General features: G+C 40.5%; 4 protein-coding genes and 1 long non-coding RNA gene across 11 annotated transcripts in view; 3 read left to right on the forward strand and 2 right to left on the reverse strand.

Annotated features, from left to right (window-relative positions):
• LOC125024095 overlaps positions 1–699 on the forward strand; it is an 802-nt gene extending 103 nt beyond the window's left edge. The window contains exons 1-3 of the long non-coding RNA XR_007114696.1: positions 1–350; positions 439–549; positions 634–699. The exon at positions 1–350 is cut by the window's left edge and continues 103 nt beyond it. This is a non-coding gene — a long non-coding RNA (uncharacterized LOC125024095). The remainder of the gene's footprint in view (positions 351–438; positions 550–633) is intronic.
• An 8621-nt stretch (positions 700–9320) lies between these two features.
• med9 (mediator complex subunit 9) lies at positions 9321–10317 on the forward strand. The gene is made up of 2 exons (XM_047611991.1): positions 9321–9465; positions 9669–10317. Exons 1-2 carry the CDS (start codon positions 9386–9388, stop codon positions 9886–9888), a joined length of 300 nt encoding a protein of 99 aa, XP_047467947.1. The 5' UTR covers positions 9321–9385; the 3' UTR covers positions 9889–10317.
• A 4533-nt stretch (positions 10318–14850) lies between these two features.
• lamtor3 (late endosomal/lysosomal adaptor, MAPK and MTOR activator 3) lies at positions 14851–38666 on the reverse strand. Of its 6 annotated transcripts, none has more exons than XR_007114715.1 (8): positions 38550–38663; positions 38270–38311; positions 31638–31672; positions 31490–31548; positions 18863–18996; positions 18545–18608; positions 17551–17704; positions 16524–16820 (listed from the first exon to the last, which is right to left on the reverse strand). XR_007114715.1 is itself a non-coding variant. In XM_047611988.1 (8 exons), the coding sequence occupies exons 2-7, from the start codon at positions 38276–38278 to the stop codon at positions 17552–17554; spliced, it is 426 nt and encodes a 141-aa protein (XP_047467944.1). In that variant the 5' UTR covers positions 38279–38311; positions 38550–38666; the 3' UTR covers positions 16524–16820; position 17551. The 6 variants fall into 6 exon arrangements, 4 of the variants coding, with proteins under 4 accessions (XP_047467945.1, XP_047467944.1, XP_047467943.1 ...); XR_007114714.1 differs by having other exon boundaries at positions 16524–16989; XM_047611988.1 differs by having other exon boundaries at positions 17551–17676; positions 38550–38666.
• Positions 23358–27920, forward strand: LOC125024239. 2 transcript variants are annotated; one of them, XM_047611986.1, is made up of 3 exons: positions 23358–24055; positions 25278–26697; positions 26813–27920. In XM_047611986.1, exons 2-3 carry the CDS (start codon positions 25797–25799, stop codon positions 26983–26985), a joined length of 1074 nt encoding a protein of 357 aa, XP_047467942.1. In that variant the 5' UTR covers positions 23358–24055; positions 25278–25796; the 3' UTR covers positions 26986–27920. The 2 variants fall into 2 exon arrangements, 1 of the variants encoding a protein (XP_047467942.1); XR_007114713.1 differs by having other exon boundaries at positions 23358–26697.
• A 3096-nt stretch (positions 38667–41762) lies between the features above and the next one.
• On the reverse strand, positions 41763–45170 carry LOC125023912. The gene is made up of 9 exons (XM_047611481.1): positions 44811–45170; positions 44562–44695; positions 43949–44085; positions 43752–43845; positions 43516–43615; positions 42955–43113; positions 42623–42809; positions 42148–42272; positions 41763–41896 (listed from the first exon to the last, which is right to left on the reverse strand). The coding sequence occupies exons 1-6, from the start codon at positions 44920–44922 to the stop codon at positions 43016–43018; spliced, it is 675 nt and encodes a 224-aa protein (XP_047467437.1). The 5' UTR covers positions 44923–45170; the 3' UTR covers positions 41763–41896; positions 42148–42272; positions 42623–42809; positions 42955–43015.
• Positions 45171–60948: the final 15778 nt, after the last annotated feature.

The following is a 60948-nucleotide window of genomic DNA, read 5'->3' on the forward strand; positions in this document are numbered from 1 at the left end:
TCTCTGTACCTTTATTATCGGGTGATTCCTTTTACTAGACCGAACCTGTTTTTCAGAATACAAATATTTTTTCTTTAAAGCATCAAAAATGGATTCTTGTATGTAACATTTTAAGACATACATGAAGGCCGCTTACATGAAAGCGGCCTTCTTTTGCCGTGCATATGATGAGGACAGCCAGGGTAACTGGATGTGTGAATATATTTATGTGAATATATTTATGTGTGTGTGTGTGTGTGTGTGTGTGTGTGTGTGTGTGTTTCACTAAAGTATTATAATAATAAATTATTTTGTGTTTATAGTATATCCTTCTCAGACCGTAATCTGGCCAGGGAGCAGACTGGTTGAAGGTAGAAGCACTAACACACTTCCACTTTCCTTTGACTCTGTATCCCAGAATGTATGTGATAGATTCTATTGACTTGTATTATACTTTAGCAGGTGACGATGCAATACTAGACAGCGTTTTGGATTACGAGAACGAGAGTGGACTTCTATCTCAATCTGAAATGAATACAACAGACAGGCCCGAGACACCTCCGACTAACGGTAAGAAGAAGAAAAGGAAAAAAAAGTATAAATTTTAAATAAATAAGTAAAATAAATCTAAACCCGTCTCTCTCCATTTTGTAGAGTGCAGACCAGAACCCGCTCACAAGGTGAAGAGAGTGTGAAACTGTGTGTTGTAATGATGAATGATCAAGGGGAAAATTCGGTCTCGCAGTCAGCTCTGCTATCTTTACAGTCTACAGTTGAAGTGTTAAGAGATATCCCTCACCCCTCAACCTCCACTGGTTGAAATACAACAACAATTAGAGATTTCAAACGAGTCTCAAGCTCACCACAAACCTTCTGATTTTCAAAATTTGGAAAGCATTGATGTAGCCCTTCAGCGTTTAAGAGAAGTTCCGTCCAGTCCTCCACTCCCGGAGCTCTTACCTCCTCCCTCTCAACCCCGCGTCGTTTGTCCGTCTAATGTACCATTACCTTGGCCGACCCAGGTTCCCTCTGTTCGTCCAACCGAAGATTCCGTGCCTGGCCCGTCTAACCTTTTACCCGTAAACGATCCGTTACCCGGTCCGTCCTCGTACTTCCCACCTGCAACACCAGTCGCTCAGAGGGGTGCGGCCCATTGCCTGAACATTGTCATCAATCCTGGCAACCAACTCTGCTTTGCCATTAACCTCGCTCAGCTTTTAAACCGTGAATTAACCACGCGGCAGGCCACTGAGCACGCTAAAGTGTTACAGAATCATGCGGGGTTAGCGGACAAAATCGGCTTTAGATTGCAAAATCGTCGTCTTCTTCAGAGCAGACGGTGAGCGGGCCCTGTCTAAATTCCAAACATCTGAAGGAATGCATCCTAAAATCCTCTATCTCTTCCTCCATCAGAACCATTACTATGGTATCACCAAACTGAAAACATTTCTAGGTGCACAGTACGTGGCCTGGGCCGTTGTTCTGTATGCTTCACATCAGACTGCACAAAAACCGAGAATAAAGGGTTTCGACAGTTACCTGATTCTCAATCATATAATTCAGCAAGGTATGGCACCCCATATAATCATGCAGGGCAGCAAGGTGTTGCAGATGGTGGATGAGGCGTTCCGTCAAACATACATCAACTCGCTTTCCTTCTTAACCATGCACCTAGCAGATATGCCCGCAGCCATGGGCCTCGATGCTGTGAATGCTCCACGCGACCAGGAACTAAGCAAAGGTTTCTTCCCCCACCTTTTCAGTTCAGAGGCTCACTTAAATTATGTACGCCCTTACCCTCCCCCAGACACTTACGGCGTAGACAGGATGCCTTCAGACACGCTGAAAAAGTTCAATGCCTGGTACGCCACCAAAGCTGGCTGTACATTTGATTTCAGAAAAGAGGCAGTGCTTTACTGCAATCTCGATACTGAAATCCTGGCAGCATCATGCTTAAAGTTTCGCGAAGAATTCATCCGAGAGACACGCGTTGACCCCTTTACATGCATTACAATCGCTTCCGCCTGCATGAAAGTCTTTAAGACAAATTTCCTCCCTCCAAACACTCTGGCTCTACCGCCCGCCAATAACTACAACCGGCAATTCAAAAACTACTCCGACTCTGGCATCCAGTGGTTAGAGTGGGTCTTGCAGAACGAAAATGTTCGACACGCTCTGAACGGAGGAGAGAAAAAACTGGGGAAATACTTTGTGGACGGCTATGCAGAGACTGACGGTGTTAAAAAAAAAATGGGAGTTTCTCGGGTGTTTTTTTCACGGCTGTCCAAAGTGTTACTCGCCTACTGAAGTGAATCGTTTGTTGCAGACTCCCTTTGAGCAGCTCCACTCAGCCTGGCAGGCCAAGCTGCTGACCCTGCGATCGGAGCTACACGTCTCGGTACAGTTCATATGGGAGCATGACTGGATCCGAATGAAAAAATCTCATGACGGAGTGAAACAGTTCTTCCTTCAGTATAGTGCACCGCAGCCCTTAAAACCTCGCAATGCGCTGTTTGGAGGTAGAACTTCTCCAATCCGTCTGAGGTACATGACAAGTGACACCGAGCAGGTTCGTTACGTCGATGTTACATCCTTGTATCCGTACGTTAACGCGCACTTTCACTACCCCATCGGCCACCCCGAAATTATCCATTAGGGTTTTAAAGATCCGCGTGAGTACTTCGGCCTGATTAAAGCTGTCGTGTATCCCCCTCGGAAGCTATTTCTACCTGTTCTACTGCATAACGGAAATGCCGTTATTAAATTGGGGCTGGAAAGCTTTGGCCGGTACTTGTCGACCGTTATGACACAGATCCAGGTACTCCACGTCATTGTGAGTAAAGTTGAAAGTGCTTTGCTCGTGAATGTGATAGAGCAGGAGGAAACTTTGGAGGAAATTTCAGAGGAAATTTCAGGAGAAATGCAAGAGGAGGATTCAGAGGTCAGCAATTGATAATCCGGGGACCAGTGAACCCTTATAGGGGTCCAGAGCAAGGATTTTAGGGGTGCCCGGAGAATTCGAAAGGTGGGTGTCAGCTGGTAGTGTCAGGGCCGGAACAAGATCCAACAGTAATGGTGAAAGTAAATAATAGACCATTAGAAGTGATGGTAGATAGCGGAGCAGCTTTCACCTGTATTCAGCCTATGTCTCCCTCCCTATGTCTGGTCAATTGATACGGACGATCGGGTTTGAGGGAGTGAAACAGCTGGTACCTCTTACAAAACCAATTGAGCTCTGTTACAAAAATCAAAAGACTACAATACCTATATTGGTTTCAGAACACACACCGATTGCACTGTTAGGAAGAGATGCTTTATGCAGATTGAAGTGTGTTATAAAGTGTACACCCGACGGCTGTTTGGTGGAGATGCCATCTGATACTGCTTACCAACTATTGATGACAACAGATGTTGAGGCCTCTTCAGTATAAGTCAGTCAAATTGTGAGGAGTGAATAAGTCATCAACCAAAAGAAGTTGAACTCACCTCGTCTTGTATAATTTTGGGACCACAAGGAGCAGCAATGATGGTTGATATGAATGAATATGTGAGTAAAGAATATAAAATCAAAGAGAGTGTACCACATGTGACCTTGATGGTGTCTGAAGAATATGAACAGAAACATATAGGAGAAATGATGGCGGAAGCAGTAAAAGCTGTTTTTGCACCAGTAAAGGGGAATTCTGCCATCTGGAAGAGTGAGGATCAGCGGTTTCTCAAGATTATGATATCTGCTCAAGGACATGGGCGGCCACAAGTTGTCCAAATGACACATGAAACGATATGTGGGATTGAAATGGACGCAGACGTTTTGAGGAGAGAAATGTTGCAGCAAGTACCCGAATGTTTGTGGTCTTGACACAGTACTGATATTGGTCTTGTTAAATCAGCTCAACCAGTGAAAGTGGAACTCAGACATGGAACCAGACCTCCTTGGAAGAATCAGTATCCACTGAAAGAAGAGGCAGTTCAAGGGATTGAACCACAGATTGAAGGACTTCTGAGAGCAGATGTTTTGAAGATAACTCAAAATCCTATAAGCAATACGCCATTGTTGCCTGTACAGAAACCAGACGATTCCTATCGCATGGTTCATGATTTGAGATTCGTGAACGAAGTAGTAGCCGATTTTCCAGCAGAAGTGCCAGATCCGCATACTTTGTTAGCTCATATTCCCCCAAATGCTACACATTTTATAGTATTGGCGGAGCAGCGTCAAAGCATATTGAGTCAGCCACTTGCGTTCTTCCTGGTTGGGACGCCGCTTCTGCTCCCAGAATACCAGGATTTCCCTAATAACTGGGTCGATGCATTGAAGGGTACCAATATCAGAGGGAGTATGCTGGGGTAGAGCAACCAATGTTGCTTGAGACACTGCAGACCTGCAGGTCCTGCTGTAAAGGTTTGGGGAGGGGGGTCACAGGGAGTAGGGACCCTAAGTCCTGAGCCCTAGGCAGATGCTGATCGGACATAGCATCAGCATTTTTATTGCTCCTTCCTGAGCGATATTTGAGCTTGAAGTCGAAAGAGGCAAGTTGTGCTGCCTAGCATTGTTCAGTGGCAACCGGCTTGGCAGATGACAGGTGGATTATTATCCGTACAGACCACACACTTATGGCCTAGCAGGTACTCCCTGAATTTCTCAGTCATGGCCCATTTAAGCACCAAAAACTCTAATTTCACTTTGAAAATATTTCACCTCTCCCTCCCTCACTGGTTGGGACCGGGAGTATTCCTGAAGAGCCTATGATTGGCCTGCTGGTCTGCGTCTCTCTCTCTCTCTCTCTCTCTCTCTCTCTCTCTCTCTTTTTTAACAGGCTGCCGGTCAGCCGGCGACGGCGTCGCAGCTATGTGACTTTTTTTTTCTAAGTCAGAGAGGCAGGCCAGGGCAATCAGAGGCCACTCAGGCTAGTAGCATGCCAGGAGGCCAAGACAAGTGGTTTGTTTCGATCAAGACCCGCCCCAACAGTCCATACCAACCACACAGACAGCATGTGTAACGGGTGTGTTTATGCGTGTCTGTGTGACATATGTCTGGTACCTGCTGTGTAGCGAGTGGACAGGGAGAGGAGTCGAGGCTTCGACAATTAGATGATGGACCCCAATCCAGGTAAAAAAAGAAAAGAGAAAAGGCGGTGCTGAGAGGGAGAGGGAGAAAAAAGAAAGACGCCAAATGCCTCAAGTTGACCAATTTATTTATTTATTTACTTTTTTATTTACTGTAAATTATTTATTTGTGCAACAAATGGGATTTAATCATTCCATTATTATGTATATGAATACAAGGAAAAATCAAGTGAGACATAGGCTACACTATCTTACTATATGAACTATAGTGTATGGAAAAACACTGTAAGCATATGTTTGCTATTCAAAGATGGTGATGGTGATGTCCTGCTGGTGCTTCAGACGAACCCAGCACAGAGCAGTTGGCAGAAGGTACAGAATCATTTCTACAGTAGAGCAACAACATGCAACACGTTCCAGACCACCACCAGGCACTGCCACATTTGACATGAATGGCTCTCATTTATAATAATAGCTGACATGACACCTGTCATAAACCTCAATGAATATTTATGACAGCTGTCGTTAAGTGTCATTTGGTAAGTTATGTAATTTTTGATGCAAAGTTGACATTGTTTGAGATGTCCTTGTTATGACAACTTGACATAATTTCAAAGTTAGGCAATTAGGTCTGCTATGACAGGTTATGTTATCTTTATATTAAGTTGTCATAACAAGGACATCAAGGACAATAACATCACAGTTGGACATAACAAGTCATGGAACGTGTGGTCAACATAGTCAAAGTGCTAGGTAAGCGTGGCCTTAGCTACAGAGGGGATAAACACAAAGCCGCTTACAGCCTGGAAAACATGGCCTTGGACCATGGACATTTTTTAAAGTTGATATTCCTGCTGAGCAGATATGATGTTTGCCTACAAGAGCATGTCAATGACTGCATTAAGCAGAGCAAGATGGCACATGAGACTGGAGGGGGTGTTATGCACATGTATTTAACCTTGTGTTGACCGACACTACAGGAGTCATGGGAAGTGCATCACACTTCTCATTGTTAAATGATGTAGCAGTTTACATCCAGGAGTCATACAAACGTATGCACCTGTGGGAGAAAGTCAGTGAAGACGGGAGGAAAAGACGGCTTGTTCCAAAGGTGAAACCCGGTGGTTGGCGAAAGATCAAGCCTTGAGAAAAGTTTTTGGCTCATTTGGAAAGCCTGAACACGCACTTTTCCCTGACCTGGTGATCATGATGAAAAGGATTGAGGAAGATGACACGATGAAGCCTGCTGTCCGGTTCAAAGTCAGAGGATATGTGGAGGCACTTGTGAGATATAAAAACCATACTCACAGCGCAGATATTCCTCGGGATATTTGAAGTGACATCCCCCGTCTCCAAATATCTGCAGACCAGTGGCATGGATATACTAACTGCCCAGCACTTAATAACAAGAACAGAAGACAGCCTGAGAAAGTGTTCCAGGGACTTCGATGGTGTCAAGGAAGCAGCAGATATGTTTGTGCAGTGGGCAAACAGCACTTTCCAGGAGCAATATGACTGTGATGTTGAAGTCCAGACTGCCCTCCCAGAGAAACGCACACAGAAAAAGAAAATTATGCCAGGTGAACTGGCACAAGATGAGGTTTTGGATGTTGAGAGGAACTACAACATCAAAGTGCATAATGTAATCCTCGACAATCACAGACAGCATCCACTGCCGTTATGCAGCTAGTGCAGTGCTCTGCTCAGACTTTGCCTGCATGGTCCCAAGAAACATTCAAGAAATCAGGGTAAAGGGCTCCCAAAAAAAACTCTGGGTGAGCTCAGCAAATGCCTGGCAAAATTTAATGAGCGTGCCACAGTTCCAACCTTGCAGGCAGAACTGACTAGCCTTGCTAATCAGTTGGAGACACTGAAGATGGCACTTTTATCTGGCTATGAAGTCAGGACAGTCACTGAACTGTCAGAAGAGGGTGTACACACTGAGGATCCCGAGGAGGGCCTGGAGTTAGAGAACAGCTGTTCCATATGCTGTTATCACATCCTGTCTCATTTCAACTCGCTCACAGATGCCTACCATGTCATTGGTCTAGCATACAAGTTCTTGCTGACCTTGTCCATAACACAGGTGGCCTGTGAAAGGACCTTCTCCGCGCTGAAATTTGTGAAGAACAGACTTTGGACCTCCATGAGCCAGGACCGCCTAGAGGCATTTCTGTTGATGTCAACAGGGAAGGAAATATTGATGGAACTTGACAGTGGTGGCATTATTGACAAGGTGGAAGAATCCAGTGCTTTGATGTGCTGCATGGTGACCTTCTAAGGCAGCATTTACAAACTGCAGGGTCCAGACCTATAGGTGGGTCATAGTAGGGGGCTAGGTCATACACCTTATTTACAGCACTTTATTTTGACTATTATAATTTGCATGTGGAAGTTCAGTTGAGGTTGTGTGTTTCAATCTCACTAAAGTATGTGTGATTTTCACCTGTCTTGTCTACAGTGTTATTACATTTGATCATCAGTATGTTTGAAGACTGAAAACAGGAATATACTGTGTTCACCATTTGCCATAGTGTGAATAATATACCTTTTTACATGGTAATGATTTGCTTCATATAATGGCAATACCAATATTTGGTGGGTCAATACCTCCACAGATGGGTCGAGGGCTGAAAATATCCATGTGACATTAGGGTGAGTGTTGTAGTAACTATTATGCCTATATTAGAGTGCATATTTGTTTTGAATCAGCAAAAACATACTATTTTGTGTGTGTGCCCTTGCATGTAGGTGTGGGTCTGAACATGCGTATGTGGTGAAGACCAGGGTGGCCTGGTTACATGACTGACTCCTGGCCTGAAAAAGTCTCCCAGTCCAGCCCTGGCTACTTGAGACCTTTCATGGCACAAGAAAGACTGCTGTTAATACTCTGTTTGAATTTACATCCCTCCCTCATAAGTACAAGGAGACGCCATTTGACACGATGCCGCTATTGCTATGCAACTGGTCAAATGGTTCAACACTTTGGACACTGTTTTTGCCAGCTTGTATATAGGCCTTATGCTAATTCTGTAATTTTTTTGATTACATTCCTTATTTTTATTCAATTTGATCTCATTTGTTTTATCTTTCTTGTGTTTTTGTATTGTTTAGGTTTATGTGCAACGAATCTATGGTGACAAATTAATGTCCCTCATGGATCATTAAAATTAAATTCTGTCTAAGTCTAAGAGCCTGTCTACTTGCTTCCTTTTGGTCTCTGCTCATGTCAGTGTCGAAGGGAATGAGCAGACAACAAGCAGTGCGGCATGAGAACATAGAACTTCAAATAAAATCAGTGATTAATATTTGATCATATTTATATTACAGCAGCACTACAATAATTTAAGATTGAGTTCAAGATTCGAGATTCAAAGAATTTATAGTCATGTGCATGGTGTAGAAACATGTTTTGCCATCCACATAGATAGATAGATAGATAGATAGATAGATAGATAGATAGATAGATAGATAGATAGATAGATAGATAGATAGATAGATAGATAGATAGATAGATAGATAGATAGATAGATAGATTGTGCACGAATATGAATGAAAATGAACAACAATGACTCAGGAAGACATCTACACAATAACACACAATAACAAAAAACAAAGTCAGGTTGGAACAAGAAAGAAAAAACCATCATCAATTGGCCATGCAGGCCTTACATCATAGAGCAAGAAGTTACATTATAATATTTTTAAGAGTCATATTTAGATAAAAGATTTTAAGTTTTTATTAAGTTTTCCACACTCCAGTCCAGTTGGTCGTAGAAGAAGAAAACGCAGACGAAGAAGAAGGCAAATGAGAGGGAAATAGTAAAAGAAAAATCATCCAGACTAGTACAACAGGGGAGGGAAATACAAGATGTAGTAAGAGAGGTGGGATGTTGTGGAGGTAGCAGAGCAGAGCAAGTGATCATGAGCAGATTAAGAATAGGGCACAGGAGATTGAATAACACACTCAATATATTAGGGAAACATCCAACTGGTCGGTGTAGCTGTGCGGAAAGGGATACAGTGGAGCATGTGATTGTTGCTTGTCATGGATATGAAAGGGAGAGAGAAGAGATGTATGCAGGGTTGCAGAAGGCAGGAACAGGGGAGAATAGTTTCAAGAGTGTAATAGAATGTGGGAAATCTAGGGAAGGGAGGAAAATCATTATGAGATATCTAGTCTCAACTGGGTTAATAAAAAGAATATAATAAAGAGGAAGTAGTAAAGAAATAAAGTCCAGAAGAGGGCAGCATATGCAATATTAAGGATGCCGACTGCCGTTAAACAACAAAGAAGAAGAAGAAGAAGAAGGAGAGAGAGAGAGAGAGAGAGAGAGAGATGGCCGTAGCACAACCAAAGCACGAGAACGAGACCGAGGATTGTTCTTTACTGCCTATAGTTCATGTTATTATCAAATGGTAAGGTAACTGTATGGCCGCCTTTGTTTGTTATACGTTTAATCAAACTCTATTTCTGGTAAACAGTTCCCCTAGACGTTTTCGGGCGTGTTAGCTCAAACTGTAACGTTAGATGACTAACCTATGGCTAAAAGTGTATTGCTACATGTACGGCAACATACGAGAATAACATGGTTGTATTTATCTTTGTATTTTCATTAAAGCATGGACAAGGACAGCCAGGATGTCCATCAGGAGCTGGCAAGACTTAAGGCAAAGATCCAGGAGGCTCGGGAGCAGATCTCCGACATGTCCGGGATAGACAGCGGCTTACTGGAGCAGCAGCAGCAGTTGACAACGCTGCGAGAGCAGGTCCGTACCAAGAACCGGCTGCTGCAGAAGTACAAAAGTCTGTGTATGTTCGATGTGCCAAAAGCATCGTGAGGGTTATTGGATGGATGGAAGCCTACGTACGAACGAACACAGGATAGACTTTATTTTAAGTTGTTTGTTTCTCATGCAAAATCATTCTGAACATTTCCTTCCATTGTAGGCAATGTATGCATTGCAAGAATGTGTCTATGGTTATGTTGCATTTTTAATAAAAGATTTTCGTTGTGAAATTTTCTTACTTTGAAGTATCACAGTGAAACAATTGAATGGCTGTTTAGAGGGTTACACCAAACCGCACATCCTTTTACACAATTAATCTATCAGTGTGCAGAGTGGCCCTTTTGTTCTCTGTTTAGAGAAAATTAAGGGTTTTTGGAATCTAGTGATTAAATATATGTGGAAATGTGAAATTAAATGTATTCTGCCTTTGTATATCACTAATGCTATCAGGTGTGAATGTAGAAAATAAACATGATCAAAGAACTATTGGTGTATAGCATGAACCTAGGGGCACTATAATGCACACAATGTCCTAATTGCACAAAATCAACCCAGTTTTTCCAATAATTTTTAAATTTAAGTGATTCCAGTCTAGCTGAGAAAGTCAGCCTCTCCAGCCTCTAGATATTATACATTACCTCTACCCAATCCTCTATTTTGGGTGGTTCTGTTTTTAGCCACTGCAGGTGTTTTTTTTTTTGTTTTTTTTTTTGTTTGTTTTAACCAGCCACTAACATTACTCAGAATATATATTTGTCCCCTGACCTTGTTATCTCCTGGTTTTCTTTTCCCCAAGTTTTCCCTAAATCTTTCCAATAAAGTACCATGTAGGGGCAACCCCAAAAGACATGATTGCCCCCCCCCATCACCTCCAACATCTTGTATCCTGAGATACAATATCTCACTATGTTCTGCCAGCCATATTCCCTCCATGAGAGGGAGAAAGTTGTTTTCCACTGTTGCTCATTAATTTTCTCCCATTCCTCCTCTGATATTCTCAGTCCAGCCTCTTTCTCCCACTTTTCTTTTATATATTCTGTGTAGTTACCTTTAAGGTTGTCCACTAATTTATACATTTGAGAGGTTTCCATTAATTTTGATCCTGGCTGTAGGTTTATTGTATAGGGATTGAATGGTCTTTCTAAGGAGGCTGGAGCCTGCCTATCCCAGTTGTCATCGGGCGAAAGGCGGGGTACACCCTGGACAGGTCGCCAGCCTATCGCAGGGCTTAAACAGAAACAAACAACCACTAGCACTCACACGCACACCTAGGGTCAATTTAGAGTCACCAATCAGCCTAACAAGTATGTCTTTGAAGATGCGAGGACCCGGGAGAACATGCAAACTCCACCCAGAAAGGCCTGTGCCGGACTCAAACCCGGACCTTCTCACTGGGAGGCATCAGTGTTAACCACCGAGCCGATGTGCCGCCCCCATTTTACAAGTGAGCAAAACTATTGGAACATGTGACTGACAGGTGTCTCTTGTTGACAAGGTGTTGCTTTTAAGGTTGATTGTTCAAACAGTAAATAGCGCAGCAGACTAGTCTATTTTTTGGCCTAGGTTGAAACCTATAAAGTATGCATTTTTTGTTAAAGAGGATAAACCAACATGAACACCAGAGAGTTGTCTGGGAGAAAAGCAAGCCATTTTCAAGCTGGGAAAAGAAGGTAAGCCAATCAGAGCCATTGGATAAATATTGGGCATAGCACGCACAACAATTTGGAATGCCCTGAATAAGAAGGAAACTACTGGTGTACTGAGCAACAGACATTGAACAGGTCGGCCAAGGAAAACAACGGTAGTTGATGACAGAATTTTATCATGCAGCTCGACAATGACCCAAAACACACTGCCAACAAAAAAAAGGACTTCATCAGGGGAAAAAGTGGAAGGTTTTAGACTGGCCAAATCAATCACCTGACCTTAACCCGGGTGTGCATGCATTTCACCTCCTGAAGAGAAGACTGAAGGGAGAAACCCCCTGAAACAACCAAGAACTGAAAAAAGCTGCGGTAAAAGCCTGGAATAGTATCACAATTGAAGAACGCAACAGTTTGGTGATGTCGATGGGTCGCAGGCTTGAGGCAGAGATTGCAAGCAAGGATTATGCCACCAAATATTAAATGTTATTTACTTTAAGATTATTTGTTCCATTACTTTTGCTCACCTAAAAATGCTGTGGTGTAATACAAACAGTGTTATATCCTAAGTTGTTTAAAACATCTAGATGTAAATACCGGGAAATAAAATTGACAGTCTGAACTCGTCTCATGCTCATCATTTGATCTTTAACCCAAATGTCTTCAGTGAACAACAAAAACAAGGGAATTTGCCTTGCTGTTCCAGTACTTTTGGAGGGGACTGTATATCTTCAATCAATTCAAACAGGCATATTTCCAGATCAAATGAAAACTGCAAAGATCATTCCCATTTACAAAAATGGAGACAAGCATTCTTTAACAAATTATTGACCCATATCCTTATTACCACAGCTCTCAAAAATTTTGTTGACAGACTTGATTACTTCCTTGAAAAGCACAACATACTCAGTGAATGTCAATATGGCTTTAGATGAAACCGTCCACCACGATGACAGTCATAGATCTCATAGAACAAATATCCACAGCAATTGATGATAAAGAATATACCGTTGGCATCTTCATTGACCTAAAAAAAAAAAAAAACATTGAACACAATTGACAATACACTTTTAATGAACACATTAGCAAATAACGAATAAGAGGGATAGTACTAAAATGGATTGATAACTATCTTGTAAACAGATATCAGTATGTTCAGATTCATTACAACAAGTCTGACTTGTTACAGGCTGAATGTGGGGTTCTGCACAGATTAGTACTAGATCCAAAATTATTTGTATTGACCATAAATGATCTATGATCGGTCGATCGATCAATCAGTCAGTCAATCAATCAAAAACCCTTTATTGTCACTAGTACAAGTACCAGCAAAATTAGCCATCAACCCCGTCCATACATAAACAAAACATACATACACTTTGACAAAATGGGGGGTAGACATGACAGGAAGACAGGGATGTGTCTTAATTTTTTAAATTTTGCCTTATGTGCATATAATACTAACGTGTTTTGTTGAACTGCATCTGGATACTGTGGAAATGGAGTTAGATATTCTGAAACATTTGTTCAGTGCTGATAAATTCTCATTAAATTTAAATATGAATGTGAATAAATCTTTGAAAATTATGAAGTTAGCAATAAGGTGCAAATTATGATAGATAAAATTGAAAAAAAAAGAGTTTATGAGAATAAATTCTTGGGAGTTGTTATTTACCACAAATTATGTTGAAAACCACATATTGATTATATTAAAAAAAAAGCCTATATCAAAGTCTATAGCAATCTTATATAATGCGAAAAAAATTCTTAAGACAAATTCGCTACAAATATTATTTTGCACATAAATTATTCACAACTTGCCAGATGCTCAAATTCATTGAACATATAGATTTCTAAATATCACTGTTGATGTACTACCACAACGTATCCAGAAGTTGTTTCATAAAAGACAGTGTGTATGAACTGAGAGGAGGTATTGAGGAATAGGATGCTCATTAGGTATGGATATGAGTGACTGTGCATGTTAGTGCCTGAATCGGATTACACAATGGGTACATGTAGAAGTATGTTTTCTAATGTTTTCTTTTGTTTTCTTTACTGCATGTAGGAGCTGACAGACATTGATAAAGGAGTAGGCGTAATAAGCTAAGCTTCAGACTACACTTTTTCGGTCTTAGTTTGGTTACATTTCTTTTTTGTGAAATGCAATATTGGCATAAATGGTATGTTTATCTATTGTTGTTTTTATTTTTATTCTCTTTTATTTTTGTATCCGAATTCTTACTCTGAATATGTGTGACCAAAATAAACTTAACTAAACTAAACACAAACCTTGGACGACCACTGCGTCTACAATACTACAAAATCCCTGACTTTCTGCAAATGTACCTATAAAGATTGATGCTGGTTTGAAGGTAAAGGGTTGTAGCCCCAAATATCAATGTGACTTGGATTTTTCTATTTTTTCTTATGGCTTCAAATTTCATTTTGCGCTTTCATTCAGTCTGCTCTAAAAATTAAGGTGGTCTGCAGACAAGACACACCCAGCAAGCGCTACTGTCTCAGAGAAGGTAGATTTGCCATTTTTACTGGCTTCTCACACTCACACATCAACATTAACAAAATTTTTGCTTGCTGTCTAATATACTGTACCCCACCCACTGTAGGATCTAATGATGATGACATAATCAGTGATATTCACTTTACCCGTCAGTGTAGATAGCAGTTGTATCATAAATTGTTGCCATGTGTGCATAATGCTGTAGGTTTTATGCATCTAATAATTTTGAGAAATGTTTATTATTTTTATTATTGGTGTTCTATTGGTGGTGCATGTAGGGGCAGGTGTGAGTTGAGAAGTCAGTGGCAGCTCAGGCTGACAGGTAGAACACTTTGATTGAGAGAGATTTAAGACAGTCAGAGAGTGACTCGTGTTTAACAGTCAATCAGTGCAGAGGGAAGTGTGGAGATGCCAACAGTGAGATTGTTTAATTTATTTTAGTATTGTTAATCTCGACTTTGTTGAGTTTATGTAAAATTGATGAAGAGATTGAAACTTGAGTTATTTATTGTCTGGTTTGAATTTATAGAAAATTAAATGTTTGAAACCTCAGTTTAGAGAAAATTATGCATTTGTTTTGAAGCAATGGTTTCCTTAATATGATTTTTTGTGTTCCAGTTTATCGTGTTTGTTTCACGCTTTTGCGTTTCCTTAAAGGTTAGCAACCTGTAATAATTTATTTTGCTCACAAAATAAACGGGAGAAAATAAGCCGAGTTGTGAAATCGTCCTCTGTCACTTTTCAAGCCTTTTCGAGTTTCAGCAAGCGCTGATGATTCAAACTAAATGACTCGACAGATACATACTTATTGTACATAAATGTTTTCATAATAAAAAGGCATGGAAGCAATTTTGATTGCAAAAGGTGAAACATTTATTCTGACCTTTATGAAGAAAATAAAGGTAAGAGAAGAAAAAGTGTACAAGAAAGGTTATGATGAAAACACATCTGGAGGTCTGCAAGTCATAACTTTGAACTGTAAAGCACACAAACGCATGGTTTTCCCACTAGACAAGAATGCTCCATTAGAGATGGAGAGAGAGGACTGTTGATTCCGCAGATGATCGGGGTGATTACGGTTCCTCTGTTCAACACAGCTTATGTCACCTCTACCACCTGCCTTAGTTCTTCTATTAGTGGGGCTAAGTCCTTCTCCAGACTCATGATGAGACCTGATGACACACAAAGGCCCTGTTCATACCATGTGCATTGGTGATCCGATCACAAGTGGACAGCTCAGTTCATACTTGGCATGGGAATGCATCACTAGTGACGACTTATGACTGGATTTTAATTCTCTGCTCAAAATGCAAATAAACACTTAAATCAATTGGTAAGCATATACATATACACACTATAATGGCACAACTGCAAATATTATGCTATGACAGAGCTCAACACACTGCAACTTGAAAAAACACTAGCAAATACAGAAACACGATTCATGTTCAAAAATGCAATGCAAACTCAGAAACGTGATGCAAACTCACACAACGGAAATGTTTCCAGAGGATCCTAAAAAGCGATGGACCATGTTTGCTCAACACCAATGACTACATCATGACTACTTTTCTCCCATGTCTGAGATTTTGGGACATTTTGATAATATTAAATGAAAATAATAGCTGTCTGCTTTGCTCTAACTTCAGCCAGAACCTACCAGAAATGTGTCCTTCACTTTATTTGGCAAGTGAATTTTGAGAATTACTTATATGTAATGAGCGTCTTTGCCCAACATGCCTAGCCTGGTACCTGAAGTTAATGAAGTAAACCTAATTAGAAAATTTACTCATTAATTAATTAGCCCTAGGCTAGTTAAAGGGCAACTATATGAAGTTAAAATACAGTAAAATATTCTGCCACATAAAGTAGGTAACATCTATGTTTTGTTGACATTTCCATACAATCCATACTTTTTCCATACAATCAATGTTACGGTAACAGCTAACAGACTTGGTCTGGTTTGTGTTGAGCTGTGTTCAGTAGCAATAAAATAATAAATGTTGTATTACAGCATCCAGACACATCATTAATCTAGAACAAGGTTACTGAGCTGCTGTTGTTGAAGTTTTACGGTAATGTCGTAATAATAACATAATGGCTTTTTCCATAAAGGGTGCCCTGTTGCACAGTGATACAAGTTATATTAAGTAAGTTTTAACACATTATTTTACATGTCAGTTTGTGTAAACGTTTAGTCTAGGTGATTCAGTCAGACTGCAGTAATGTTCAACATGAGATTAAAAACTGGACTAACAGGACTTCTCGTCAGTGCATTAGAAAGTCATCACTTCATCACAGATTCCTTATTACACCCCAGATATGTTCATTTTAATATTGATGTTTTTCTAAATGTAAAGATTATGCCATAAATTCTTAAAATGCTTGAATATCAGTAATATTTTTTGTAATGTTATTACGATTAATGCTCAATTATGATTTGGTTGAACTTTCCGTTGACCATGATATTTTAATATAAAATGTATGTGTAAATGTGCATTGACAGTCGGAACAAAACACAGTTTAAGGAGCATAAATACAAATAGAATTTATTTAAATGTGAACTATAACGTCTGAATGTAACAGAATTTAGAAGTCATTATACACTGGTGACTGTATTTCAGACTATAAAATATAAAAGTAAACATGTAGTCAAACAAGGTTTATACAATTCTCACTGGACTTAATGGTGGGGTTACATGAATGAGGAAGAGCAGAGGTCTAAGTGTGTGCATGTCCTCTATCATGCTGACCAGATCGATTTGGCTGGCCTCCCACATGTCACTGCCACCTCAGAGGATGATTATGTTCACCGCTGTCTGTCCTCAGAGGGCGTAGGAAAAGAAGAGGAGAAAGTTTTTCCATCAAAGTTCACACCAGTCAAACATCAGACACACATGTCCAGCCTGCAGAGGTTTCTTCTGAAGGTCTCTGTAGCTTTCTAGGCAGCACGGTGAATAAACATCTCACCAATGATCCACACTGTAACTATGGAGGAAAATAAATGCAGAAATACTGAATAATGAAAAATATAAAGGCAATGCTATTCTGTCACATCAGTGGCATAAAAGAAAATAAGATCTTGAAATAATGGTGACATTTTTCAAATAAAATGAGTCGGATTAAGATAATGTAACCAGCCACCACTGAAGCAGGTATTGGTACAATGTGTGACAGATATGGAGGAGGCATCATCAAATATAATTGCACCCTTAATTCATGTCCAAAATAATAAAAAATCAAGGTAGTTCACAGCAGCAGTAATTCCTCTGCAGATTTCTATCAGGATCAAAAATATACAAAAGTATAATCAAGTGATCCAAATAAACTCTGGTCAGTTAAAGTAAAGATGGAAATTTAGTTCACTATTTTCATTAACGTATTTTCAGACATGTAGAAAACTAGTCAAAGCTCTGCAACACTTGGGCCAAATCTGCAGTTTAAATTTAACAAAGTTACAACAATACCATTAAAAAAAAAAAATAAATAAAAAAAACTGTAGTATAATTTCAATAAAACAAGAGAGTGGTATATCTTAGATTAACTTACCTCATGTAGCGTGAGGTGGGACTAGCAGCATCATACCAAGAGCAAGTAGTGAGGCCACCGTCTTAATCAGTGCTAACGCGATAGATTGGTGTTGAGCAAACATGGTCCATCGCCTTTTAGGGTCCTCTGGAAACATTTCCATTGTGTGAGTTTGCTGGTGTTGTAGGTAGAGATCGACATATGAGGCAGATATTTATGTTTTTTTAGTGGTATCGGTATCGGCTAATGCTCGGGTGTGTTCGCCAATACATATATTTTTTTCTCCTGGCAAGATTTACAGAGGCACATCCACAGGCAGCCCTGAGCTGCTGGAGATGCTGAGGACCCATGCTACCCATACATTGCCTGCCCACCCCCCCTACTTAATCACCCAGTACCAACATATTACAGTCATTAGCAACAGCCCTAACTTTTACTGTTATTATTATTCAGTAGGAGTTTGCTAGCTGACATTAATAGTCCAGGCTGTCAATCAACCACTGTCCACAGTTTAGATTGGAGCTGTTGTAGTGTTGTTAAGCTTTTGGTAGGAATATGTGTAGATGTTAAAGCCAAGGTGTAAGACTAATACTGTCTGTCAGTTATTGTGTCATGTAAATGGAGGGAGAAAAAAAAACAGTACTGGCTCCAAATACTGGCTCAGAAAAATCAGCAGCACGTATCAGCCCCCAAAAAATCCATATTGGTCGTTCTCTAGTTGTAAGCCTATTTACATGTGGTTTCCCAAGTTGCAGTGCGTTGAGCTCTCTCGGCCACCATACAAACAAGATCGAAAGGTAAAAAATAAAAATGCTTCTAACCCCAAACAACATCTTTCTTACACAGCATAGCACTATGAAACTAGAAGCTCAAGTCTCAATTAAGTGATTTTACTTTGTGTGTTTTAGACTCAAGAGAATGTTTCAACTGAACAATTGTGCTTACATTGGAATCCAAGTCTAAATCTGCCAAAAACAAGATATTACCAGATATAACCATAACTGAAAGGTTTCACCTGTGTTAGCATTGTTGCTAGCAATGAGGCTGATGACCAGCGGTAGCCGATTGAACTGCACAATCTGTACAACACAGAAAAACAGACATGTCAACTTAATAAAGAAAAAAGAATGTATGGTCAATAAATAATAATTATAAATTCTGTGATGGCTGGGTGTATCAGGTGAGCACACTAAAGATTTATTCAGGCCTTGTATGTGGATTGGAATTTAGACGCTTTAGGTTTGAATAATCATGTGTTCACGTGTATATATACATATCATAATAATACAGTATAGTGCATATATATAGAGAAAATTAAAAGCTGGCATCTGACCTGGTAAGTATTGTAGTAGGATATGATGCTCTTGTTCTTGGAGAGGCCCAGCTTGCTGCCCTGATCCGTGGCGAGAGCAAATGTGGACAAGAAGCCAGGCCTCAGAGCGTGGACTGGGGCGTTATCATTGGCAACTGCAGGGATACAGCATAAGTGTTACCAAAGATACACTTCTATTATCTTACATTTATTATATGAGACAGTCCTCTATCAGGGTTTTTCACTGAGAGAATGGCACAGACACAAAAGCATACATCAAAGCATAAGTCTGCGTCCATATAGTGCTGGAGTATGATGGGAGCTTAACAAATAACTTTTTAACAGCGTATTTTATTAAAGGTGAGAGCACCAACAGCATTGGAACTCCACACTTTAGAATTCAAACTGCAGGCAGTGCAAAGATGACAGTTTAAATTAAGATTATGAGGCCAAACAATGGTCTACGGGGAAAAAACTGTCAAAGTCTGACAGTAAAATGTTATTGAATAAATCATGAAACGTACACTGCCTGGTCAAAAAAAAAATGTTGTCATCTGGACTTAAATAAGCAAATAGACCTGTCAACCACTAGACCTGCCAATCTCCTGTACACAGTAGGACCCTCCCCTATTGCTGCTGAGTCAATCACAAGGCTGCATATTACACACCAACTGTCAGGTTCCCCGCAATTGGCTGAGAGCCTGTTCAGTCTCCGGATGATATCCCAGACACAGGCTGCAATATTAGCAGAGGAGAATTAACAGTGCAGCTGGCTCCCATCACCCAACTACTGAGGCTAAAATGGCTTGTTATTTTCTTTAACTGTCGGGTATGTTTACAGCAGTTGCACAGCCAGCCTACTGTTACACATGTTTAAAAAAAAAAAAAAAAATTCAGCCTGTGTTTTATTTGAATAGCTTAATATTGAATGCAAAAAAATATAATAATAAATAAATAACTTGTCAATAATAATAACAACGATGCATTGGTTGTATATAGCGCTTTTCCATTAGATGCTCAAAGCGCTTACAATTGAATGCACTTTCCAGTCCTTACAATTGAATGCATTATTCATTCACTCACACAGTCACACCCTGGTGATGGTCAACTACCTCAGTACTTACTGACAGAAACGTGGCCTACAGCCTCTCCAACCACCATTCACTCACCTGCAAGGTGGGTTAAGGCTTTTGCCCAAGGCTCTGCCTCCTGAGCTACTGCTGCTCAGTGCAATAACACTAAGCCACGTTTAATACAAAACACACACACACTGGCCGTTTTATTAGGTACACCTGTTCAATTGCTTGTTAACACAAATAACTGATCAGTCAATCACATGGCTGCAATTCAATGCATTTAGGCATGTAAAGGTGATCAAGACAACTTGCTGATGTTCAAACCTATCATCAGTTGCGCCATTTGGACAGCAGAGTCAGAATTGGGTGTAAACAACATGAAAGCATGGATCCATCCTGCCTTGTATCAACTATTCAGGCTGGTGGTAGTGATGTAATGGTGTGTGGGATATTTTTCTTGTTTAAATGCCACAGCCTACAAGTACACTTGTTTAAATGCCACAACCTACAAGTATTGCTGCTGACCATGTCCATCCCTTTATGACCACAGTGTACCCATCTTCTGATGGCTATTTCCAGCAGGATAATGCACCATGTCACAAAGCTCATATCATCAAACTAGTTTCTTAAACATGACATTGGGTTTATTGTATTCCAATGGCCTCCACAGTCATCAGATGTCAATCCAATAGAGCACTTTTGCGATGTGGTGGAATGGGAGATTCGCATCATAGATGTGCAGCCGACAAATCTAAAGCAACTGCGTGATGCTATCTATCATGTCAATATGGAATGTTTCTAACACCTTGTTGAAAGTATGCCACGGAGAATTAAGGCAGTTCTGAGGGCAAAAGGGGGTCCAACCTTTTACTAGTAAAGTGGCCAGTGATTGTTCTTCAAAATAGTCAGCCTTCTTCCTCTTACCAACGTGAACCCTTTGCCGCTGCCATTGTTGTTGTGATGGAGGGATTGATACGTCATGATTACGTGGTTATCTTTCGCGAGTCCTGTACTTAACAGCGCTTGTACCCATGCATGACCAATCGTTCCTTGTTGAAGTCCACCTCTTTCAAGTCACTTGCACTTCTTGTCAGTCGCTTGCACTGACACCAACTGCAACTGAGACATGCTTAGGCAGCTCTACAGGAATGACAGATACCATGACGAACTGTATCATGGACTACATCAACTTCTGTGAGGATACAGCAGTCCCTACAAGGACTGTCTGCTGTTATCCTAAGAACAAGCCCTGGATCACCAGCCAGTTGAAGGATCTGAACAAGAAGAAGAAGGCCTTCAAATCGAAGGAATGAGTTGAAGAGGATACAGTGACAACTCAAGTTCAAGCTGAGGGAGTCTAAGGATGCTTACAGGAAAGTCGACTTCACCATCGCCGACTTCAACATCAATGCCAAACAGCAGGATGGTGGCCCAGATGAAGCCAACAACCAGAATGTCTTTTCAATAGATTCTTGACCCCTTCCTGTCTATCCCCTCTCCCCCCAACTCCCACTGTGGAGACCTGTCTTTTCAACTTCCTCCTTCACTTTCAACAATGGCGACTGAAACCTTTGTCAAAATATCGACTGAATTCTGCTGAAAATAAAAGAGAAAAATGAATACTGATCAATGGCAGCAACCCCAGATAAAAGCACTGCACGGGTTCGTAGAGTACACTGTAAGAAATGATTGTGAAATTTACATAAAAACTATGTTAAATCACTACAAAAAATTATTGTAAACCCCAAAACTTATATTTCTTGTATAAATAACAGTGAACTTTTATAAACTATTAAACAGAATGTTTTTGTTATATTTACAACAACAACATGTGATTAGAATTAGTCAGTTTGTTTTGAAAAATACAAAAAATGTAAGTCACTTTACAAGTTTATGGTGTACTTTTAACATGATTGATGAAACAATACAAACTGAGATAATAAAAATGTTTTCACTCGAAAAAAAAATCATTGTACCTGAGAGTTTCCCTATAGGCCTATTCATATACAAAAATATAGGCTTCCACTATAATAATTTGTTTGATTTAGATTTTTTGTTTCTCTCCTCACCTTGCAGCTTTGATAAATATTATTAATATTAATATAATATTTTAAAATATTTAAAATAAAAAATAATATTAAGCATTTACCACAGACTAAACAGCCTCCTCTAACTTCAGATTTGCAAATTTTGAATTTCAAAGTGCGCAGCTGAAGCTCGTCTCTGATTGGATAATGAGTGAGGGTGGAAAGAGCGGGAGAAACGCTGCAGCTGACGTCACTAACGAGCGAACAGGAGCGGCAGCGTTTGCTGAAGAGAACGCAGGAGCGGAGCAGAGCAGAAATCTTCAGACTACTTCATTCATCGAACATTTAAAAAGTTTTCAGGACAAATCTACCAGCTGCTGTTTAAGCAGAAATCTAAAGTTTGCACGGTAAGCTTCCACTTTTTTTTCGAGAAAAAACGAAAATGGTTGTGAAAGCACATGACGTAAGCAAGCTCCAATTGATATTTAAGTCCATTAGCTGCTAGCTAGATCAATTCCTGATAATTTAGTTCAGCTGAAAAACACAGGCAAACACTTAAAATTCTTAAAATGATCACTTGCATCTTTTGTAAAAAGAAACTGGATACATTTAAGGGCTATGTACTACATTGCAGAGTGCATAGGAATGAGCCCCGTTGTCTTTTCAAATGCGTTGGCGCCAACTGTAGTCAAACATTTACCACTTACTCAGCTTTCAAGGGCCATTTTTATCGTGTGCACAATGCACCTGCACCACAAGCTGCTGTAGCTGTTGCAGATTTAAAATGTGCAGTTTCGTTATGTGCGTGTCATTTTTACACAATGAGAGAGCTAGTATCTCACTTAAATGATCATATTGGAGAGGGCAGGTCTGTGTTGTGTCCAGTAAGCGGTTGTAAGCACGTGTTTACAAAAAAGTCATCATTTACTTCTCACATGTGTAGAAAGCATAAAGCTTGCTCCCCTGAAAGTATTGATAACGTGCACAGAGAAACTTGCCCTCAGCCCCCAGATGTCATTGCCACCACAGATGATTTAGAAGACATGCATGAAGACATGCCAACAACTAGTGCAGTCAGTGATATGCCAGAGAATGATAGTCAGTCTTATCTTAGAAACATGTGTCTCTTTTACCTGAAACTGCAAGGTCAGCTGCTTATTCCTGCCTCTACTATACAAACTATTGTTGAGGAAATGCAAAATGTGCACAAGTTAGGTCAAGCCTACACAATAACGAAAGTAAGTTCTTTATTAAAAAAATGATATGAGCCTATCAGATGAAGCAGTTGCTAAAATCTGTGACTGCATTAAAGAGTCAGACTTGTTCTCTGCCTGTCATCAGGGACAATTAAGATCAACATACTCCAGAAATCAGACATTCACAAAAATGTTTAAATACACGGAACCCAAAAAGTGGCATTGGGAATGGATGAAAACAGGACACAAAAGTGGGCCTACTATATACCAGTGACAGAAACTCTAAAGAACTTTTTACAGTCACATTTAGGGAGGAATGTACAGTCACAACAGTTTGGAGATCCTGATGGAGAGGTTTTTAGGGATTTATATGATGGACAAAATTTCAAATTTCACCAGTTCTTTAATGAAAACCCTAAGAGCCTCAAACTGATTTTGTACCAAGATTCATTTGAAATTGTGAATCCCCTTGGTTCTGCTAAAAAGACACACAAAGTTCTTGCAGTCTATCTTTCATTAGCAAATTTACCCATTCATTTGCGTTCAAATACTGACAATATGTTTTTAGTCTTGTTGTGTGTCGAGAGTGATCTTAAGCGTTTTGGAATAGACAAGGTTTTTTCAGAGTTGTTGGCAGATTTGAAATCCTTGGAGACAGATGGAATAAATGTAGATGGAGAAACCGTAAAAGGTGGTCTTTACTGCATTGCTGGGGATAACTTGGGTTCTCATTGCTTAGGTGGGTTTACCGAGAATTTCAGCTGCTCTCAATATTTTTGCAGGTACTGTGAAATCAGAAGAACTGAGTTTGAGGCTGATCCAAATGCCTGTGGTCCTCCACGCACCCCAGAGAGATATGACGTGGCTGTTGCTGATCTCCAGGCTGAAAACCTCCAAGACATCAGAGGAATAAAGGTAAACTCTGTCTTTAATACCCTTCAGTCTTTTCACGTTTCCCAGCCTGGTCTCCCGCCTTGCTTAGGTCATGACATTTTTGAAGGAGTCTTGTCATATGATTTAGCACTGTACTTGAAGAACATTATAAAAAAGAAAAAATGGTTCACATACTCACTCTTAAACAGGCGCATCAAACAGTTTAAGTACAAAGGATCTGAAGCACAGACAAAGCCATGTGCTGTGAACCCTGACAAAGCCAAGTTATCAGGGCAAGCCATTCAAAACTGGAACCTTTTGAGATTGCTACCAGTTTTGATTGGTGACAAAGTGCAAAACCATGAGGATGAAGTATGGCAGTTAGCTCTCCAGCTAAAAGACATTGCGGATCTTATTTGTGCTCATAACATTTCCTTGCCCCAGATAGCATATCTTGACTTTTTGATCCAGGAATATTTGGAGTTGAGAAAGACGTTGTTTCCTGAAAATCAACTAAAACCCAAGCACCACTATTTGCGCCATTATTCAGCACTAATCTTGAAATTTGGTCCATTGATTAGGTTATGGACGCTTAGGTTTGAGAGCAAGCACAGTTATTTTAAAAGATGTGCCAGACACCTGAAAAACTTCAAAAACATTTGTCACTCTGTCAGAGCGTCATCAGATGTATCAGGCATATCTTTTAGCTGGGCAAGAATGCAGTAAACTACTGCAAGTGAAGGACAGCTTTGCCTTTTATCCCAACCTCTACAGTGACACTATTAAACATGCAGTCAGGGGGTTAGCCTTTTCACAAAGCAATACCACAGTTACCACAGGCATTCAGTACAAGGGCACTGCATATAAAAAAGGGCAGTTTCTTGTGTACAGAAATGATGAGTATTTGGAGTTTGGTGAACTTCTACTCATCTTGATTCAAAATGACACATCTGTGTATGTTTTGATGGATATCCACAAAGGTGTCTTCCTCTCAAAATACCATCTGTACTCTGTGACAAAGGACAGTCTTGGGTTACAGTGTATCAACATTAATGACCTGCCCGATTTCTATCCTTTGGTATCAAACATTCTTGATGGATACCAAGTCATACCACTAAAGCACAGTATTGTGGAAAAATAAAAACCAAATGAAGCTCACTTGGTTCTCACTGCAAATAGTTTGACATTAATGCAAGTGTTGGCTGATGCATCTCCCTGCTCTGTTAAGTGTATGTACTGTATATTTTTTCTGTTCTGTTTGAAGGTGACATTTCTTCTTCAAGGCAAATATGAGTGACTTGGAGCAAACCTTCCTAGATGTTGCCATCATGGAAGTCCTACCAGAACTTGAAGAAGTAAACAAAAATATCCTGGAAGAGCACTTGCAGTCCATTGGAGTTGAGACGTATGATGATCTACGCTTCGTAACAGAGGCTGATTTGATGACAGCATTAAGACCTATACAAGCCAGAAAGCTTCTTTCCGTTTGGAAACAGAAATGTAAGTACAAACAACACACAACTATTTAAAATCAAAAGCAGACATGGACATTGTGTAATATTGTGCTTTGAATCATTATCTTCTTTTTTTTTTTTTTGCCATTTAAAGACAAACTCCAGAGAACAGCTCACTATCATCTGTGGAAGCCTCACCTATCCAGTCGCTGTCATCGCAGTCTGTTTCACCCCAAAGTTCATCATCAACCTCCTCCAGGAGCCCAACACTTGACACACAGTGGGAAGAAAACTTTGAAATTCCATGGAGTAAATTTCCTGAGGAAGTGATGCAGTCTTTGGAGAGGGGAAAAAGGCCAGGCTCAAAACTGAGGCGGCAAATGGTCCGTATTGTTGTAACTGAGATGATGGAAAAATGCCCTCATGTAGGTAAAAAGCATTCAACTGATGTTGCAAAAAAAATGGTGGCAAAATATCCCAAATCTCTGAAAGATGTAATAGAGGGCGATGTTGTTGGAGCAGGTTACCACTCCCTCGTAAAACAATTGCAAAACAGAATTGAAAATGTGAGGCGCTCTTCGACCCCCAAAATAAGAAAAAGAAAACATCAGGATGACTCAGACCACACAGACGAGATCCCGTTAGAAGAGAGAGCAGCAATGCAGGACACTTACGGCTGCATCAGATGGAATGTGAAATTTCTGCCACTTCAAGAAACTCAACAAAGCCAGCAGCAAAAGATGGAAAAACTCAAGATGATGTTCCAAAATTCTGACGCCAATCCAGAGGAGGTAAAATGTCTAATGAAGTCCACTTTTTACACACAGCGTCAGCATATCAATCAGGGAAAAAGTATCAAATGCCTTAGAGAGGAGTGGCCCTTTTTGTTTGATGAACTTGGCATGTCAGTACACTTCATGGAACTCACTGGGATTGACCTCAAAGAGATATTCACACGAAATTTGGATTTGAAGGGAAAAAGGCTTCACGACTACTTGACCACAGTTTGTGTCAACAAGAGCAAGAAGTTCCTTCAGAATTATGCAAGGCTTCAGAGGATGCGGGGACCACAGAGTGGCTGCTCAGATGATGTGATAGAGATGGTCCTGCTACTGCTCAGCTACTTTGATGAGAAGGAGGAGTTCATGTTCTTCCATGTCGAAGATACGTGTCTGGCAGAGGAGGTCCAACTGGAGCAAGTGCCTCTGACACCCGCTGTTATTGTCTGTGGTAAGTCTGTTTTCATATCTATTTTTTTTTTATTATTATTATTTGCACTGTTTATAGAATTTGTCCTGTGAATGCAGCACTTATTAATATAACCTGTTAAATATTTTGTTAATAGGACAGTCCTGCTATTCCTCAACAAGGTATATGCTGTGTCTGGATCGAAACCTTACCAACACAAACATCTCCTCCTTCATCCCTGCATTGTGCCTCATGTTCGGGAGCTACTACTGTTTGAATATCCACTATCCATCTGAGCTGGCTTCAACTCTGGAGTTTCTTCAACGGTGAGTAAACATGGCTTGCTCATTTCTCTGACCTGGGACTCTGGGCCCTGGAGTCTGGCTCTGAGTTCCTGGTCGTAACCCTTTGGTGTAGGTCCATTCAAATATCGTTCCTCCAGGACGAAGGCTTTGTAGTTATGAGATAACCAAATGAAATATGCCTTTTACATTCATCACTAAACCCTATCCAATCAAAATCCAAAGTCTGCAAAGGTTTGTTTACATGATTGGTTGTTTTTACCTGTTAATACTACTGAGTAGCGCCCATTTTTTCAGCGCCAACTTTTCACATTGACCTTCATGGCGTCGCATAGCTCACAGTAATGGAAAAAAGTACTAACAGTGAGACAAACAGTCTTCCCAGAACAAAAGACTTGCAAGAAGAAAATGCTTAATATGCTTTTATTCTACAGGTGCCTTTTCTCGATAAATTCAGAAAAAGGAACCAAAGTAGAGAATAAAAACAACAAGCGTCCTTTCAGCGTGAACCCATGAGTCCTCACCCTGATACAGGAACTTGCCGATCACGAGTGGCGTTGAGCCTAAATGTGGACTCTTCAGTAGGAAGTTCAGTAGGTTAAATAAAACAAAAAAAACATTTAATGTTCTTTACATGTTGTATATGTTACAAAAAAAACTACTGTATACTGTTGAACATTCCAGACAAGAAATGTCAGTTGTTGTTCAGTGTTTCAACCTGTATTCAGTCAAAACATCCATTACTTGTTCCTTCTTTGCATGTTGTATATGTTAAAAAAAACCCTACTGTATACTGTTGAACATTACAGACAAGAAATGTCAGTTGTTGTTGTTCAGTGTTTCAACCTGTATTCAGTAAAACATCCATTACATGTTCCTTCTTTGCATGTTGTATTAAAAAGAAGAAAAATCATCCAATTGAAACTATTGATGATGGCTGTTAAATAAATATTCCAAAAGTGGTATTTTCCTCTCGTTTTTTCTCATGATGTATTTTTGTATGTTTTGGTGTACGAGTAGTATAAATAATTTTGCAGGTTTATATGTAAATTTTACATAATAACTTGATTATTAAAACATAAAAAATACAGTATATTATGAATAGATTTCATGTATGATATACAGAACAGCTCCATTTAAAATGAAAAGTTTTACTGTTGTTCTACCAGTTTAAATTAGTTTTTTATTTGATATTTCCCTCTTAAATTGATCATTTATTGATGCACAATAGGCAACTATTACATGTAAAAAATACAGGAAATGGTCTATTTATATACATCACTGTTATGTGAAATGAACACATTCTTTTTGTAGACTTAACAGTTTTTTAATGTGATTCAGATGTAATTTAAATCACTGTAAATCAATTAACATATTTTGACCGTAAAATTATCCACTGTATAGCTGTATTTTTACAGGGTTTCTCTGGTAACCACAGCTGCCAGCGTTTTCCTGTAAAAACAATAGTTTTTTTTTTACAGTGTAGGCACTAGGCATGATGGGTTTATCACTTCGTCTGCGTCTCTTGTTACCCTAATGTACCTATCACTCTTGTTACTTGTTACAGTATTTACATTTTCTTGCACTTTTTTTTTTTTTTTTTACTTCAAGGGTGTTTTTTTCTATTCTATAAGTGTTCGTTATGTTGTCATAATGACAATAAAGACTCTTGAATCTTTGAAACAGGGTAAATCTGGACTCATCAGACCACATGGCCTTCTTCCATTGCTCCAAAGTCCAATTATTATCCCTAGCAAATTGAAGCCTTTTTCCCAGTTAGCTTCCCTGATTAGTGGTTTTCTTAAGGCTACACAGCTGTTCAGTCCCAATCCCTTGAGTTCATATTGTAGTGTAGAAATGCTCTTTGTTTCATTATTAAACATAACCCTGGTTCTACTGTTTTTTTTCTTCTATTTGATTTCACCCAAGTTTAACTGATCACTGATCACAATCAGGATTTTTTTTCGACCACATTTCTTCTTCAGAGATGATGGTTCCCCACTATCATTCTACTTTTTAATGATACGTTGGAACAGTGCTTAACACGATTTTAGTAGTTTCTGCAATATCCTTGGATGTTTTGTCTTCATGCATGCCAATGACTTGACCCTTCTCAAACAGAGTAACATCTTTTCCACAACTATGGGATGCATCTTTCCCATGGTTGTTTAAGAAATGAGAAGCTACTCATTCAGTGCGTTTACTTGTACGGAAAAAACAAAAACAAATTATTCCCTTAATCGGACACTAACTGGACAGCTTAAGTGCATGTGAACATGTTACTCCAACTAAAATCAGAGTCCTCCTTATCCGATTAAGACACCCAGATAATGCAATTGGAATTCGGTTTTCTCTGGCATGTATATGCTGACAGGATAACATGTGTGCGCATGCTCCAAAACTGCATATCCACATATTGCCACCTAGTGTGGAGGAGGACATGTTCCCGTCAGTTATTCAATTTTCTCCGCTGCATGTAAACTGGGACAAGGACCGCATTCAGAAAGTTGAATTTCGAGCATAGCTTGATTAAGCTGTGCATGTAAACCCACTGATTGCATCAGCTGGAGTTAAATAAATGGTTGCCAGCTGAAAAAGAATTGCCCAAGCAGTAATTATCCAAAAGCAAAGAGCATTTGCACCAAAGTGCTTCAAATTCAACATCTCATATAAACATGTAAATTACAGATCACTGTGTCAAAACAAATGAAACAAATGAAAAGCTATTAACACCCAAGGTGATCAGATGAGAAAATAAAAACAGATCAAATGCCACTGAAAGCCAAGGAATAAAGATGGGTCTTAAGGTGCTTCTTAAAAGTCTCACAGAGTCAGAACTCCTAATTGCTTCCGGCAGGCTGTTCCAGAACTGAGGGGCTGCAACAGAAAAGGCCTGGTTCCCTGCCTTATTTTTCCCCAAATGTGGCACAGCATACTACGGTCTGAGGATCTGAGGGTTCTGGTGGTGGGGTATGGGGTGAGAAGCTCAGAGATATATGAAGGGGGAGACCATGGGGATTTGTAAACGATCAGAAGAATTTTGAAGTGTATCCAAAAATGAACAAGGAGCAAGTGTATGCAAGAATGGGAATAATGTGATCACACTTCTTTGACCTCGTTAATAGCCTGGCAGCAGCGTTTTGGACTAGTTGGAGATGGGAGATGGTGTTCTGGGTAATACCTGAGTAAAGGGAGTTGCAGCAGTCCAGCCTGGATGATATGAATGCATGAATAAGTGTTTCTAGGTCGGAGGGTGATAGGAAGTGCCTGACTTTTGAGATGGTTCTGAGCTGGAGGAAACTGGACCTGACAACAGAATTTACATGCCTGTTGAAAATTAAGTTATTGTCAAATAAGACACAGAGGTTCTTCGCATATGGTGTGATATAGGAGGTTCTGGGTGGTACCAGTAGTATGATGTGGGGGGGCCAAACAGAAAGACTTCTGTCTTTCCTCATTTATCTGAAAGAAGTTCTGAGGCTACCATTCTTTGATGCCATCACAGTTTTTTTATTATGGTCGGTCAGGTAGATCTGCGTGTCATCTGTGTAGCAATGGAAGGAGATGTGTCTTTGGATAATTTTTCCTCCCAGGAGAACATGTACACTGAATAGAAGTAGTCCTAAAACTGAGCCCTGAAGAACCCCACATCTAATATTTGCAGGTGTGGAGGAGGAGTTACCAATTGAAACATTGAATTGTCTGATGTAGGAGCAGAACCAATCAAGGGCAGGACCGGAGATGCCAACCCAGTGTGACAGGAGATGGAGGAGAATTTTATGGTCAACAGTGTCGAAGGCTGTGCTGAGGTCTAAAAGAATTAAGATGGAGCATTTGCCAGCATCTGCAGTGCAGAGGAGATCATTTGTTACCCTTAAAAGCTGTCTCTGAGCTGTGGTGTTCATGGAACCCTGATTGGAATTTTTCAAACATATTGTTCTGGGTTAAGAAGGACAGATTCTGAACTATTTTTCTAACACCTTGGATACAAACGAAAGCTTAAAAAATGGTCTAAAATTATTTGGAATATGTGGGTCAAGACCAGGCTTCTTGAGGAGTGGCTGGACTATGGCATGCTTGAAACAACACGGGACAACACCTGTGGCTAAACAGCTGTTAAAAATTGCCAGTAGGCTTGGACCAATTCAAATGATTGCTTCCCTAATTTTGTTGGAATGACATTAAGTTCACAACTAGTTGTCTTTATGCTTGTAATTATGCATCTGAGCTGATGTGATGAAATAGGGACGGAATTGTTAAAGACAGGAGGTTTCTCGAGCCCAATGTTGAAATTTTCATAGCATGTGAAATATTTAACCTGATGTTGTCAGTTTTGTTTAAAAATAAGTCAGGGGAGTTGTGTGTCTATATGTATGTAAAAAGACCTATGTAGGAATGACAAAAAGTCAAAAATGGCGATTTTTCTATAGTTTAGTTCAATCCAGTTTAGAGTGATACCCTCAACAGAACTCTGTTGTAAAAAGGCCATGAAGCCATGATATGACAGAGAAAAAAGAGAAATGGTTTCTCACCTTTGATAACTGGGACACCATCTCTGTCTGTCACTACAATTGCTTGGAGACCTTCAACACTTAATGAGAATGAAACATTGAACATTAAAATAATTACATTAACTACTCTAACATTGAACATACTTTAAAATATTTAAATATACAATACCTTTGCAACTGTTTGTATAGATATCTCTTCAAATCCTGCAAAGAAAAATGTGTTAAAAATGGATACAAACATGAAATCAGACCAGTGCTATGACATCATAAAGAGTACAAATCTCAAATTACTAATCACCGTACTTGGGAATATAGATATCAGTTAATGAAGAGAATTCATTTAAGTATTTTTTACTGAAAGAACTTCTACTTAACTACAGCAACAACAACAGTAAAAGTTTCTAAAAAAAAAAAAAAATAAAATTTAAACTTATTTTTATGTGTGCTCAACAAGCCTATGAGTCTGAGCATTTTCCAGCTGCCAGCTGTACGCACTCTGCTGGCGGGGAGGGGGGGCGGGAACGATGGCGGACTGAGCGAACACACAATCAGGAGTGCATACAAAAACTTCTTCAAAAAGTTAAATAAGGACTATTACCCCGCAAAAAAACTTTTGGGTTGCTTGCTTAATTGCAGAACAAAGAAAAAAATCAAGTCTCTATGGATGAAAGCAATGTTGTGTCAACAAATACCAAAGTAGGTGACCTGCAAGCCAGCAAAATGCAAGCTAGCCACATAAAAGCTAACAGCAAGGAGGCTGCACCGGACGACGCACTCGTGCTTCACGACTCTGCAATAGAAGCTACAAAAACCAGGAACTGAGAAGGGACTGTTTGATGAGGTTGGCGATTCACCACTTAACACACCAACAAAAGGCTCTCACATCCAAGTGAAGAGTCGTCAGACTCCTCACTTGAATCCATACTTTCTGCAATAAACACCTTGTGCACCAGATTTGACAAACAAGAAAAAAGCTGGAAGAGATCAACACTCAGATTCGAGAAAACAGCACAATGATCGGAAGCCTGGCCAAGGCACTGGAATTCAATGCATATCAAACAATCAAACAGAAGTCAAACAATGCAAAAGCAAAGTGTCAACTTTAGAAAAAAAAAGTGGCAGCCTTGGAAAAACAAAACACTAGTCTTAAAGAAAGATCCAGTGAACATGAGAGGTACAGCAGAAGGTGGAATTTGAGACTGAAAGGCATGAAAGAATCTGTGAATGAAAATACAAGAGATGAGATCATTAATCTACTCAAGGAAATTGCAACACAATGGGCTCAGGTACATCTAAAAAAAATTAGAATATCATGAAAAAGTTCATTTTTTGTTACTCATTTCAGAATGTGAAACCCATATATTATATAGATTCATTACACATAGAGTGAAACATTTCAAGCATTTATTCCTTTGAAATTTTGATAATTGTGGCTTATAGGTAATGAAAACCCAAAATTCAGACTCAGAAAATTAGAAAATTGTGAAAAAGTTCAACCTTGAAAGTCATGGTGTCACACCCTAATCAACTAATTTACTCAAAACACCTGCAAAGGTATCCTGAGCCTTGAAATGGTCTCTCAGTCTGGGTCAGAGGGCTACACAATCATGGGGAAGCCTTGACAGATGTCCAGAAGACAATCATTGACACCCTCCACAAGGAGGGAAAGCCACATACAAAAGGTCATTGCTAAAGAAGCTGGTTGTTCACAGAGTGCTGTATCCAAGCATATTAATGGAAAGTTGAGTGGAAGGAAAAAGCGTGGTAGGAAAAGGTGCACCAGCAAAAGGGATAACCACAGCCTTGAGAGGATTGTCAAGCAACATCCATTCAAGAATTTGGAGGAGCTTCACAAGGAGTGGACTGAAGCTGGAGTCAGCGCATCAAGAGCCACTACGCACAAACGAATCCTAGACATGGGCTACAAATGTCGCATTCTTCGTGTCAAGCCACTCCTGAACCAGAGACAACGTCAGAAGCGTCTTACCTGGGCTAAGGAGAAAAAGGACTGGACTGCTGCTCAGTGGTCCAAAGTCCTCTTTTCAGATGAAAGCAAATTTTGCATTTCATTTGGAAATCAAGGTCCCATGGTCTGTAGGAAAAGTGGTGAGGTAAAGAATCTATGTTGCTTGAAGTCCAGTGTGAAGTTTCCACAGTTAGTGATGATTTGGGGAGCCATGTCATCTACTGGTGTTGGTCCACTGTGTTTTCTGAAGTGCACAGTCAACACAGCCATCTTCCAGGAAATTTTAGAGCACTTCATGGTCCCTTCTGCTGACAAGCTTTATGGAGATGCCGATTTCATTTTCCAGCAGGACTTGGCACCTGCCCACACTGCCAAAGGTACTAAAAGCTGGTTTAATGACCATGGTGTTACTGTGCTTGATTGACCAGCAAACTCACCTGATCTGAACCCCACAGAGAATCTGTGGAGTATTGTCAAGAGGAAGATGAGAGACACCAGAGCCAACAATGCAGATGACCTGGAGGCTGCTATCAAAGCAACCTGGGCTTCCATTACACCTGAGCAGCGCCACATGCTGATTGCTTCCATGCCACGTCGCATTGATGCAGTAATTCATGCAAAAGGAGGCCCAACCAAGTATTGAGTGCTTGGAAATGAACAATGAAATGAAGCCTCACATTTCTGTTTAAAATATCCATTTTTTCATTGGTCTTATGTAATATTCAAATTTTCTGAGACACTGCATTTTGGGTTTTCATTATCTATAAGCCACAATCATCAAAATTTCAAGAAATAAATGTTTGAAATGTTTCATTCTATGTGTAATGAATCTATATGACAAAAAATATTGAACTTTTTCATGATATTGTAATTTTTTGAGATGTACCTGTATATATGTATTTTGCATATTTTTGTAAGAGACTCATTCATGTGAAGAGGACACTATTTTTTGGAAAAACCAGCCAGTGGGGAGACAAAATTCTTTTTTCTCATTTGGAGGTTGTAACCTCCAAATGTGATATGGATGGTAATTTGATTGCTGTAGTTATTAAGGGTATTTTGCAATCTTAATTAACATCTATGGATATAATAATAGATTGGTCAATCTATGTTAAAAAATAGCAGCATTGGTCAAAACAAAACATTATTAGGAATCCTTACAGAAATGATTGATGATTATAAACAAAATTATTTATAACATTAAACATTAAAGATATATCCCAACTCTAAACCATGAATTACCCCACAAATAAACAGAGCCTGAAGGAAAAACACAAATCCTTCAGGCACAAGGACTGGGCCAGTTTCAAGGCAATAAACAGGAACATAAGCAAGGAGGTCTTTAAAGCCAAACTAGACTACAAAAACAAACTTGAAACAGAATTTAGTAATATGAACACTAAGCAAGCTTTCCATGAGGTGAAAATCCTGACGGGGTGTGAACCCAAATCCAGAAACTTTCAGTGATCCAGAAACTTTCACCAAAGATCTGAACACATTTTTCACCCATTATGACAACCAGGACTTCTCATCTGAGTGTCAGGTCTTGTTGAGAGCCCTCCCACCACCAGACCCTGAAGAAGCGGCCCCTTTCACAATAGAGGAGGTACGGTGCGGGAAAGATGATGGCATCCCAGCCAGGGTGCTTAAGACTTGTGCCACAGAACTCTCTCCAATACTGCACTCACTTTTCTGTCAATCCTACCAGACTGCCACAATACCCACACTATGGAAAACTGCTACCATTATCCCACTACCAAAAAAACCTAGACCCACGAACCTAATGACTACCGCCCCATACCCTCAATATCCATAGTAATGAAATGCCTGGAAAGACTGCTGCTGAACATAATTCTTCCACTTGTGACCCCACACCTGGTCCCCTCCAATTTGCTTACAAGGCAAAGAGGGACACAGAGAATGCTGTGGCCTGCCTGCTGCATCTCCTCCTCCAGCACCTGTACTCTTCAGGCAATTTCGCCAGGATCCTTTTTGTGGATTTCAGCTCTGCCTTTGACTCCCTACAGAAACACCTGGACAATAAACTCACCTGATCAGCATACCACGGACATTCAAAAAAGGAGCCCATAAAGACTGTCAGCCATTCGCAAACTCAAAGGACTTCACGTTGCACCTCACCTTCTGTTGTTACTCTATCAAAGCACCATTCAATCCATCCTTCTGTACTGTTCCACATATTTCTTCACCATACTTTCTGTCAGCAACCGGGCCAAACTCACACACATTACAAACACAGCTGCTAAAATTATCGGTCTCCCCACACCCAATCTCACAGATCTAAGCAGAAAGTCCATCATCCGCCTAGCAAACAACATAGCACAAGACATCCCCCACCCACTGCACCAATATTTCACCCAACTAAACTCAGGGCACAGGTACAGACCCCTCAAGTTCAGGAAGGCCCACCTAGGGAAAAGTCCAATCCCTGCAGCGATAGCTGCCTTGAACAGCAGGCCCCGCTGATCTGTCTGCCCACTACGCCACTGTTGTTGTTTTTGTTGTTAGGGTTGTTGTACAGTGAGTGAAGACAAATTTCCCCATGGGGACCAATAAAATCAATCAATCAATCAATATGTTTCAACTATAAACTGACTACAGGAAAGCGCCATAAAACTCAAACAAAGGGAGTCCTAAAAAGACTCTCTTTACCATCATCCACTGCTACATTCACGCCTACGTGTAAAATCCAGTGGAGTCAAATCCTTGACTCTCATTGGACCAACCACGGGACGTCCTGACACTCGACTGTGATGTTACCATTGCTATAACTACACCCGCCTCCTCATTGCGTCCCATTGCAACTTTCATTGCCACTGGAGGTACAACAGTAACGTTACTATTTTTTTTTTTCTTTCTTAACAAAGCCACATGTTCTATGTATAGCTGGACAAGCTCAGAGATTTTCTTCTCTTTTCTTCTTTGAGATAATAACAGTGTATCGTATCATTTATTTCATAAGGTTTTAATTGTTAAACTATAAGAGGACTTAATATAGTTATTGACTACAAATCAAACCAAGACTCAGATCAAATAAAATGAAAGAGTTAATGTCTGAATGGGCGCCGGGCCACATTGAACTGGGAAAATTGTGCTCAGCAGTCAAAAAGGTTAAGAAACCCTGTTATATAGTATATTCGTGTATTTATTCAATATGAAAATGGCAATAATTGCAGTATTTTTCCATATATTGCAATATATTACACTATATAGCTTACATATGTTGGGTAGAACAATGATCAGACCAGGACTGAGGTGAGTTGAGTCCGTTTACTCTCCATATAATAAATACACTGAAACTGCAAGGTTGCTAGGAAACCAATAAGCTCTATAGAAACTCTCTGGTTGTTAAGGAACCATATAAACTCTAACTCTTAAAGGTACAAGCCCTCTGGTACCTGGGTGAATGTCTTTCCTACGTTAACTATTGTGGGTCACCACACAATTATTATTTATACATTATTATACAAAATGTATTAATGATATATTATGTATGTAAATTTCACAATGTATGAATGCACATAAAATATATTATCAGTTCATATACTGAGAAATATATTTTTGTTGCGTGAAGGGTCAGGGGTTAATTGTTGAATGTATCTCTCAGGCTTACGTAAATTAAGCTACATATCTTGTTACTAGCTTATGTAAGGATAAGAAAACAAAAGATGTTTTTGTTAGTAAGACATCAGTAACATGATAACAGTGACATTTAGAAATCAGCCACTGTATGTAATTGTACTAAGTAGAAAATATTGTTCCTAAACCATCTATCAGTTTCATATATAACATTAACGTTAATTGTTAACATAGGTTTTGTGTCTCAACTGTAAGAGTGTTTATTTTTATGTAATATGAAGCTAGGGTGAGTAATTACCCTCATCATCATTACCCTTATCATTAAAGTCTGTCGAAGTTTAAGTGTTATTTAACACATATACTGTGATTGATTCCTGTAACTATATCTTGTTTTATTTTAATCATATCATAAACTCTATTGTATTATTATTATTATTAAATATAACATTATCGCTATTTTTATTGTTAATATCGATCCGTTTTGACAAATACCTACATATAGTTATATACACATTATCTGCATTTTTAATTTAAACAATCTATATTGTATCATAAATATATGTCTGACATTTATAATAAACCAAACGGAATGAAAATCGGTTGAAATTCAGTGAGCTATGGTGATTTTTATCGTTGATAGACCTCTGCCTCCGTTCACTAATACAGTAAGTAGACACGGCTTCCCCCTCCACAAGATGGCGGCCGGGCGGAGGCGGCATCTAGTGTTTTTATCTATGGCTGGCTACCGATCACACACACACACACACACACACACACACACACACACACACACACACACACACACACACACACACACACACACACACTCTATGTGACGTCATCTGGAAACGCCGGATAGTCGCCGAGCCCATCTTGTAGTCCTAGAAGATCGGCTTCTCTCTAGACGCCATCTTAGCCGATTCCGGCTTCAGAAATCCAATGCGACGTCAAAATGGGTTTGTCCATTCAATATAGATTTAATGACAATAACGCACGCTCGTCAACAGTCTCTCACAAACCTCTTATATAAAAAAAAACTATTGGCTAGAGACCTAATTTAGCATACGCAACTAAGAATCAACAAACCTTAGTTTACAGTGATTAAAAAAGTCAGTTTGAAAATATTACCTCAAGCTCTGCTGTATAAACCCCGTCGTACACTCAAACATGTTAGAGAAGAGCAAGCACTCATGGCATGAGAAAACTAGCTTTAAGAACAACAGACAGGCCATACTCACATCAGCCATAGTAGACAATATGTTATCCAGACCGTTTGACGACTGTGATGGGGGGAAACAGTGAAAAAGTAATATGCAAAAGTAATTAATGGTGCTGTACGTAAAGTACATCATGGTCATCTAATAAGCATAAGAAATAGACTCCTTGGACGCTGGTACTTTGAGAGTAGCATTTGATAGTACTTCTTATTATCAGCCTGAGAAATGACGATGGGGTGTTGGAGTTATCCGAAACACAACAATATGTGTTAAGATCAAAACTGTAAGTGGATTTACATACCTTATTTGAAGGACTTAGTAGCGTAAGTTACTAGCAAAAACGACCTAGACTGAATACAGCAAAAGTGAAGGGAAAAAAACAAGACGTCACATGATATGCATGGTTTCCGGTCGAGCTGGGGATATCGATCTAATTATCGATAGTGTCGATACCATAGTTGGTATCGGCGTCGGATAGATAGTAGCGTTCTGAGATCGATGTTTTTGTTACAGTTTCTCTGATGCGTCCCGCAAATTATTCCTCACAGAGTTCAAGCGACCACAGCTTCTCCCCAAGTCTGTGCGCTGTAGGAGCTTCTCCATCCCCACCTGTTGTGAACGGTGGATATGGACAATGTTTGTTACTCAAATCGTAGAGTCATAGCAGCATCACACAGCTGGAACTGATGCCGTTATTGAACAGCGTCGGTACTGAGAAGACATCTTCACGCAACTGCAGACTCACTTTTGTAGTGGAATTGTTGTAGGCTTATTTATATTTTTGTTATATTGTTCGTGGTTCTTGGCATTGTGTAGTAAAACGTGAATTATTTAACTTGTTTTACGGTGTAATTATTTACAAAAAACTGTTTATTTGACTTAATCTTTGTCCTGTATTTTATCATAATCATAATCATCTAACTAAAGGCAAAATTACGAAATTATTCAATGATCATGATATTTCAAGAAAAACTGTTGATATCGGCGATATTGTGTATAACATGCATCGGATCGATACCAACTATCCAAGTATCGCCCAGCCCTAGTTTCCGGTGTAGGGAGCGCAAGAGGGGTTTCTTCGGTAGGATTTTTTATGGTTATAATTACGATCAACCACAACAATCAAGTCCAGCTGTGTGGGTGGAGTTTGCATGTTCACTCTGTGTCTGTGTGGGTTTTTTCCAGGTACTCTGGTTTCCTCCCACCTACAAAGTCAGAGCAAGTAAGGACTTGGCCAGGTCTTACATTTTCTGCCCACTATAATGCACAAAGAATTGCTAGTAGCTCTGTAGTGAATACTGAGCTTCTCTCTAAGACCCACTGATCTCTGTTCCAGGTTCTACCACATAAAATGATTTCTGGATCCCCAGAAACATCTGTAAATGATTTTAGATAAGACACAGATGTCCAGTTTAGATATTCCTCTATGTGTAAGCCAGTGGTTCTAGAACCCTTTTCGTGTACATACGTAAAGTTAGTGTCCCCGGACCTTGTACCAGTCAAAAGGGAACTGAGAACCAACCAATATTTTTTACTATATTTTCCTGATGTGTTTTCAGTTTCCTTATCCAGTCAATCACTCTTGCCACATTGCCCCTGGCCTGGGGCCTCATTTATCAATTCAGAAATGACCCACAACAATAGCAACAATAACTTTAAGAATGCGTGATGTAATTTTTTTTACCCTCACCACAAACAGAAAGAGGGCCAGTCCCACCTGCGCTCTGGAGCCGGGCAAGTTGGACAAAAATCGATGTTGCAAAATCAATGATCAAAACACGTCTGGGGTGGCCAATGACATTTCAAGCTGAGTCTGTATATACTACTCCACGCCGCAAAATTGCCACTGCCCATCCATTTGTTAGTGTGCATGGTTGGACCAAGACACTAGCAAATCCATAAATGAAATAAAGGATCCTCCGACCAACATCACAAATACCCTGAAAGAAATTTACATTGACCTAAAAAAAACAAAAAAAACAATTCCACACAGAAAGTGCTAAAGTAATCTTTACTCGGGCTATTTCTAAGTAATATTTACTTATTAGAACCACTTATTTTTTTATGAAAAATGTAAAGTAAATTCCACTTAGTAAATTCCACAAGTAAGAATTACGGGCAGTGACACACTTTCTTACCCTCCTCCTTGTTTGTGTGTGTAGCGGTACACAGTAAATTTTGCAGTGTTAAAGTAACACTTAAAGAGTTAAATTTAACACCATTTCCGAGTGTATTTGGTCCCACTCGGAATTAGTGTTAAATTAACTCTTACCGTAGTGTTTAGAATTTCAGAATTAAATTAACTCTAAATAGAGTAAAAATTTAACACTCGCTTACACTGAATAGTGTTATTGAAATTTTACACCAAAGGTTAAATAACACTTAAGAGTGTAAATATTATTCTTGGTAGAGTTGATCATTGACTCTTCTATGGTGTCAAATCAATTCTGATTGAGTTCCATTCCAGTACAGATTAACACTGCGTGGAGTTATTAAAAGTTAACACTGGAGGGTACAACAACTCTGCTAAGTGTTGATATTACACACTACTGTGTTGATAATTTACTCTCTCTATTTTACTCTTTTTCACTCGCAGTGACAAACAAGCTCATATAGAGTAAAATTCTAACACTGTATAGTGTGAATGAAATTTGACACTATTTCTGAAAATAAATCTTAGCAGTGTTAATTTTACACCTAATTTACTCTTTTGTAGTGTCAACTTGCATGTAAAAATCACAAGTTTCCACAAAATAATGCATTTAAGAACTTTATTAGCAGCTCTCAACTATGTCAGGCATAGTAAAATATCAACTCATCAAAGCAGCTCATGTAGAATACAAACCTACATTCAAAACATTGACCTTTAGTCTGCATTAAAATGACAATATGGAACATACAAAGAGGAATCTGTCATTCCATACTTCAATTGTACATCAAATGGTCTGAAGTAACGCAGCTCATTTGTGTTCAACACCTTTAGAACCGTGTCTGGATGCAGCCTGACCTTAAAGGCATGGTAATGGTGATCAAAACACATTGTTTCCATCAGTTGTCCACAGAAAACACATTAGCTGTCACTACCTCTCCTGTGCTGCTCAAATTAACATCAGTGTCAACGCCCTGGTCAATATACTCAGTGTGTTTGGTGTTTAAATGTTTCCTAAAACCAGAAAACGTACCAAACACACATCCACATCCAGTCTGGGCACATTTAAGTCTGAGATTTTTTCCAGGTAAGTAACCATGAACTAATCATAAATGCCTAACAAGCATATTTGAACTTGATAACTCAGCCTGACAAACAAAACACTGCATGATAGAGGAGCACTAATGAAGCAACCTCGGCCTAACTTCAGAGACACGAGGGCTTTCCTTGACCTTGCTGACATCAATGTTGTACACTGTGGTTTGGATGAAAGTGTACACGTTGTGGAGCATGCTGTTGTAGGATGTGCCAAACACAAAATGAGCCTTAAACAGTTCATCAAAGGCACCAAGAGAAGAGGTTGACCTGCAAGGTAGGGCATTCTTGTCAAGAATGATGAAAAACTGGTGGATTGCATTCTTCTTAACTCCAACAGCCAGGAGATAGGGTTGAGCTCTGGTGGTGATGGCATCAAGATGCTCTTGAATGTTTGTTCCAGTCTGCAAAGACAAACACATGAAGATATGATTACAATTGGACAGTTGTAATACATAAAACAAAAACAAAAACACTTTAAGTTAGACATATTCGCCACCAGCTAGTTGCTTATTAGAATACACGCTAGCATCATATTGGCTGTCAGTACTCATTATAAAGCACTTTATTAATGCCTTATTGTGCATGACTATATTCTATAACTATTAGGCAATTATATAAGAGTTGTTCCTCAATAACCTCCAAAAATACAAACCTTCTTGAAGACCACAAGATGCTTCTCTGCTTGGGATGCCGAAACCTTTCATGCCCTCTTCCGACCCTGAGCAGAGTGTATCAGGTGTAGCAGCAATAAAACCGACGAAAGGTCACTGTCCCAACCTGTAACAACAAGCGTGTGTTCAATCTCAACACACTTCGGTTATGTGGGCTGTCAACAAAATTCTGTGGCTCTGCGATGGAAGCAGCACTTAAAATACATATTTTTTAAAACAATAACGGAAAGATAGCAGTTTTATATCATCACAAGAAGGTATCCAATTCAAACCATTCAGTTCACCATCAACACTTCAGTGCTTTTGAAGTTTTGTTCAATATACTGCGTAATGTCCTCTTACATTTATCACAGATCAGCTTTAAGTATTATGCTGATATGTAAATGTTTAGACATGATAATTATACATTCCAAGTATATGAGAGCAACAGAAGAAGAACAAGAACAATCATCTTACCAAAGTCAACATAAACTTCAGTGCCATCCACAGGAGGATCAGCTGCCAGCAAGAGTTCTTCAAGCTCACTTGTGGATTGAAGCTTTCTGCATTGTTGGATAATCTTTTTCTTGAACATGACTGGCCACCTCTCTAGAAGCTTGCTTGAGGTATCCTCTCCAAACATCAAAACGAAATCCTGTTCAACCTGGGGTGGGGTGGTGATAGGTGACAATTTCAATTATCTGACAGGCAACGGGTGATAGTTATTAGAGTATTACTACAACGCCTGTCTACCGTCTTATACAAACTATTCAACTGTCAATATTTTCAAAATAATGATAGACAATTACCAAGCCTTTGGCGTCTTTAAAACGTGGAAAGTCGGACAGTATGTTGCTCGACTGCTGGGGGTCAAGGACCATGTTGCGGCGATAGGATACAATACGAACTCGGACTCTCGTCTGACAGTCCTCCAGACATGTCTTCACCAGGTGATTCTTTGGCCGATTCTACATAACATGGAAAAAAAAACAGTATTATAAATACTGATATCAAAAACAGTTTTAGAAACCTGGCCAACTTTTAAAGAGGTACTCTACCTAAAAGTATAAACTTAATTACTGACTGTACTGTGATGAAACATATCAGTGCTGGTGTTAATATTGACATTTTTTTCTTCACAATTTATGATTATTACTATTATTTTATGCGTTGAAAATGGCTCAAAATGTCTACTGTTTTGAATCACCCTAAAATTTGCCATGCCAGCCTGTAGACAAAGTCAGAGGAATTGAAGGGTGTAGTTAGACTTCAAGGAAAATTTTGTATTATTTTACTGAAAAACATTATGTGCAACAAATGCAATAACTGATCTTGCAACTGTTTTGTTCCATACATTTTTTCAGTATTACCTCCAAACGACGATCGCCTGTCTTTAGCGGTGCCTCTCTGAATAGTTTTAATCCTCCAGGCCAAGTACCCAGTTCCACTCTCACCATCATAATAGTGCTCCTTGGAGGATGAAAGGATAACAAAAAATTACATTCATTAATAACATTTAAAAGTAAAAACAACAGGCTCCAATAGGGTTCAAATTTTTTCAAAACAGCATTTAACATTACTAAAACCATTACTGTGTGCAACTCACATAGCCATTCTTAGAGAATGGGTCACTGAGGTAGGGGAATAAGGTCACTATTCCTCTGGCGTACTTTTCTTTCACTTGTCTGGGTGGGGATGTACTGCAAGGATTAAGGAGTTTGCAGTTATAGTCACTGGGTTTAATTTCAATTTCAAATTAATCTTTGAGTAAGATTCAGAACACAAGGACTGTTAACAAATTACCCATTCTTTTCTGTCATGTCAGCTGCCAGTATGTTCACCATTTTTCGTCTGGTTTCATCCATCAAGGACTTGGTTCGGTTGTATTCATTTATTACACGTTCCCCACCAGGGTTGTTGGTGAGAACGGATTCCACCAACTTGAAACACAATACAAAACAATTCAGCACATTAGGACAATATCCACTGCAAATCAGAGTTCACTTAAATATTGGAAATAAATTAATATCATGGCTAAGGATGTCCCGATCTCAAAGACATCGGCGTAGAACAATCAGCAGACTACAGACAGTTTCTTAATATAGGTAAAGGCTGCACCAAAGTAACAAACACTGAAGAGAGAAACTCCGTCCAGACAGTGACAAGGTTATAAGGATTACAGAGAGGATTTGTTAATTTACACTTTATTGTAAAAGATAATAATAATAATAATAATAATAATAATAATAATAATAATAATAAAAATGAGCATTTAAATTTAATTGATTTGAATAACTTTGATGTACTTGAAGTGTACACTTTATTATAATAAAATTAAAAAAACAAAACAAAAACCAACATCAACAATGTCTTCAAACCACGTAAATGTCATAAGAACTTATTTATAAGCACTTACTTGCTTGTCTTCTGCATCCAACCTTTGGCGTTTTCTGGAAGGACTATCAGAAATGATGTCTGTGTCCTCAGAGTCCAAGGAATTGAGGGATGATGGTTGGGACTGCTCAGGAGAGGCAACCGTGGGGACAGATTCTAATCATGAATTGAGAAATAGAAATAAGAACACATTATATAGAGTTTGCTGATAACCCTAACCTACCACTTCTAATAAACATCACAACATAATAGAAATTTAACAGAATCAAACCTGAGTCATATTTGATGGTTAACACCCCAGTTGAGGGATCCGTTACTACATCCTCAAAAACGTCTTCATCCAACTCAGTCCCTGAACTGTCGACAACTTTCACACCTTCCATTACAGCTGGGACACCAAACTTGGCAAATGCTAGGAAACAGGCACAAAAGCTTGTGTAAACAGGAAAATCATTGTTTCTCTAATCATAACATTTCACTCCTCACTTGAATCACTGAATCTGGATTACCATTTACAGTAGGGCTCAAACAAAGACTTAAAGTGAATTGAAAGTATTTTTTATGTTTTTGTACCAACTATACTTTAAGCAATGCATCCAGAGTTAAGGATGTGGTTAGAAAGGGGAACACAAAACAAATACAGACATTTGTCAGATATTGCTCAATTCCAAAATCCAAGAACTTAAAATTTTCCATAATTTTATATTAATATTCCAGTATATCATTTTTAAACAGCTAAATTCAGCTACTATTAGTATTTAAAGCACCTTGTGCAAATCTTAATTCCAAAATGTCAATTTCTTACCTGCAATCAAAAATTCTTTCAGATTTGGCTCTGTTATTATTACAAATTTTTGGTCATGACCAAGCTTTGCTTTAAGCAGCATGCTTCCTGCAGAGAGTATCAGCACAGTTCATGGTTAAAGTTCATGTGCTCACTATTGCAATAAACAAAAACTATATGCACTGTATTCCCTCAAATGTCTACCCGCTCATGCAAAGGCAACAGATAGTCCAGCTAACATGAACTTTAGCTAGTTTAGCCAACTCCCTACACAAGCAATCCTCGCTATTCCACTATAATATTTGAACGTCACAAAGAACTACACAATCACACATCCACACTGTATTAACAAAGTTAACATAACTTTTGATAGTTTGAGTGTTTGCTAGTTAATGTTAATTAGCTAACGTTAGCTACGTAATGCTGCTCGCACATGGACTTGACGTTCACTCCATCACTACACATAGCCTTCTGAAATTCGCCATTTGAAGACATAAAACGAGATGAAGTTCACAGTTAACAATAATATAAAGTCATTCTAAAATGCTGCATCTGTTGAAAGGACAAATAATTCGTTTAATAGTCAATAAGGAGACACTTATCGCAGTCCTTCGGCACGAAGAAAATGGCAGCCTGAAATGTCCGTTAGACGAGGTACGACGCATATTTTCACCAACACTGGCCGGTATCTTACTCCAGCTGTTGTTGTAATAACTCTGAAAGAGTCAATCTACTTTGACACTGCATATTTAACACTGTAGAATTTACTGTGTAGCTGCATGGAGAGCCATAGCTGAAAGCCAAATGGAGTTGGTCACTAAAAAAAAAAAATCCACTTCCATTATATGGAATTGGTTAGGATTTTCCTCAACTGATGAAGCACAGGCAAATGTTCTGTGCACAGAACAGGTTCGTACGTCGAACCTGTTCAATCATTTGAAGAGGAAGCATCCCAAACAATATGCTGAGAGCCAAACAGTGAGGGGCCCAGCGGCAGGCCAAGGCAGCAGATAGCATAAGACCAAAACAGTCAACATTAACACAGGCATTTAACAAAGGCACTCCGTATGAGTCAAGCAAACGATGGAAAGAGGTAATAGAAGCAGTTACCTTTTATTTTACAAAAGACATGGTACCGTTCAAGACAGTAGAAAACTTTCTGTTACTACTTTTGCAAGATTGCACTTTATTAGAATGTTGTTGTTGTTTAAACTTGATTGTTTGCACATGCAGGCAAAACTGCGACTACTTAAAATAAAATCTATTAAGAAAGGTCATGTTCTGTTAATGACATTTAGATGAATCTGAACTTAGCTGCAATTAGAAATAAAACGTGGAATGTTGTAAGTTGAACCAGAATGTGAGTTCTTCAAAAGAGTATAGGCCCCTATCACCAATGATGTCAAAAAGGGAATGAATCCTCTTGTTGTATCACTGTTAACATTGACCAAACTTCATTGGGGATTTATCAATCAACAAACGATCATTATAAAAGATAGGGGAATAATAGTTCCAATTAGATGAAATACCACACATTTTTTCTGCTGCCCTCCAGATTGCTAATATGTGAGTCACAATGGGACCATAGCAGACTTGAGATTTTGTTAGGGGAATATTGGAAAACTAGAAAATTCCCTCTGGGAAATTTTGAAGGGGCTACGGGAGCTAATGCTGTGGTTGGAAATATGTTGGATACAGGGATCATGGGAATTAGCACAGTTAGCCTAGATTTAGCAGAATTAGCTTACAGTTAGCACAGTTAACACATAGTTAGCACACTTAACCCACATTTAGCACAGTTAGCTTACAGTTAGCATAGTTAGCCTACATTTAGCACTGTTAGCATACATGGGTGGGTGTAGGTGAGGAGGGCGCGCTTGCGCGTGTGTGTGCGCAACTGTAATCACAAAGTTACCTGTGTAGTGTGTGTGGTTGCGTGTGTGTGGGTGAGGAAGGCGCGCTTGCGCGCCCATGTGTGTTTGTAACTGTAATCTCAAAGTTACCTGTGTAGTGTGTGTGTGTGTGTGTGTTGGTGTGTGTTGCTGTAACATAAATGTATGGGACACAGGGATCAGCTGTATTAACAGCAGAGACAACTGATTAATGAACTGGTCTCAGCTGTGGCCCAGAGCTGCGGCTCAGGGGTTGCCGTGGCAACTCACAGCGGTCGTCAATGACGACGGAAGCACGCAGAGCCGGGACACAGAAAAGAGCTGGATCTCCCTCCTTTTCGGTGGTCTCACATTTGGGCTTACTATGACAAAACGGTAGCTCCCATCAGAAAAACAAGCAGACCGTGGGCATTGTAAGACCTTCCCGAAGACTTTGATATGTTTTTTGTCCTCCTAGAGTAAATATTTTGGACACAATCGCGAGTTAAAAACAAACATCTCTTCTCCTTCTCTCAGAAAATCTTGGCATCAGAGTGAATGGAGAGCAAGCAGGTATTTAGCTACGAACAGAGGCTCGCAGTTTAAATTCTGTACGTCTCACTGCTTTGCTGAGCACATTGTGAGAGACACAACAAGTTTGTTTACAACTGTGGAAAAAATCATGTGTCTAGTGTGTAAATTGTGGCCGGGACGAGCGTGGAAAGAGAAAATTTTCAGGCGATTTCACACACGTTGTCTCCGTCTAAGTACCAACATTCCGCACTCTAAAACGAGTTTTTTCGAAAAAGATCATGGTCATTGAACAGTGATTGATCAACAACGATGAGACCTATCAAAACGAGGAAATAATACTCCAATACACAAGGCTTATGTCTACATTTTCAAGTTCAAATGAAGTAGTTAAAAATATGCCTAAGCAGCAGACCTTTGAAAAACTGTCTTTTTTGCGTTTTTTTTTTTCCAGCTGTCCCATTCATTTCCAATGTGAAATTTGTCGCAGTATATAAAAACACTGCGACAAATCCAAACAGGAAGTTAAGGGAGTTAAGGGATGAAAACAGGAAGGAAGAGGAAAAATAATAATAATAAGAAACATGCGGGATAACAATAGGGGCCACAGAGAATTCATTTAGTTTCAATGGACGAACCTTATTCTCTCCCAGTGTTTGCCATGGCTGGCTCGATATCCTCGTCGAGCCAGCTGATCAGAGGGCGCAGAGTGAAGGCCCAGTGATATAATTTAGGGTTAGGCAGTGAGAGTCCCCCGTCAGCTCTATCTTTCTGTGCTGTGGATAATCTGAGACGAGGACGCATTCTGTTGCAGACAAAGTTAGAAATTATCTGCTGGGCCTTGTCCCAAAAACTTGGGGCAGGTGGCAAAGGCGGTATCACAAAGTTAATCAGGGGAAGCACATTCATTTTAATAATAGATATATGAGATGTATGACAATTTGTCAGACCATTTATCAAGACCACAGGTTATGTTGGACAAGGTTACATCGTAGTTGGACTTGACAATGGCCTGTAATGATGAGCTAATCTTAATGCCCAAATACTTAAAGCGGTTGACTACTGGTATATTTGCAGGTTGCAGAGAGAGTTCTTTATTTTCTATTTGGTTGGTTCTTACAGGGACTTCAAGTTGCGGGTTTGTGTGGTTTCTAAGATGTACAATAAATCAGAGTGAAAACCCACACTACTGTAACTTTCATACAACAAAAAATGACAGGATAATGACCGATAGCAGATTAAAAGTGTACCACATTAACACACTGCTTATTACTTAGCTCAAAGTAGCTGCAATTCACAAATAATCGTATTAATATCAAACTGAAGTCTACTTACAGGACATATGGATGCACACATCCCTCTTAAACTGAAAAACTATAACCTAACTGTGACCTTTCCCACAGGGGAGAGGGCCTGGGGCAACTGGTTGTCCACAACCATGACAATACCCCCCACTTGCAAGTCCACGGCTTCTGTTTGCCATTTTTGATGGGCCTGGAGTCCAGGAAGGTAGTGTTTGAGGAAATGCTTCCAGAATTGGTCAGCCAGTATCTGGCTATGTTGCTATCTCCGTCATCCCAAAATCTTTGGACCCTCATAGACAACCTGAGACAGGGGAGCATCATGCCACCCCATGAGGAGACTGTTAGGGGTGATGTGATCAGGGTCCGCAATGTCTTATGAGACATAACCAAAAAGTTTGGAATTTAAGATTCCTTTAATCTCAACAAGAACAGTGCGCAACATCTCCTCTGTGACAGTCTGGGCCCCAATGATGACTTGAAGTGCAGCTTTAAGAGAAAGAATCTCTCTCTCCCAGCATCCTCCAAAGGGCAGTGATCCTGGAGGGTGAAAGCAAATCTGATTTGCTGGCTGGCAAGTTGTACTTGGAGTTTGGGTCAGAGCGTTTCAAATGACTGCCACAGCTCTCTCTCTCCTCCCCTAAAATTTGAGCTCATGGGGCTTTCCATATCAGACGATGAAGCATCTCAGAGCCATCAGAAATGTGTCAGTATCTATACTGCTGAGAAGATGCACATGGACTACTCATGTTGTCATATATTTGAACAGTATCTCCCACTTCTTCTCATTTCTGCAACCAAGCAGACGATGCCAGTGGAATAGAAGGCAGGCTCAAAGATGCGCTGTTTAGCTGGGGGGGAAGTCAGCCATCTCAGGCGGGTCTGGTCTCCCTCTCCACTTCCTACAATCCGTGCACTTCCTTTGGTGTCGACGCAGTGCTTCACACTCCCGCAGTATCCAATATTTCCTCCTGATTTCTGCAAACACTCTCTCCGGGCCTGGATGACACAGTTTGACATCATAGTCCTGTATGATCAGCCTGGTCAGAGGGTGCTGGGGGTCGAGGATGATGAGATGAATCATGAATCATATCTGATGTGAGGTCACTGCAGCGACGATGACTGCCTTCCACTCATGAGTCCTGTTGTCTTGTCGAGCTGTGGAGCCAGTGACATGAGGCGACTGGATTTTGCCACTGGTTTGCTTGCAGTTAACATAGCCAACTCTTCTGGGAACGAGTCTCTCTGTGCCTGTCTCAAGACTTCCTGTTCAGCTACAGCATAGACGTTGATGGTAACAGGAGTCATAGGGTCAGCTGCCTCGTGCAGCTGGTGTGCAGTGACCTTCAGATAGTCACTTGGGGTTTGCTGCTGTTGTGGATCTGGCACTGTTGAAACTCACCAGCACAGCCAGAGCTGGTTTCCTCATCTCATTCTCTGGCTCATCATGGGGTGAACCTGGGGGCATTGGCCACTCCTCTGGCCGCTGCTTCAGGAATGTTGGGCTGTGGGTCCACCTGCCAGCATCAGCTAGATCCAGGAGAGTGAGACCTCGAGTAATGTCATCTACCGAGTTTTCTCCTGATGGCACCTACTGCCATGTCGCAGAATCTGTCAGCTCTTGGATTTCCGCCACGCGTGTGCCTACAAAAAAACTTGTAGCGACGTGAATCTGATGATGACCAAGTAAGAACAGTGGCCGAATCAGACCATAGAGTGAGACTGTGGATGGGAGGTTCAGCTCTATGGTGTGGTATATACCGGGACTCTTCTGTGGTTTCCATCTGATCTGGCTCCAGCTGCACCACATAGCCTGCATCCACCAGCTTATGGATTTCTGCCGGATATGCAGTGGGTTTTTCCGGGTCTTTCATTTACCTCCTCTCAATGCTTCTGAGCTGTGGCAAAACAGCTTCCGGTGGAACGTGTAACTGAGGCATGTTGCTAACTCTCAGGAGGGGTGTGGCATAATGCTCAATGTCATCAACATTCATTCTGATGGTTGCTCCTCAAGGAGGTGAATGGCTTCCTGGTCTTGGAGAGATCTTGCGGCCAGCTTCTCACTGCGATAAGATCCATCTGCCATAATTTCTGTGGATGTGAAGAGACACTGTGGTGCATTAAGGCTGGGCTTCACGTCTTGTGCTGGGCTTTGTAGAGTCCATCCCAGGAGTGTTCTCACAGCCACCGGTCCACCAGGGGGGCCCAGCCGCACGGGCTCTACACACCTGAGGTGATCTGTGAGGATTTGGAACTTGAATCGCTCAGTGGCGTCACTCGGGAAGATATTCTCCAGTGCATCTTCATCCTTGAAAACTCCCTGGGGTCTGGTAACATCAGAGGTGGGATAGATGGCTTAGGCCCCTGGTAAGTATGTTCTTGAGTGAATGACAGGTCTCCGCAGGGAGGGTCGGTAGTATGCCTGTGGTCAGCAGGATGTCCTGTATATGGTGTTGGGTGATAACACTACTATAACTTTCATACAACAAAAATGATAGGCTAATGACCGATAACAACTTAAAAGTGTACCACATTAACACACTGCTTATTACTTAGCTCAAAGTAACTGCAATTCACAAATTATCATATTAATATCAAACTGAACTCTACTTACAGGACAAATGGACGCACTCATCCCTCTTAAACTGGAAATGTCAGGGTAGGATGGGAGTTGTAGAGGTGAGGACCCAGATGCAGGACTACAGATGAGGTCGGGTTTCAAACAAAAGGTATTTAAGGATGAACAAAAAGCTCTGCGCAAGGCAGGAAAATATAAAAATCAAAAAGAATCATCGACATGGCTTGAACTCTAGGAACGTGGCATGGAAAAACAAGGAGCATGGATACATGGAAAAGACATTAAACAACACGACAAGGAACAAAAGGAAAGGCAAGGCTATATATACACAAGAGGGCTCAGGGCTGACAAAACACAGGTGAGAAACATGAGGACAATCAAACCAGGTGAAATCAATGAACAAATAAGGGACAAGGAGGCACAAGACAGGAAATCCAGAATTTAACAAAATAAGACAGGAAACACAACATGACACAGACAGACATGACAAAACCACAAGGAAACACGACAGTCAAGAAATCCAGAAACTTGTCAAAATAAAACAGTAAACAGAACATATGACACAGACAGACAAAGCACAGGGAGTCAAGACAGACAGGAAACTTGATAAAATAAAACAGGAAACTTCAAAACATGAGCCCAAAATAAAAGACAGACACAGAACCTTGACAAAAAAACTATAACCTGGAATACCAGAGCTGACTGAAAACTCTCAAAAACACCTGTAGTCTTCTTTCATGTTCTGCTGCTGGCAAACCGGTTCAAACTGGTTTGTTTTGGCTCCTGTAGCCAGTCAGAACATCGCCAGTGCGCCACCTACTGGCCAAAATGAGTCTCTCCATTCTCAGCTACCAGGCAACAGGCAGCATTTTTAACAGCATCTAATGAGAAGATAGCTAATGGTAGTTGTAATGACGAGGCCCCATGTATTGTATGTATTAATCTCCTCACATCGTCTGAAGGCTGCCTGGATCTAATGAATCCTGTTTGGTCACAGTTAATTTTATAACAGCATTTAAAAGGGATAAAGGTCTATAATTGTCACATTCAGAAGGGTCTTTATCTTTTTTTGTAACAGTGAAATGATAGCTATATTCACATTTCTGGAGAAAGCGCCTCTCTCCAAGGAGTCCTGAATGATATCCAGAAACAAGGGCCCCCAATTATGCCAAAAAGTTGTGTACAATTCTAGGGGGATCCCATCCAGGCCAGATGATTTGCCCTTGTGCACATCGTCAGCTGCTGCCTTAAGCTCGTTTAAAGTGATGTAATGGAGGTGATGTCAGAAAAATGTTCATTAGTGTCAGCCTCAGTGAGAGTGAATGACTGGGTCTAGCTCCATTAAAATAATATGTTTCACGTGCTCTATAGATCAAGAACTCAGTTTGAGAATAGCACTGATGTCTTTTTTCACCAGTTCATACTGTTAATGCAACCTGATCATCAAAATTTTGTTGTAATAAGTTATCCAATGTTGAGAGTTTGCACTCCAGCTAAGACAGTCTGGAAGAGCGGGCTTTAGATGCATACAGTGTAGCATTATTCCTAATAAAGCCTTTAACAGCATCCCAGAGTATTCTTGGGTCACTCACTGACCATTTGTTTATATTAATGAATTAAATGACTCATCACCAAGTAAGGTAGTATTAAAACGCCATTTAGGAGTTCGCAATGGAGTGGAGTGAATCAAGGCAAGAGCAACCACTGCCTTGTGATCTGAAACCTTGTGACTGGCAAGAGAGTGATTTTCATAGTCTTTTGAAACAAGCCTCTAGAGGCAAAAATAAAATCGAGCACTTGTATCAAGCGATACAAGTGCAATGTCTGTATTTTTTATATGAATTTTGGCTATAGCTATTCTGCCTTTATTGTTGGACGAGGCAGGAGGCCGCAGCACCCAGAGAAAACCCACGTGGACACAAGTAGAACATGCAAACTCCCGCCAGAAAAGCCGGGCTAGACTCGAACCCGGGCCTTTTCACTGGGAGGCATCAGTGCTATCAGGAAGCAGGATTACAGGCTAGCAAGGTAACTTCAGGGTTTCCAGTATCACAAAGCTGGATTAATTCTTACTAAGGTACGTTACCTATGGTCACTTACTCTGAACGGCAAACCTGCTTCAGGTCAGGGTAACTATCAGGATTTATCTGAATCCAATAAAAGGCTCCACCCACCAGCCAATCAGCTGTTCGGGAAAGAATCACGTGCCCTTTCATTGAAGAACCGATTGAGATTGGCGCCCAAATGGCAAGAAGAGCATTATGGCTAGAACGCATCTTCCAGGAGATAACCACACAAAGAAGAGTATATTTTTGTCATTTGTCCCCGCTAAGCTCAAACACAGCTCAAAATCAGGAAAACTTCATTCAGGCCAACAACTTGCTGTAATTAAACCATTACTTAAAAAACCCACTCTTGATCCAGATGTTTTAGCCAACTATAGGCCAATTTCCAACCTTCCTTTTATCTCTAAAGTTTTAGAAAGGGTTGTTGTAAATCAGTTGGTTGATCATTTAAACAGGAATGGTTTGTTTGAAGAGTTTCAGTCAGGGTTTAGAGCTCATCATAGTACAGAAACGGCTCTGGTTAAAGTTACCAATGATCTCCTCATGGCATCAGATGATGGACTTGTCTCTGTATTTGTCCTGCTAGATCTTAGTGCTGCGTTTGACACTATTGATCACAGTATTCTACTACAGAGACTTGAGAGTGTGATCAAGATTACAGGAACTGCACTAGACTGGTTAAACTCCAAGCATGCCTTAAAGGCTTGAATGACATGTAATTTTCTACTTTTAAACTCAGACAAAACCGAAGTTATCGTATTTGGCCCTCAACATGTCAGAGATTCATTATCTAATCACCTGGTTTCGCTGGATGGCATTACCTTGGCCTCCAGTACTACTGTGAAAAACATTGGTGTTATATTTGACCAGGATATGTCCTTTAATTCTCACATAAAGCAGGTGACCAGGACTGCTTTCTTTCACCTTCGTAATATCATCAAAATTAGGAACATCCTTTCTCAGAGTGATGCGGAAAAACTAGTTCATGCATTTGTGTCTTCCAAGCTGGATTATTGTAACTCGTTAATGTCTGGCTGTCCAAGTAGCTCTTTAAAAAGCCTCCAATTGATTCAAAACGCTGCAGCAAGAGCACTGACAGGAATTAGCAAGAGAGATCATATTATTCCAGTTTTAGCTTCTCTTCATTGGCTCCCTTTAAAATCTAGAATTTAATTTAAAATCCTCCTCCTTACATACAAGGCCCTGAAAGGCCTTGCTCCATCATATATGAAAGACCTCATAGTACCATACTGTCCCAACAGATCACTATGATCTCTAAGTGCAGGTATACTTGTGGTTCCTAGAGTTTCTAAAAGTAGAATGGCAGGTAGATCCTTCAGCTGTCAGGCTCCTCTCCTATAGAACCAGCTCCCAGTTTGGGTTCGGGAGGCAGACATAGTCTCTACGTTTAAGGTCAGGCTTAAGACTTTCCTTTTTGACAAAGCTTATAGTTGGGGCTGGACTTAACCATCCCCTAGTTATGCTGCTATAGGCCTAGGCTACAGGGGGACGATGCACTGAGGACATGTCCTCTCCTCTTTCTTCTCTCGCTCCTGGCCTCTAATATCTTATAATTTTATTTTCTATCTCTTATAATTTACTAACCACTGAGTCTCACTCTCTCCCCCCTCCCCTGCCCTCCCCCTCCATCTTCTTGTGAGGGTCTCTGGTCTGGAGTGCTGAATATCGAGACCTGTGGAGCTCCATAAACTTCATCTGCCCCAGTCGTCATGGCCTCCTCCAGTTGTCCACTCCTACCTAGATGAACAATTCACCAGCCTGCCCAAGATTCCTGTCTCACAAACTGTCTCACAGATTGTCAGCTATGTGTTACATTACTAGATCATACATGTTTCCTTCCGCTTGATGTATATATCTATGACAGAAGTTTGTTTATCTTGTTTCTCCTGTTCTTCTTCTCTCTCTATCTTCTCTATTTCTACCTGGCTGGCCTTCGGGAGATGGTTCCCTCAATATGAGCTGGGTTCTGCTTAAGGTTTCTTCCTGTTAAAAGGGAGGTTTTCCTTGCACCCGTCGCCCTCAGGCTTGCTCTGGAGGTTGCAGGCTGGTTTTTGTGAAACATCTTGAGACGATTTTTATTGTTATTGGCGCTATAAAAATAAAACTGAACTGAACTGAATTGAATTGAAGTGATGTAACTGTGGCATCAGCTTCCAGCTTTACTGTAGCTCATGTAACATTATGGAATTACCAAATCCAACTCACCAGATCAAATTATGTTTTTGTGCTTGGTTTGTCCCACGTTCTTTTTACTCCAGAGGGATTACATCTGGGGAATGATACGAATTGTCATACACGCGATTCATCTATGCAGGACAGTGATTGAGATTCATGACAGCATTAAATGTAAAGTAATTGAGCCATTGGTGTGAAATTTGCGCATTTATGCAATCTGCAATCATTTGTTATGCCATTTGGCATCTCTTCGATGCAGCCGCAGTGTTTCACTTTCCGAGTTTTCGAATGAGATTTACTCTTCTTCATATTTGAGGAGAATCAGTCTTTGCTCCTCGTAGGAGACGCATGCTGTCCTTTTTGCTGGCGGATCAGCGCTCATGATTGTGATCGGTCTCCCGCCCTTATACGTGTGCGTTCACCGTTTCACAACAAGACAAACCAGAGGGGTATTGCACAAAACCAGGATAAGGGATTAAGCCTGGATATGTTGGTTATCCTGGATGAACTTAGCTCCAAGTCGGTTGCACAAAAGTAGGATAACTTTATCCTGGACAAGTAACCATGGTGATTTTTCCTCTGCAGCTAGCCTGCTCCACACCAAGCTAAAAACCAGGATAAGATTAATCCTGTGTTGGATCTGCTGTCAACACTGCGAGAAATAAATGTGTTTTATAGCATTTCCATGGCCTTTCTACACATGTTAGTTAATTTCAATCATCCTGCATCCAAATATTATAAATATAGTCGTTTCATTTGCTGGTTGACTTTTAGTTTTAGTAGTATTTATTAGCAATATACTATTCTGATATATATATATATATATACATCTCAAGACAAAAAGCTTGTATCAGTGGACAAAATATTCGAGCAAGAAAAAGAAGCAGCAAGAAGGTTTATTTTGAATCTTTATTTGGAATCTTTTCCTTATTAATACAACACCAACATTGAAAGCTTCAAACAAAAAAATGCAAAAAATATGTAGAAAAAACTATACAGCAAAGAGAAAAAGAACAAGGGGGAAAAAAGAATATATCACTACTTAAACATTTGGACTACAGTGCAACTCTCTGGTGTGTTGCTGGTAGATAAAGGCTACAACTGCGAGTCATTTCTTTTGATTCCCCTTGTCGACCCGCAAACCCCACCACAGCAGGCCTATAATAATACCCACAACAGGACAAGGGCTCGCATCAAGATGACCTTCAGCCTTCTGAAATCGCGGTTTCAGTGCCTGCACCACCTGAGGATTTCCCCACCCGGGACATGCGACATCATTGCAGCATGCACAGTGCTACACAACATAGCAGGCTTGAGGAAGGAGAGGGCCCCACAAGTGGCTGTGGAAGATGTCTGAGAAAATGCTCCCATCTTCTCAGACAACATTGCTGGCTGGTTGATCAGAGAGCAATATATTGCCATTTATTTCCCCTAAGCTGAAGTGCTTAATTTGGAATTTTGGCCAATAAATTATCTTTTGTGGTACTTTTTCTGTGTATGTTCATTTTCCTTTATGTTGGTTGTGCACTTTGCAGTCATTTCAACATTCCACCTCTCCAAATCAACTGTATACCTCACATTCATGGTAAAAGAAAAAAGGACACAATTAGTTTGTAGTTTCAAAATTATTTTACAATTCTTGTTTTTTAGCTTTGAGCCTGGAGTAGAGAGAGCAAAAGTCACAAGGATTAACACACCACATCACAAATATGTTTACAGTGTGCACTGGAAAACTTGCCTCATGTTCCAATTTCTGGATCTCTCGGTCTAGTTTCCTCGAGCAGGTAGAGAGTTCAGTTTCCTGACAGCCTGGTGGATGAAGCTGTCTGGACTGCAGACTCCGCAGTCTCTTCCCTGAAGGCAGCAGCTTCAGGAAGCTGTGTGATGGGTGCGTGGCATCACCCGCAATGCAGAGGGCCTTCCGTGTGAGCCAGGTGTTGTGAATGTCTTGGAGGGATGAGAGGCACCCACTATCCTTTCAGCTGCTCTCACTGTGCGCTAGAAGGTCTTTCGGCAGGATGCTGCGCAGGCTCAGTACCAAGCAGTGATGCAGCTGGTCAGGATGCTTTTAATTGTGCCTCTGTAGAAGGTGCACATGATGGGGGCTGGAGCACTGGCTTTGCTCAGTTTGCAGAGGAAGTAGAGGCGCTGTTATACTCAAACTGTCACAGATCATCAGCTATGTGTTATATTACTAGACCCTACATGTTTCCTTCCGCTTGATGTATGTATCTATGACAGAAGTTTGTTTATCTTGTTTCTCCTGCTCTTCTTTTCTCTCTATCTTCTCTGTTTCTACCCGGCTGGGCTTCGGCAGATGGGTCCCTCCATATGAGCTGGGTTCTGCTCAAGGTTTCTTCCTGTTAAAAGGGAGTTTTTCCTTGCCATCGTTGCCTTCAGGCTTGCTCTGGAGGTTGCAGGCTGGTTTTTGTGAAGCGTCTTGAGACGATTTGTATTGTTATTGGCGCTATATAAATAAAACTGAATTGAATTGTTGAGCCTTCTTGGCCAGTGACGCTGCGTTGGTGTCCCAGGAGAGGTCCTCTGTGACATGCATGACGCCTGATGCATGACTAGCCGCTCGAAGCACTTCATCAGGATGCGAGTGAGTGCTACAGTAGTTGTTGAAGCAGGAGGGAGATGACTTCTTCGGGACCAGGATTATGGTGGTGGCTTTGAAGCAGGTGGCGACAACGGCCTGACTCAGTGAGATGTTGAAGATGTCCGTGAAGACATCTGTGAGTTCAGCTGCACAGTCTCTCAGTACACCACCAGGTATGTTGTCTGGGCCTGGAGCTTTGCATGTGTTGATCCTGATGAGGGATCTCCTCACACTGTCCGGGCTCAGCATCAGCACCTGGTCACCTGGAAGGGGTGGGGTCTTGTGTGCAGGGGTGTTGTTGTCTGCCTCAAGTTGAGCGAAGAAGTTGTTCAGCTCATTTAGCAGGGAGGTACAGCTGTCACAGGTCTGTGGAGAGGGCTTATAGTCCGTAATGGTCTGTGTTCCTCGCCACAGACTTCTGGTGTCTCTGCTGTCACTGAAGCTGTGGGCGATCTTCCTGGAGTGCTGCGTCTTGGCTTCTCTGATGCCACCGGAGAGGTTGGCCCTTGCTGTCCTCAGGCTCTCCTCATCCCCAGATCTGAAGGCAGTGTTCCAGACCCTCAGTAGCCTGTAGACCTCCCCTGTCAGCCACAGCTTCTGATTTGCCCAGACAGTGATGGACTTAGTGATGGTGGCATTGTCCATGCACTTGCTGATGTAGGCAGTTACTCATACCTGTTTCCTAACTGGTTGGGTGACTTTAACCAGTGATCTGTATGCTGGCATTAGCGTAACAGTGAGATGGTCCGAGGCACCCAGGCTGGGGGAGGGGAAGGGCCTTGTAGGCTCCTCTGTGAGAGGTAAAAACTTTGTCCAGAGTGTTGTTTCCATGTGTTGCAAAGTTAATATGCTGATATAGTTTGGAAAACACAGTCTTGGGGTCAGCATGGCTGAAATCCCTAGCCAGGACGAAGAAAACATCTAGGTGGGCTATAAACAGCCACAAGCAGAATGGCCGTAAATTCCCTTGGTAGATAGAATGGCCGGCACTTAAGAACCATGAACTCCAGCAGTGGGAAATAGTGTTTTCTGACCAGGACAGTATCGCGACACCAGGCAACGTTGATGTAGACACAGAGCACATTGCCGTGGGTCTGACCACCCTCGATAGCTCTGTCCACTCGGTAGCATGTTAGCCGGTCGAGCTCTATAGTGCCATCTGGAATTCTGCTGTTTAGCTATGTTTCAAGATGCACAAAACAACACTCTCTCACAGTCCATTGAGTAGAGCGGCGTAGTCTGATGTAGTCTAGTTTGTGGTCCAGTGAGCGTACGTTGGCCAGAACAATAGAGGGAATCGCCGACTTGTATGGCTTAGCTGCTAGCCTTATTCGGATACCTCTGCGCTTACCCCTCTTGTGCTTCCTCATACGCCGTGCGTGGCGCTTCCACTGCAGGCGCGGTGCAGGAGTGGGGGTCGATGTGGTTGAAGGCTTCCGGAGCAGACCACAGTTCCTTAGCTCCTCAACGTGAGCAGACATAAACGCCATAAAAGAGGTTCCGCCAATGCCAAGCAGAAACCCACGGCTGTATTTGCGCTTTTTGACTTGCAGACGCGATGAGGATGACCAAAAACAATTTGACAAACTTGACGAAAAGCACGGAAACACCGTTTGGTTGGGACAGAGAGGAGCACATTTTGTCTTGTCTAAAGCTGAATTGTTTTAAGAATTACAGTCAATAGTCAGGCAATAATGATTTAATTTCCTTTTCAAAATCACCAGTTAAACAAAGTAAATTAACTATTTACAATTGTATAACACTCCATCCCTGCTTTATAAAGGATATCAAGGGTATCAAACACAATACAATCTTGGCTATGAACAGCTGAATCTATACAAATCAACAGTGAGTGAGAGAGAGAAGGTATGCTTGTGTTTCTAAGGTGAGTGTAATATGAGTGAGTGGATGAATAGTCCTTATTTGTAGAACTTTGCTCGTCTGTCTTTCTGAGCGGCAAATTTCAATGACCCTGGGGTTCTTATCGACCTCTTCATTGTGTTGTCTTACCGGAACGCGGTGTCCATCATCCAGCTGCTATGCTAATCTTGCCTTGCAAAGCTAGCTTGATGCAGTTTTCCATATGAACTCTTGATCGTTCATGCTTCTAGATGCATTTGGTCTGTCCTGCCTGTGTCCACGTTAAGTAGCACTTTTCATTTTAAAAAAAAAAGAATACAGGAAAAACAGAAAAGTGCATTAGTTATTCCACAGCATGTCAGCCACAACTTACACTCCAATCAACTCCAGTAAAAACTCCGGTTGTAGGCTTTATTTTTCTCTTTGGTCTACTGGCTGATGATAAAATCGGGCTTGTCGAGCCTAGCTCCTTGACACGGATTTTATCCTCCATCCTCCTTCTTACAAACGGGCAGATAAGTAAGGATCTCACAGAATTTGGTGGAAGCTGATCGCTCGTTAAGTTCTCCATCGCTCCTCTGCCTGACCGACACTGAGTGTGCCAGTGCACTGCGCATTTC

The sequence above is a fragment of the Mugil cephalus genome, chromosome 17, assembly GCF_022458985.1.
Source record: "Mugil cephalus isolate CIBA_MC_2020 chromosome 17, CIBA_Mcephalus_1.1, whole genome shotgun sequence".
In the NCBI taxonomy this organism is placed as follows: Eukaryota; Metazoa; Chordata; class Actinopteri; order Mugiliformes; family Mugilidae; genus Mugil; species Mugil cephalus.

Excerpts from the sequence above, each read along its gene's own strand:
- med9 (XM_047611991.1), top strand. The coding sequence starts at position 9,386 with ATGGCCGTAGCACAACCAAAGCACGAGAACGAGACCGAGGATTGTTCT. Across the intron at positions 9,466-9,668 it reads GTTCATGTTATTATCAAATG|CATGGACAAGGACAGCCAGG; the intron begins GTAAGGTAACTG and ends TTTTCATTAAAG.
- LOC125024239 (XM_047611986.1), top strand. The coding sequence starts at position 25,797 with ATGCAGTCTTTGGAGAGGGGAAAAAGGCCAGGCTCAAAACTGAGGCGG. Across the intron at positions 26,698-26,812 it reads ACCCGCTGTTATTGTCTGTG|GACAGTCCTGCTATTCCTCA; the intron begins GTAAGTCTGTTT and ends TTTTGTTAATAG.
- lamtor3 (XM_047611988.1), bottom strand. Across the intron at positions 18,997-31,489 it reads TGGTGTCCCAGTTATCAAAG|TTGCCAATGATAACGCCCCA; the intron begins GTGAGAAACCAT and ends GTATCCCTGCAG. Across the intron at positions 17,677-18,544 it reads TAGCAACAATGCTAACACAG|AGGACCCTAAAAGGCGATGG; the intron begins GTGAAACCTTTC and ends AAATGTTTCCAG.
- LOC125023912 (XM_047611481.1), bottom strand. The coding sequence starts at position 44,922 with ATGGAAGGTGTGAAAGTTGTCGACAGTTCAGGGACTGAGTTGGATGAA. Across the intron at positions 44,086-44,561 it reads TGGATGCAGAAGACAAGCAA|TTGGTGGAATCCGTTCTCAC; the intron begins GTAAGTGCTTAT and ends TTGTGTTTCAAG. Across the intron at positions 43,114-43,515 it reads CAGGCGATCGTCGTTTGGAG|AATCGGCCAAAGAATCACCT; the intron begins GTAATACTGAAA and ends CATGTTATGTAG.